The sequence below is a fragment of the Trematomus bernacchii genome, unplaced genomic scaffold (genome assembly GCF_902827165.1).
Source record: "Trematomus bernacchii unplaced genomic scaffold, fTreBer1.1, whole genome shotgun sequence".
Taxonomy (NCBI): domain Eukaryota; kingdom Metazoa; phylum Chordata; class Actinopteri; order Perciformes; family Nototheniidae; genus Trematomus; species Trematomus bernacchii.
Genome location: NW_022987567.1, coordinates 7,298,408 through 7,370,330, shown reverse-complemented (window position 1 = coordinate 7,370,330; position 71,923 = coordinate 7,298,408). Strand labels below are relative to the sequence as shown.

General features: G+C 41.0%; 5 protein-coding genes across 7 annotated transcripts in view; 1 reads left to right on the top strand and 4 right to left on the bottom strand.

The window, feature by feature from the left end:
* The window catches only part of lmo4a (LIM domain only 4a), an 11,086-nt gene extending 8,083 nt beyond the window's left edge, over positions 1 to 3,003 (top strand). The window contains 1 exon segment of the mRNA XM_034125757.1: positions 1,641 to 3,003. Coding sequence (XP_033981648.1) covers positions 1,641 to 1,649 — 9 coding nt within the window. The 3' untranslated portion in view covers positions 1,650 to 3,003.
* A 21,319-nt stretch (positions 3,004 to 24,322) lies between these two features.
* Positions 24,323 to 33,196, bottom strand: cdk9 (cyclin-dependent kinase 9 (CDC2-related kinase)). Its single transcript, XM_034125747.1, has 8 exons — positions 33,121 to 33,196; positions 32,884 to 32,997; positions 31,739 to 31,820; positions 30,395 to 30,485; positions 29,315 to 29,481; positions 28,733 to 28,904; positions 27,017 to 27,165; positions 24,323 to 25,424 (listed from the first exon to the last, which is right to left on the bottom strand). Exons 1-8 carry the CDS (start codon positions 33,174 to 33,176, stop codon positions 25,059 to 25,061), a joined length of 1,197 nt encoding a protein of 398 aa, XP_033981638.1. The 5' UTR covers positions 33,177 to 33,196; the 3' UTR covers positions 24,323 to 25,058.
* Positions 33,197 to 34,214: 1,018 nt separating this feature from the next.
* psmb7 (proteasome 20S subunit beta 7) lies at positions 34,215 to 42,406 on the bottom strand. Its single transcript, XM_034125755.1, has 8 exons — positions 42,265 to 42,406; positions 40,782 to 40,875; positions 40,354 to 40,451; positions 39,458 to 39,598; positions 37,010 to 37,125; positions 36,658 to 36,716; positions 36,399 to 36,550; positions 34,215 to 34,425 (listed from the first exon to the last, which is right to left on the bottom strand). The coding sequence occupies exons 1-8, from the start codon at positions 42,324 to 42,326 to the stop codon at positions 34,314 to 34,316; spliced, it is 834 nt and encodes a 277-aa protein (XP_033981646.1). The 5' UTR covers positions 42,327 to 42,406; the 3' UTR covers positions 34,215 to 34,313.
* Positions 42,407 to 46,033: 3,627 nt separating this feature from the next.
* LOC117478833 (nuclear receptor subfamily 5 group A member 2-like) lies at positions 46,034 to 52,323 on the bottom strand. Of its 3 annotated transcripts, none has more exons than XM_034125743.1 (8): positions 52,182 to 52,323; positions 51,985 to 52,087; positions 50,588 to 50,729; positions 49,664 to 49,987; positions 48,874 to 49,115; positions 48,148 to 48,267; positions 46,887 to 47,034; positions 46,034 to 46,453 (listed from the first exon to the last, which is right to left on the bottom strand). In XM_034125743.1, exons 2-8 carry the CDS (start codon positions 52,084 to 52,086, stop codon positions 46,200 to 46,202), a joined length of 1,332 nt encoding a protein of 443 aa, XP_033981634.1. In that variant the 5' UTR covers position 52,087; positions 52,182 to 52,323; the 3' UTR covers positions 46,034 to 46,199. The 3 variants fall into 3 exon arrangements, with proteins under 3 accessions (XP_033981634.1, XP_033981635.1, XP_033981636.1); XM_034125744.1 differs by having other exon boundaries at positions 48,874 to 49,079; XM_034125745.1 differs by lacking the exon at positions 46,034 to 46,453 and having other exon boundaries at positions 46,657 to 47,034.
* A 17,857-nt stretch (positions 52,324 to 70,180) lies between these two features.
* Positions 70,181 to 71,923, bottom strand: part of LOC117478836 (LIM homeobox transcription factor 1-beta-like) — a 35,188-nt gene continuing 33,445 nt past the window's right edge. Inside the window, exons 7-8 of the mRNA XM_034125748.1 lie at positions 70,733 to 70,882; positions 70,181 to 70,395 (exon numbers count right to left, since the gene is read on the bottom strand). Of these exons, the coding sequence (XP_033981639.1) occupies positions 70,181 to 70,395; positions 70,733 to 70,882 (365 nt within the window). The remainder of the gene's footprint in view (positions 70,396 to 70,732; positions 70,883 to 71,923) is intronic.

The following is a 71,923-nucleotide window of genomic DNA, read 5'->3' as shown; positions in this document are numbered from 1 at the left end:
GGTGTAATAATGGTGTAACATTGGGTATAATTTGGGTGTAACATGGGTGTAATAACAGTGTAACATTGGGTATAATTTGAGTGTAACATGGGTGTAATAACAGTGTAACATTGGGTATAATTTGGGTGTAACATGGGTGTAATAACAGTGTAACATTGGGTATAATTTGGGTGTAACATGGGTGTAATAACAGTGTAACATTGGGTATAATTTGGGTGTAACATGGGTGTAATAACAGTGTAACATTGGGTATAATTTGGGTGTAACATGGGGTGTAATAACAGTGTAACATTGGGTATAATTTGGGTGTAACATAGGTGTAATAACAGTGTAACATTGGGTATAATATGGGTGTAACATGAGGGTAATAACAGTGTAACATTGGGTATAATTTGGGTGTAACATGAGGGTAATAACAGTGTAACATTGGGTATAATTTGGGTGTAACATGGGTGTAATAACAGTGTAACATTGGGTATATTATGGGTCCAATAATGGTGTAACATGGGTATAATATGGGTGTATTACAGGTGTAATAATGGTGTAACATTGGGTATAATTTGGGTGTAACATGGGTGTAATAACAGTGTAACATTGGGTATAATTTGGGTATAACATGAGGGTAATAACAGTGTAACATTGGGTATAATTTGGGTGTAACATGGGTGTAATAACAGTGTAACATTGGGTATAATTTGGGTATAACATGAGGGTAATAACAGTGTCACATTGGGTATAATTTGGGTATAACATGAGGGTAATAACAGTGTAACATTGGGTATAATTTGGGTGTAACATGAGGGTAATAACAGTGTAACATTGGGTATAATTTGGGTGTAACATGGGTGTAATAACAGTGTAACATTGGGTATATTATGGGTCCAATAATGGTGTAACATGGGTATAATATGGGTGTATTACAGGTGTAATAATGGTGTAACATTGGGTATAATTTGGGTGTAACATGGGTGTAATAACAGTGTAACATTGGGTATAATTTGGGTGTAACATGGGTGTAATAACAGTGTAACATTGGGTATAATTTGGGTGTAATAACAGTGTAACATTGGGTATAATTTGGGTGTAACATGGGTGTAATAACAGTGTAACATTGGGTATAATTTGGGTGTAATAACAGTGTAACATTGGGTATAATTTGGGTGTAATAACAGTGTAACATTGGGTATAATTTGGGTGTAACATGGGTGTAATAACAGTGTAACATTGGGTATAATTTGGGTGTAATAACAGTGTAACATTGGGTATATTATGGGTCCAATAATGGTGTAACATGGGTATAATATGGGTGTATTACAGGTGTAATAATGGTGTAACATGGTTTTCATAGCGGTGTATTAATGTGTTATAGCAGTGTTATATCGGTGGAATGTAGAAAATAACAATCAATGAACTCCAAAACATTTATTTTGTGATTGGCCAGTTGAGGCCGAATTGCACCTGGATGCCGCCCGTATATATATACTATTATAGGATTATAAATTATGGCACAACTAAAGGAAATTATCTCCTCGTGATTCAGAGGTCTTCAAATGCAGAAACGTAACAAACAACAGGATGTAAACTCCCTGACTGTACGACGTGTGACATTAATTACAACCTCTTCTCTCCGCTGTTTACAGGTCTGCTGAGGATTAGGAGGAAAAACCAAATGTGTGCCTTCTCCCCGACCTTCATTCTTTGTCTCTCCTTCACCTCCTTCCTCTACCCGTCCTCCAGTCTGGATGAAGTCGTACTCGTTTAGATTTCAACATCCCAAACAGACACTGGTCTCCTCTGAGGACTGTGAGGAGAGAAATCTGGACAAAGTGCAGGAGGACGAGGACGCTGAGGATGGAATTTATGTAGACTGTTGTCTATTGTGAACTGTGGAAATATAACTGATAAGAAGTGGCATGGCTAACGAGCAAAAAGGAGGACTGCCATGCAATCATCCAATTTGGAAATCCAGCGTAATTATTCACGTTTACCCGCTAACCAATCACAGTGGAGGAGAGAAGACTGACAGCACTGGGTATATTTCAGAAGGTGAATATACCTCCAACATCACAAACCACACACACTTAGTTTGATCATGTTTCTTTTGGTGTGAGGAAACGAAAGTATGGATCTGGTGAATCGTGATTCCAGCTGCTGGATGTTTCCCTGCAGACTCTGAGCGACAGGTGAAGAGGAAAACATCTGTATAGATACCTTCAACATGTCTCTGTTTGATTGTCTTTAAAATATTAACCAAACAGGATAATATTCAGATTGATAATCGCCATGTTGTGCTTCCCGTCTCGGACAGAAGCAGCTTGATTTATCCTGTCACAGTTCGTGTACTAAACTCATATTAAAGTCAATATTTCGGTAAATAAGGACCATTCATTTATTCCCAGTTTGAATGTGAGAAACCTTGAGCGAAGTAGGCGATTCATCCCGATGAATTACACTCTGCCGTCTCCCTGCTTCCCCTATGCTAACTGGAAAAGGGATAAAATAATCCTCATACAATTAATACAATTGAATGCATTGTAATGAATATAAACGCATAATAATTTGCATTTTCTGATGCTGATTTGCTGTTTTTGCAAATGTTGTTCAATTTTTGTTCAACATTTGGACCAAACTTGATTTTTTATCTCAGTAAGTAAGTATAATTTAAGTCAAAGTCGTGGGCAATCGCTATATTGAGCCATAAGTGAAGGCCCGTCTAAAGAATCCCGAAATGAGAAATGGCGACAGTTTAAGAGTCTAACTCCACAATTCAGTTCTTTATCGTCTTTTCAGACACTTTTTCCAACACTTAACTTTATCCGGACTAACACACGGTTCATTTGTGAATCAGAACTACTTATTTTGGTGTAGGAAACAAAACGACAAAAAAAAAAAATCCTGTTATGGTTACAATATGTTTGTTTGTTTGTTTGTTGCGTGACTTAAGTTTAAGGTTTTAATGATGACGTTTTTATGCAGAAGAATAAAAGTATTGCTTTTCCCAAAAAGAAACATTATGGTTGTGAATTATTTTACTAACTTTTGACCCTTCGGCTAACTCTGAGGTTAGCCATGTAGCTAACTGGGAATCTACACCCACAGTGTCTATGAAATATGCAAGTTGTGTATGGAATAACATGATATTAATTACACCTTTACGTGTGTTACCTACGTCTTGCAATTTAGGAATGCTACAAAATTGATCTACAAGTCAACGGTTTGGTTTTGGAAAAATGTTTGGTACATGGTGGTTTCCTGGGTCCATCTGTATATGGATGTTTAAAGAGAACTGGATACACCATTGGTGGCGCGTGAAGCCAAAATGGCCTGAATCTTTATGAGAAATACCTGCATCTTCCAAGGATCTTCTGGCCATCTTCTGCATCCTCGAGGCCCAAAGAGCACCTCTCAATGTAGCATGCCACAAACTCTTTAAAACAAGGTCTCTAACAGTTGGGATTCTCACTTGCATTTTAATGTTTGACATGTCCCAAAAGGCCCATAGAGAGGCGAAGTCCCGCCCATCTACTTCCGACCCATGGGACCTTATTTCGGAAAAATTATGTATTGAAGTCAATGGGGAGAGAACGATTATCTTTCGATCCCGTTTGAATTGTGCCATGAATTACACATATGATGTTTGTCAATCTTAAAAAATCATTTCCATGTAAAAAAAGTCACAGTTTGTCGTAAAACTGTTGAAATATAAGACTATGAAAAATATGCAACTAGAAAGACTACAAATCCCAGCATCCCGGTCCCGCATGCTGGCTCTTAGGAACCGACTAACTCCCCTTGTGTGTATGTACAGCTCTCAACATGCCCAGACTTGGAGTGATTTTCACCTCTTTTAATACTTTCCGCCTCATTCTGAAAGAAAGAAGTGAAATGTGCCAACGTGACGGCCGTCTGGGTGTGTGGTGCGAGACGGGAGATGTAGTTCATTGAGCGGTTTCACACAAACAAAAGTGTTACTTCACAGTTTTACGACACATTTTTATTTTTTAGACTTGCAAAATTATCTTTTAAATTGGCAAACATCATATGTGTAATTCGTGGCACAATTCAAACGGGATCGAAAGATAATCTTTCTCTCTCCATTGACTTCAATACATAATCTTTCCGGAATAAGGTCCCATGGAGGTCCCCCGGAAAGGGAGGGACTTCGCCTCTCTATGATTCCACATTTCACAGTTTCTGGATTTGGTATCATTTCTAAGCTTCGGTTGTTTAGGGCCTGGAAGTTTAACGCTCCCTAAGAATTACATAAGAATGTAATTTGTTATTTCTTCTTCAAGGTCTTTCTTCTCTCCTTCAGCTGTTGATGGTACATCATGGGTACTGTTGGGCCTCGTGTGTTTGCAAAGATACATCTCATGAAGCCAAAGCAGCATTGATGTTTTCTTTACATGCCAAATGTTTATTGTGGCTATTGTCAAGTTTCTGTGAAGGACGATTAAGAAGATATGTTAAAGTGTCCTTGTGTTGTGCTACAGAGTATGAATCATGATGCAATCAAGTGTGTGGATCAATGCTAATTCCTCTTGAAAGAACTCATGATCATTTAGCCATTTACCTTTGTTTTCTGTCATGTGATGAGTGTGTTACAGTAGAGTGTGTATCAACAAGTTACAGGTAGCCGATGCAGGCTGAGGAGTAAGTAAGAGATGCTTGTGGATCTCAGACAAACATGGCTGATTACCCACAGGAATGGGATTTCAAAGGCCTGAGTCGAAGCCATTACAGAAGCAATTAAAGTGGGATGCGCTGGAGGCCTGCATGGGTTTAGCTGCATTGCTGCTGCAGCCTAATGAGGCCTAATCTGGTGAGCTGGTCTAATTAAAAGGGAAGGCGTTTTCCTGTGGGCTCCAGGCAGCAGCAGTTTGTGCTCTGCTGTCAGACGGGAAACAGCAAGTCAGAAAGTGTATTGTTTTTAACCATGAAACGTTTCTGATTCCTCCCTCCTCTGTCCGTCCCAATTAAAATATTTAACTTGACATTTTAAACATCTCTTCTGGTCTCTGATCTTTTTTTCAGGGTCCGTCCTGATTGCTTTTTGGCACGGAACACGCCTTTAAATTAGCCTTATTTGTAAGCGTACATTTGGCTTGGAAACTACACGACGATCTCTTTCATGCTAATTTAGGATCGCTCTTTTTCCCATATTGTTTGTGTGGCTTTTCAACAGAGCAACATTAGAGGGTGTTTTGAAGCAGGCCGAACGGGCAGAGGCACACACGAGTAGCCAGCTGTGACTCTTCAAATTAACGGCCGCAGAATTCAGCAGCTCCTCTCACATGGTAAGTCCAATTAGCGTCACATTCACAGAAACAATGAGGCTTTTAATGGGAGCGTTTCAAAGTGCTCTCAACACAGCAGAGCAACACATTCCTCTGGTTTCTCAGTCAGAAAGCCCAAACTGAGGCACACAAGTTTCTCATTTTCTCTGTTTGTGCGTTTGTATTGTTGGGGGCCTTTGCTGCAAATCACCATGAAGATTGAAGTGAGTGCATGATGGATACAAAGTAAAATACAGCTTCTAATAACACCGTTAGCTTGTGTTTTGATATAAATCATACACTTATATGTAAGCATGACCTGAGACTGGATGGTGAAAAGCGCTGAAGATTGAAATGGGAGTTATATTGACTGGATTGATATGACCATTTTGAACAAATACATACTGTTTGGAGGTCTTTAAGTTCATCTAGTCTCTAACACCTTTATCATTTTAATACTTTAAAGGAACAAGCTGATGAACATATGTGTCCCCTACATAAGAGATGGGAAAGAAATCAGTGGGAAAATATCACAGTGACACACAAGAGTTCATACAGCACTTATTGGAGACACACAAACTAAAAGCATCCTCAAAATAGCTTAGACAGAAACCTAATATGTAAAGTGAAACTGAGTTAGCAGCAGAAAGAAATCTACATGTACAAAATATATAAAATCAAACCAAAGTAATTTCACAATGTCTGAAACTGAGCCTTAAAAATCCGGCCCCATGAGTAATAACAATACACCATCCCATATTAATGATACCTGGAAACAGATAAGTGTGTGAGAATGGAGAGCCCATGCCAAAACCTTACGAACAAACTCAGTGACTCGTAACGTTTAAAGTCAATACTCAATATTCACCGAATGTTCCTCACGTCAGCTGATAAACGCCCTAGCACTGTGGTTCCCAATTGGGGGTAAGGGTATCCCTGGTACTTGAGGAGGATTGCAGGGGGTACGTAGAAAGATTAGGGATTTCAATATTTTTTTATAAATGTTCATTAGCCTAGTGTCCCGCCCCCAGAACTGTCAAAGCTTAAGAAAGACAAGCTCAAGTGTCTCATTAAGAGCTCTAGTCTTATCAAAAGATGTTGAAACTGATAGAAGTGAGTCTTAATATTATTATTTTTCACTGACAATAAGTGTAAATGTCAAGTTTAAATGCATTTGTATTAAGGGTGAGTTATACAAGGGATTTTCCTCTCAGGAGCAGTTGGGTTAAACACGATAACAAAGGGTTTAACACAAGAAAACATGAATCATCCCAGATGAGCGGGGGGGTTCTTTCGATAGCTCAAAGGGTACAAACGGTTGGGAACCATTGCTCTAGCATGTGCACAACCTAATCAGTGACTTCCTCCATTTGTGTGCTGGGTAGGAAACAAACAGTTGTGTTTCAGAGCCTCTTCAAGTGTTGAGAGTGAACGGTGAAGCTGCAGCTGGTCAAACCAAAACAACGAGCTGAGGAATACCAAAATGTCCAGGAGCTGAGAGGACTGCAGAGTTGGTGGTTTGTCAGTATGAACGAGACATAACAAGTCTGGATCCATTTGAAATATGAATCTATCAATAACTGCAACTTAAAACATGAATTGCAGTTCGTTTCAACAACTTTTACATCAGATGTTTCCATGAAGAATACAGTTATGTTATTGCAAACATAATGAAAGCTGATATCATTCTGTATTCCATGTCCTGATACCTAAAGGACACTTTAGTTAAACCAAATTGGATTCATAAGTTGATTAAAAGCCAATCTAGGAGACTTAAATTGTATCTTAATGTAACTGAAGCTAATATAATCAGATATTAATTATAATTCCCAAATTAAACTTGAATTAATTGCTCAGAGATGTTGATATACACCTTTCATGCGAGGTGTTGAATGTGTACGTACATACAGTATGAGGCCAAATGTGAGTCATACCCTCTGCAAACTTTTACTTGCCTCACCTTGTGTCTTTGCAGTCTTGCTAATTGGTTCTTGAACTCGTCAAGCTAATTAATGAAATGCAGATGAGGCTTGATTGGTTTGAGTGTGGCATGCAACGTGCACCATGGAGGGAGATTGGGAGACCCCCTTCTTGCTTATCAAGATATGGAGATAATTGCAATTAAAGTAATTTGCATGCGCTAATGAATTTGTCTTTTGCTTTTCATTATCACAGACACGGAGTAAATAATTGATTTTCTATCAGCACTGTCAAACTGACTTTGTGTTGAAGTCGACAAACAAGAAACTGACTCTATGATTCAAGGTGGGGAGACTGTACTCATGCAAAGCAATAGTTCAGAACTGTAGATTCATTTAATGCGATCACAAAGACAAACTGTCCTAACCTGACCCCAGCTCACCCTCTGTCTCTCATTATGGGCGACTGTGGCTGAGAGGGAGTGCAGCCATTTTAAAACCAGAAGGTTGTTGGTTCGATCCCAGCCCGGTCAGACAACATATCGATGTGTCCTTGGGCAAGATACTGAACCATGAGTTGCTCCCGATGGCCAACGTTGTGTGAGTGTGTGACTGTGTGTGAGTGTTAGCTTCTCTAGAGCAAGTGGTACTGCTCTGCATGAATCAGCTTTAGCGGGTCGAAAAGACCTGATAAAGAGTATGTAAGTACAGTCCATTTTATTCAGTTTGAGATACTGAAATGACATTTAAGAAATGGCCAATTGTAAGGCATGGCATGGTAGGAAGAAAAGAGGATCTTACTTAAAGGGGACCTATCATGCAAAATACACTTTGTGATGTCTTTTATACATAAACATGTGTCCCCGGTGTGTCGGGGAACTCACGCAGCGTCAGAAAATAAAACCCTCTCTTTTCCTCCGTACCCACATCTCTAAAAACGGGGCTACAACGGAGCTGATCCAGATTTGCGTCCGATATGACGTAATATCGGAAATGTGGGCCCGACTGTTTTGGACGTAATATGGTCGGTGCATGTTTACATTAGCATCGCTAACACTCAGAGCTAACCTGTACTGGAGAGCATGTGTGTGAAGAAGCAGGAAATAAAAAGGAACTCACCTTGTGGTATAACCGGCAAGAGAGAAAGCCTTTGAGCTCCATACTGTTTCAGAAATAATCCTTGATAATCCATGATATGGAGTTTCATCACGGCAGTATTTAGTTTAGACAGTAGCTGCCGGGTCCCGCATGAGCTCAGACCCCTCCTTTTTTATTTATCAATAAGCACTTTTGAAACAGGAAGTGAAATAGAGGGATATGAGGCATGGCTAGAATGGGTGATCTGTTTGGTATTTTCAGCAAAACACTTCATAGACATGTTTTTTATATATTTGTATATATCTGAGACCTATGCTATTGCCTAAAAATAGCATGATAGGTCCACTTTAATGCTAACGTTAAACATATGTCAGATAATGTTCTTTTAAATGTTTGCATGATTTGTTTTGTAGCCTCCATATAATTTGAAGGCAGAATAGGTTAAGGCACATGATAAAAACAAAAACTGACAACTCAAGAGCCAGGGTTTTGTCAAAAACCAAAGATATGACCAGTCAAACAGAGCGTCAGACGGCAGAGACAGCTTGGTTTTTACGGAGCTCCGACGTCACGTTGTTGTTTACGTCCGCGGCGCCATCTTGTATACGGGCGCCGTGTTCTCGAGATATCTTATAAACAAGATCAGCGCAACAGTATCACCTCATACTATATCTTTCTAGAAAAACCCCTGAGAGAGGTTCAGCTTGTATCACAGAATATCTTAATATATTATCATGTGAGACTACAGTTCTTTTGCTGAAATGGGAAACATCTTTTAACTATTAAATGTTCCCTCAATGGAACGTCCTGGATTTCTTGAGGTTTCTTGAAGTCTTTCCCCTTTTTTGATATTCAAAAATAGAGTCCGAGGAACACATACATTGCAGCTGATTGAATAAAAGATCTTAGCTACACCCCCCTCTAGTCACTATGATATGAAATGGATATGGAAGATGGGAGTTTAAACAGGGATTTTTGATTGGGTGAGAAAGGGGGGGATGGGGTAGTAATTTCATCCAATCAGAGTTCTTTGAATAATTAAACTGATCAACTTAATTAGCTCAATTAAGTTGATTTGACCACGGAACATTGCCATATGGCGCAAGGAAACAAAAGAGGGGGGAACTAATTAAAAGTAAAATAATGAGGATTTTAATTAACTGGTTCCCCAGACGTCAGCAAGCGGGATGTGGAGTTGTAATTAAAAAGTCCTGTAGTGCTGGCAACATTCTCTCCCTCTCTGTTTTAATAACGGCAAGGGCTCCATCCATCTAATTAAATCTGTAAATGAATTAGCAACATTGAGGGTCCCTGCTTGAGTTTACACCCCACCTCCCACAGCAATCCTTCCAGATAGTTCCCATCATTTTGTATTAATAGGAAGGAAAGGAAAGCAGGCTACATATTAAAGGTAATAAGCTTTGTGTTGTTAGCACTCACACAGCTCACCTGCTGAATGCATGACCTCTGACTCACTGACTCATGCTTCCCCACAGGATTACGATGGTGCCACTTCAAGACAACTCACCTCTTGGTTTCAGGAGCCACTTCTGAATCAATGATGTGCTGTAATCTTTCCAACACTGTTTATCTGTCTACTTACAAGCATAGTGAACCTGGAAATGTTGAGTACCCCAAGGTTTATGATAATAATGTATAATACGTGTCCCCAGCACATAGAAACTGCCGGATGCTAACTTGAATATGTTGGGCAATTTGCACAATTGGCTTAAGTTGCATTATTAGCATTGCAGACAATAGCTCAAGAATGGCTTGGACAATATTGGTGTGGTTCTTTTTCTGAAATGTTTAGGACCTAAAATGTATCAAAACAGCCCAATGGGAGGACAAATACGGACACTTTCTGGTTCAAACTGCAATTTGTTATCCTCTATATTCAGCATCCTCAATATCCTCCAAAACCTCTGCAAATGTTTCTCGAAAAGACTTTTTTTTTGTACTATTGTCCACATAGCACAACCTATGCTAATTGTGAAAATTGCCCAACATATGCAGGCTAGCATTCGGCAGTTTCTATGTGCTGGGGACCCTACTATACATTTCTATCATAAAACTTGGGGTACTCAACATTTCAGGGTTCACTATGCTGGCAGCTAATGAAGACAAGCAGAGGACGGCAGCTGTCCTTCATCCCGCCCTCACCTCTGTGAGTGCATCCGTCTTCAGTATGTCCTCTGAATGTATTTCATTGAGTGTGTGACTCCCTCTCTCCTCCTCTGTGAGGTGGAGAGGTGCCAGAACGTTCCTCAGTGAGCCCACCAGGAGTACAGGCTTTCATTAGCACTCTGTAATTAGGAACAGATGCAATTTGCAGCATGGCACTCAGCTCACACAGTGGCTCACACACACACTAACCGTACACACACAATAACCCTACACCCTGCACACACACTAACCGTACACACACAATAACCCTACACCCTGCACACACACTAACCGTACACACACAATAACCCTACACCCTGCACACACACTAACCACACACACACTAACCACTCACACACTAACCCTACACCCTGCACACACACTAACCGTACACACACAATAACCCTATACCCTGCACACACACTAACCCTGCACACACACTAACCCTGCACACACACTAACCCTGCACACACACTAACCCTACACACACACACTAACCCTGCACACACGCTGACTCGGAGGCGTACAAATCAAGTGAAATGCAGATTTTGAAAACCAAAATCTGCATTAAGCAAGATATTTGTTTTAATGCAAACAATCCCAGAGTTTCTTAACCCACGCTAAGTTTTAGGCTGTTTCGCAGAAACAAAGATAACATTACAATCCCTAACAATAAAATAACAAAGACCCTTCAGCTGACATTTGATTTCAAGGTTCAAGGTTCAAGGCTTTTATTGGTCATACGAACCAATAAACGATTTGGGAATGAATTCATATTGAATGTTAGGATTGATATCTGGTAGCTTTTGTACTTTCATATACTTATCCATAAAACCTAGATGGACTGCTGTTCTCCCATTTAGGTAAGGTAAGGTACGTTTATTTTATATAGCACATTTTCAGACACAGAGGCAATTCAAAGGGCTTTACATCAACATGAACACATAATGAGAAGACAACAGAAAGGAACACAACAAATAAACACAATGGAATAACAGGTTCATAAAAACCATGCATAAATGAGATACAGAATAGTTTAAAAACAACATTGTAAATACAGTAGGAGCTAAAACAAGTTAAAAGACTTCTGGGTTGGCAGCTAAAAAAAGTAATGTTTTTAGCCTCGATTTAAAATAACTCAGAGTTGGTGAAGACCTCAAGTTTTCGGGAAGTTTGTTCCATTTTTGGGGTGCTTTACATATATAGTTATCATTATTTATTTTCCTTATTCAACAGCTGGTCATTCCTGGAGCCTACACAAACAAGTGTGCAACCCAACACCCCCTTACCCCCCCCCACTGCCCTCCAACTGCACTACACTGCCCAGTTCCCCTCAAATCTCCTGATAGTCCAGATACAATATCACTAATATCCCTAATTGCCTCATTAAATTGACACACAAGCCAGGACTAATACTGAGGCACGGACCCTAATTAGACACCTAAACATGAAGCCAAGGGCGTTTTATGGAGGGCACTTTGGGGAATGTTTTAATGAGGACATGGTGCTGAGAATAGTTTGAGAGTCAGATGTTGACGCAGGAGCTGCACCCGGTGGCCAGCGCGCACGCACACACACACACGCACACACACTAGCTAACAGTTGTTTTTAATCTCTACAAATGGAGTCATTCATTTGGAGTCTTGTTTGTTTCCACCAGATAGATCTCTCTCCTTTAGCTCTGCTTTTGGTATACCAACCCCTACATATCCGTCTCTTTAGCTGCTAAATGTTTCACTATGTTCACCAGATATCTATTTGTGTCAGTCTGCTTTCTGCTTCTGTAATGTACAGGTTTTCACAGCTTTTTATCTGAAAACAGCTGCCTGCTGCGGCCACAAAAACTCAATGACTCAATGAGAGCAGTGAGAGTGAACCAATGAGTCGCAGCTGGAAAAAAAACAATGAGCTGAAACTCGCTGGGACTAGCAGAGCTTCGGATCATCTGATAACGCTCAATCAACGACAGCAGCGTTGCCTTGTGGTATATTAAGGATGTGTTGTTCACTGTTGCTCAAGTGGCGTCCCCAGTGCTATTTAAAATGGTTCTGCGCTGTGAGGAGATTCTGCCCAGCGCCCTGCTAAATAAAGCATTTTGTCAACTCTGTGATACCAATAAAGGCAACCCCAGTTGATTGAAGAAGGCGATGTTTTATGAAAACGTGTGTTGTGTGATTTCACTGTGGCGCTTCCTGCCCTGCACAAGTGTTCCACTCATCCCTGATGTGACTAATGATGGAGACAGAGAGCTAAAGGGCATGATAAGAAGATATCTCTGCCAAACAAAGGTCACTATTTCCATTTCCCTCTTTAACACTGTCCACCTCTGTGTTTATCTGCTCCACTGTCAGCAGCCTCTCACAGACACAGCACAGGTCTCAGCTCAGGATACTTCAGAGACATGTGGAGGCACAAAGAGCCCATTCACCGGCGCAAAACAGGAAACTGCCAGACAGCACGTTTCCTCCTGGAAGAGCCCAGTTCTGCAACTCATTCAGGGCTTGGAGATGAGGTACTGAGCCTTGTTTTTCTCACTCTGAACATCACTTTGGGTAGTTATAGTTGCCAGCTTAGTGAACCCAGAAATGTTTAGTACACACCAACGTTTTATGATATGTATAGTATGGGTCCCCAGCACATAGAAACTGACGGATGCTAACTTGCATATGTTTGGCAATTTGCACAATTAGCATAAGTTGCGTTAATTAGCATAACCCCCTGGTGCTCAGAGCTCCAAGTCCTGGCAGCGCGGGTAACTGAGCTAACACCTAACTGAGCTAATGGCTAACTGAGCTAACGACTAACTGAGCTAACGGCTAACTAGCTGACAGCACATGGCAGCTATAGTGTTGGCAGCAACACAGTCTCACGGCATTTCGTGTTATAGTCACGAAATTAATCTATTGATTCGTGTTCACCAACACGATTTCGCCATTTGTTGTCAGACAGAACGATTTGAAAAGCAATGTAAATAATAACAAATTAGATTTCAGTATTCTGACACAGAACGATTTTAGAAGCAAAGTATTTCTATTGGTAGTATGTTTCGTGCCTGCACCAAATAATAACAAATTAGAAGGAAAAAAAGATGACAAAAAATACAGATGTCAGTATTCTGAGGCTCTTTGCCCCATTTCTTTTCCTCACGGACGGCAAAAAAACTCAGACATTATAAAATCGTGTTGGTGAACACGAATCAATAGATTAAATACATTTCGTGAATGTACGAAATGCCGTGAGACTGGGCAGCAGTTACGGACCATCCACACAGCAGCGTTAAAAAAATCTTGGAGGTGGGCGTATCTGAAGCTTGGGGATTTTTTGCGAGCAAGGCACCAACAACCAATCACATGAATCTCCCGCCCCCGACATACGAAGCAAAACAGTTTGATGTAAACTGGATATAAACTCCCCAAACAGGCGAAAACCTACCACTGTCTCTGCCACCTCCCTCCATGCCTGGCTCCTCCGGTTTATATCCCGGTAGGTAAATAGGGACTGGTCATAAAGCACCGGGTGATTCCCTACCGCTAATTTCTCCTCCATTTTTTGGAATATGAGGAAATGACCTGCGGTATGTCTCTCCCAGCATACACGCGCGTTTGATTGGCTAGCACTTGAACTGTCAGATTTGCATACACGGGATTTGATTGGCTGACGCTTCCACCTCAGCTTCAAAAGTTGAACATTGCTCAACTTTGAATCCTGAAAATCCTGAAAATCTCCGCTCGCCTGCCCACAATGCAGTTCGGCGAAAAGTGAGGGAAAGTGACGTCACCCCATTCAAAGTGAATGGGCAGAAGCGTTTCAAGATTTTTTAACGCTGCTGTGTGGACGGTCCGTTAGCGTTACTTTAGCAACAAGTTAAGCTTTCTGTCCACCAGGAAACTCCAAAAAGAGTTGAGGCAGAGCAGCTGAATTCAGAGAGAAATCCAGACAACATTTCTCCATAAAATAACATCCAATTTATTAAAATCACCTGTAAAGTGCTGTAAAGCCTCACACACCTCTCCCCTAAGAGGCGTTCTGTCTCTGGTGCAAGTCAGTCTATTATCAACGTGATGATAATGCTGTTATTTTAATGATAGTTACACAAAGTAACTTAAAATCCCAAAACTTTTTACTTACAAAGGCATTAAGGTACAGATATAATGAAGATGTATTACGTTTGCTGATGTTAATACAGCTTAACCCAGACAGGAGCATGACAACTTTCTTCTTAATATATTTTGTGAAATGGTTAACATTCTAACCACAACCTACATTTCTTAATCTTCGTCTGTTAATCCAATGACAGATTACTTGATGTGACCATAAAAAGCAATAACACACCAGCAAACCTGCAGGCATGTTTTGTATTTTCCCAGAATAAGCCCGCCATCTGTTGACTAAATAAACCTTTTCATTGGGTGTGAGGTAATGCAGTTTAATTTGATGTAATGTGATAGTCATCTAAAGGAAATTGCTTGTGAGCATCAAAAGCCACTGAAGCATTATGAGGAGAAGCAGCTGGCTGACCAGATGAGTTTTCAGCTCAGGAGGAACGTTCACTTTCTGCCACATTTCCTGTCTGATAAGTAAGGTGTGGAATATTCACGCATGTAAAATCCAAAGGTCAGACTTATGCACACATATGCCCTTATGTTTTCCTAATCAGACAATGCACTCATGTACTGCACAGAGTTGAGTTACACATGGTCATTTTAGGAAAGTGGGTTAATAAAACTGCCAAGTGCCCCTTATGGCCCGAAACAGCTTTATCATGTGTATGAAAATACTCTTACTCTTCTAACTCATTATGCCCTGGGGCTATGACTCTCTTCACCCCACTGTCTGTGTTCTCTGTTGTTTAAGAAATCTAATTCATTTTTTACTTAAAGTGGACCTCTCATGCTATATTTGAATAATATAGTGTAGGACCATACCTATATAAGGCATATTTATACTTTTTTTTTTTTCAAAATACCAAACAGATCATGCATTTTAGCCATGCCTCATTTTGCTCAATTTGACATTTTTTTAGCTCTGTTTTTGCAAGGGCAGATTCTGTGAGAACAGCACCATCTACTGGCCTGGCATATGTACTACAGCGTCTCCAGCGCTTTCGAACGGCAATGGCCGTGGCTGTCTCCTCCTGATTGGTGGAGTTGGCCCAATAGCCGTAGCGCCACTGTCCTGACGTCAGGACAGTGTTCAAATCTGGATCAGTTTTTATCAGATCCGTTGCAGCCCCTTTTTTAGAGATTTGGGTATGGAGGAAAATAGAGAGGGTTGTGTTTTCTGACACTTGGTGAGTTCCCTGGAACACCGGGGACACATATTCATGTATAAAAGACGTACAAAAGTGCATTTTGCATGATAGGTCCCCTTTAATCATTTTTAATAAACTATGACATGGTTCCTTTCAGGACCTAATGTCTCTGTGGTCTGTTGGGCAGGACACAGCCATGTTGTTCTTCATCAGAGACCCTCACAGAGGACTGAATAAAAACGAAAGGACAATCTTTCAGACGAGCTCAGGTCAAAGCAGCTAGAATGTTATCCAGATGATATCACAACCTAAACACTGCATGTTGTGAATACGCCCTACATAATTTCAGATTAACTTGTGGGCCAACATTCTGCATCAACTTGTAGTTTCTTTGTTTGTTTGTTTGTGTGAACTGATCCATTAGACCCCCCAGTGACACCCTGTTTCACATTTAAGGTGACAGCTGAAGAGAACCTTTCCTTACCCAGCAGTGACGGACATTAACCAAAGATAAGAAGTTTTCAACAAAGTAAATGTTGTTAAACTGAAACAAACGTTTTTTTTGTTTTGGTGTCCTTGAGTCTTCTCCCAGGGGGGGGGGAAACATTGTGCACGCTGACTGTTAAAACGAATCCTCAGATCCCGGCTGAAGCTCTGAAATATGAGCAATAAAAGGGCAGTTGTCCTGTTGGCAGGCCCAGCCGGACACCAAGAGGGCGCTCTGTATCGACTCGGCTGATAAAAATCTGCATTGACATTTCCCTCTCCTTTCTATCTGCAAGAGCCCAGCACTGACATTACAGCTCAGCATTTCAAAGGCCCAGTCAAATAGCTCTTTTGATATTCAGTCAGGCCAGCCTCTGGGGACCCAGGGCTCTGGGAATCCTGTAAAAGAAAAGATGACAAGGCGTATCTAAGACCTAGACCCTTCTCAACAAAGCAGGCAGGAAGGTGACCAAATACAGGACCTCTGTGAACTTTATGAACCCAATAATCGCATGTGTCCAAGTCCAAATATATATACTTGTCAAGGCGTTAAAGACTTCATGTTGAGGCACAAAGGTTTTTGTTTGATGTGTGTGTTTGGAGAGAAGTAAATGTCGGGATTCAGAAAGAGGGGATTAAGATACATGTGACGTGTTTACCCAAAGATGGATGAAGTCTAAGCGCCCGGACCAAGACACATAGGCCCCGTCTTATAGAAGCATCATCCTCTTCGTACGCTGCTTTTGTGTGTGAGGAGTGAACACAATGTTTTTTCAAGCTCACCAAATCATAAAGAAATGTTCTTCATATCTAACTCTGCTCACACACACACAATGAGTCCCCCCAAATGATTTTAAGTGCTAATGGGTGACAGTGAAAGCTGTGTGTTAGCTTGTTAAAAAGTGTCCCATGTAAAACAACAATTTGGTTCAGGAGAGCAGAAACAGGATCAGGTCTTCTCACTTTAGTCTGAGCTCTCAGAAACATCAGACTCTTTACGGGACCCCTTGACATCCTGGACCCTAGGCATGTTCCTGGTTGGTCAGCTTGCTAATCATCCCAGATGTTGGAACATATTTAATGCAGGGCAGATAATAACCTGCAGTCTGACTTCACAGTGACTCCCGCTGAGTTCAGGCTCCATGCTGCTCTCTGCTGGTCAACTCCAAAGCTGATCTGAGCTCAGCATCAAACTGCTGCTGCTTTACCTGATGACTGTAATATGGGCATTATATTCTGTCTGTTTTCACTCAAGCGATACTGTGTATTTTTTGGTTTTGTCCTTCTTAGATTCATATACTACATATGGTATTTCTGCAGGGATGTGTTGTAGGTTTACTTAAAGCCTGTAACTATCATTTCCAATTTTCTCACCCAAAAAATGTACTGATGTTTAGTGAATGTAGATAAACAGTAGACCTTTCTTTATAGATTCCTTTCCTGTTGGTGCCCAGTCTGTACAGTAATACTATTAAATACTGCACTTATTAATGTTGTGATGTAAACAATACTTACTGCTCCAAAAAGTTGAGGTCTGAACATTAATGTCTTTATTTGTGGAATATGAATCAGATATAGTGATAGACCATACAGTTCAAAACTGATGGAGAAAAGCTAAAAGGCTCACAGCTGTACAGTAAAGCTTGCTGCCTAACCCTACTCTACTGGGTTGGGTCACATGACAACATGAGTCACATGACAACATAAGTCACATGACGACACAGTATTAAGGCTTCCAACAAAAACAGAGAGCTGGTTTCGTTTTGTTTCTCTTGTGAATTTTCCGCGGAACACTTCGCACCGTATTACAGCACATTTTATAACGTGTCAGTTTACTTAGTTTAAATATCAGCTCAGTCCTCTGATGTGTTCAGGGTTATCCTGGCTGGTAATGGTGACCACATTAGAAACAGAAAACAGAGTTTGGAGTACAGGGTATCATTTCATTTCATTTCAACAGATTAAGAAAATAACAAATAAAAAATAACAAATGTGAAAAACAGAATACCGTATTGTTAAAATACAGTATTTATCCACATTCATGATAATATTTATATATTCAACAAAAAAAGTCTTCATATTAATAATAATAATTTTAAAAATCATATGTGTCCGAAAGGGAGTAGGAGGAAGCAAATGCTTATTAATTCGCACCCCTTACTTGATCAATGATTGTCCTTTAAATCATTATGCAAGTTATTCCTACTTGCATTTACATTTATACATACATATACAATAATTTCTCATTTTCAATCACCTCTCTTCATTCTCATAGTTTTCCAAAAAAGTGTTTCTGTACATCCTTTTAAACTGAATTATGCGTGTGCTTTGTTTTAACTCCTGCTCCAAACCATTCCATAAAATCACCCCACAGATTGTTATACTGATACTTCTCAGAGTTGTTCTGACCTTGAGTTGTTTCAAATGTAGATTTCCTCTCAAATTATACCCACCCTGTCTGTCTACATTTGTATTTAAGTTGCATCATGGGAAATCTACGATCCAGAGTTGTTGGTGTTGTGTTTTTTTTAGCTTAACCCATACAACAGACTCAAACAGACCCAGGATATCTCACTCAGCCTCCAATGCATCCGCTCCCACTTTAAATTGGTGACTTGTGAGTAATAATAATATAGAAAATAATATATATTTGTTTATATATCATTTATTAAAAACAAGTTTACTGATACAGCAACAGAAACATTGTCCGGCAGTCGCTCAGTCAGTAGGGGCTTGGACTGGGAGCTGTAGGGTCGCCGGTTCAAGTCCCCGACCAGACCTAAAATATGGAGTGTGGACTGCTACTTGGAGAGGTCCCAGTTCACCTCCTGCCCTGCCGTGGTGCCCTTGAGCAAGGCACCGGACACCCCCCTTCCCGCCCTCACTCCAATTGCTCCCCGGGCGCTGTACAATAGCTGCCCACTGCTCCTAGTACTAGACGCCTGGTACTAGGATGGGTTACATGCAGAGGCCAAATGTCACTCTGTGTGCTGTGTGCTCTGCATGTGTGACCATTAAAGAGGGGTTTCATCCCTCCCAATTCTATTCTATTGGAAAAAATATATATATGAAGAAAGAAACACCTGTAATTAAAAGGGGAATGGGTAATGTGCAAGGAAACATTTTTTTATGGCACTCCAGGAAAAAATGAGGCACAGTTAGTCTGTATGTCTCAAGGCCGACGCATGAATATGAGAATCTCTGAATTAGAGACATGATTTAATCGTGGCAGTGCTCCTGATTTGACTGATAGTGGCTGTGTGTGTGTGTGTGTGTGTGTGTGTGTGTGTGTGTGTGTGTGTGTGTGTGTGTGTGTGTGTGTGTGTGTGTGGTGTGTGTGTGTGTGTGTGTGTGTGGTGTGTGTGTGTGTGTGTGTGTGTGTGTGTGTGTGTGTGTGTGTGTGTGTGTGTGTGTGTGTGTGTGTACTGCAGACCCTATGAAACGTCCACACTTCCTGCTCTTTGGGTCCAAGTACCATCACTTCAGTGTCATCATGAGGCATTAAGGACTCCAGTCCGTGCTCCACAACAGCATAATGAAGTGTGTCCTCACTCTGGAATCCATAAAACCAACATTATGATAAGCTGGGGGTCCAGGGTGTCCAGGTGCACCACATGTCCTGCCCCCTCCTCTGCTGTCACACATGAAGGAGAGATTAAAGTGCATCATCTGTAGAGACAGTGTGTGTTATAGCAGGATTCCTCGGAGCAGTGTAACACACACGGAGCACCGCAGGACTCTGACAGCTCCTGTGTGTTCACGTTGATTGATGAGCCCTACTCCAAATGTTTTTTCAGCCAAATCAGTGGGAGTTTAAGTGCCTCGTGCATGCTAATACCAAACACAACATTAGCTGAGCCGTCCCAGTGCTAACTCTCTGCTGACATCATCACTCATCTCTCCGCATGACTCCGGCACTCAGAGGGGTGGAGATGGGAGGCAGACACCATTACTGATAATACTACACATGGTGCACAAGCTTTATGGAAACGGTGATTTGATCTGTTTTGGGTCAGCGACTCTGGACCTTAAGATGTTGGGTTTCATCTCTTAAAGCCAGGGTTGGGAGGATTACAACATATTAAAGTCATGTTCTGTTACTTATGCATTACCTCAATAAGACAAGAGAAACCAAAAACAATGAGATGGTTGATCTGATAGACGAATCAGATAACTTTCCAGAGAGCGGAGACCCCCTGTGTCCCCAATAACAATTTCGTCAGACGTTTGTTTTGCATGAAAAACGGCTAATAACGCTCCAAACAACTTGATCAAGTCCTAACATTTCAGAAGCTAATAATGGTCTTAAATGTGATGATTTCCCTTGTTTTTCTTCTCGTACATCTGAAGACTCTGATCCATCCAGTCTCATTTCCATCAGCAGAAATCCATCCAGCGACTCAGGATAAGCCACTGGGAATCCAGTATATCTGCCATTAGCTCCCCACAGCTCTGTGAGCCACCACGGCGGAAAACTGAATATGAAATCTGCCTTAGGAGAGCAGCAGAGGGCTGGAGGGCCCCTAATGGCTTCATGTGGCCCCCTAATGGCATCATGTGGCCCCTCACTGTGTTCATCTCAGAGCAAGCCAAGCTCATCCTCTCCCTACAGGGCAGATAATGCAATTACACACCCTCAGATCTGCAGGGGGCTCCCTCTGTCTCCATCTCCACCTCAGTGTGTGTGTGTGTGTGTGTGTGTGTGTGTGTGTGTGTGTGTGTGTGTGTGTGTGTGTGTGTGGTGTGTGGTGTGTGTGTGTGTGTGTGTGTGTGTGTGTGTGTGTGTGTGTGTGGTGTGTGTGTCTGTGTGTGTGTGGTGTGTGTGTGTGTGTGTGTGTGTGTGTGTGTGTGTGGGACTGCTAGGTCTCATGCTCTAGATTTACGGTTAATCAATCATGGTGCCGCCTTAATGACACCCTGCTGCTTCCCTAATGTCTTCTGGCAGAGCAGCCCGCCGCTGGCACAGAGCTCATGCAGGCACACATATGGCCGCCTCAAGTGAGTGACAGGACCCCTTTCATGTGAGCTGCCCTGCTCAGGATGCCATCAGCAACACACAGGCGCCGCTGGCTAGGACTGAGAAGGTGATGGAGGGAGGAAAATGAGAAAGGGAAGAGAGGGGAAAGTGTTGAAGAACATTTTGTGTGGCTCTCCTGATTGGCTCAGCCTCCTCAAAGTAAACTGTCAAGAACAATTCAAAATGACAAGTGTCCTGTGCTGAAACCTTTATATATACAGTCTGAAACACCTGCAATGATAGTGGGAAATAACACTGATACATCATGAGGTTCTAAGGAAGGAGCATCCACTAAATACACATGATAACTGGATGCTAAGGACAACATATGTATGTGAATATACTCAGACATTACAGAGGGTTAGAGTTAGAGTTGGTTAGAGTAGGGTATGTTTTTGGGTTGTACATTTCTGAATAATACATGAACTCTCTAAATTCTATGTGTACAGTATTAATGATATTCAAGTATTAACTCAACACACAAAACAGGCCTACGGTAAGAGTATCCTAAAACTGCTTGCTGCAAATGAGATGGTTTAGGAAAGAAGGAAGTAACGTATTTTTTAGATGACAGGTTTCTGGGGTAAAGGATTGCTTCTCATTCCTCTGCAGATATCATGACGTGCAGCCTGAAGGAATGTATCATCGTGTTCAGATTCACTTACCTTCACAGAGCAGCACTTCACCAAATATAGTAGCCGTGTTTTTCTAGCACTCAGAAGCAGCAAGACAACTGGAAATCTGAATTGACGTTAATCCCAATCTGACACGGCCTTTACCCCAAACACAACCCTGCAGCGGTATCATCACATCCCTCAGAGAGAAGACCATAAAAAGGCCTGTGGATCCAGACCTGTGGCCTCATCCTGGCCCAGTTTAAAGCCTCATTTTGGCCCAGTTTAAAGCCTCATCCTGGCCCGGTTTAGAGCCTCATCCTGGCCCGGTTCAGAGCCTCATCCTGGCCCGGTTCAGAGCCTCATCCTGGCCTCTCATCCTGTTGATCCACTGTTTCTGTGGTGAAGAATTGAGAGGACATCTGCATGCAGGCGGCTGCTCATGGGTTAGGGCCTCATCCTGGTCCGGTTCAGAGCCTCAACCTGGCCCGGTTCAGAGCCTCAACCTGGCCCGGTTCAGAGCCTCATCCTGGCCCGGTTTAGAGCCTCATCCTGGTCTGGTTTAGAGCCTCACCCTGGCCCGCCGTCTTAGAGCCTCACCCTGGCCCAGTTTAGAGCCTCACCCTGGCCCGGTTTAGAGCCTCATCCTGGTCTGGTTTAGAGCCTCACCCTGGCCCGCCGTCTTAGAGCCTCACCCTGGCCCAGTTTAGAGCCTCACCCTGGCCCGGTTTAGAGCCTCATCCTGGTCTGGTTTAGAGCCTCATCCTGGTCTGGTTTAGAGCCTCACCCTGGCCCGTCTTAGAGCCTCACCCTGGCCCGTTTCAGAGCCTCATCCTGGCCCGGTTTAGAGCCTCATCCTGGTCTGGTTCAGAGCCTCATCCTGGCCTCTCATCCTGCTGATCCACTGTTTCTGTGGTGAAGAATTGAGAGGACATCTGCATGCAGGCGGCTGCTCATGGGTTAGGGCCTCATCCTGGTCCGGTTCAGAGCCTCAACCTGGCCCGGTTCAGAGCCTCAACCTGGCCCGGTTCAGAGCCTCATCCTGGCCCGGTTTAGAGCCTCATCCTGGTCTGGTTTAGAGCCTCACCCTGGCCCGTCTTAGAGCCTCACCCTGGCCCAGTTTAGAGCCTCACCCTGGCCCGGTTTAGAGCCTCATCCTGGTCTGGTTTAGAGCCTCATCCTGGTCTGGTTAGAGCCTCACCCTGGCCCGTCTTAGAGCCTCACCCTGGCCCGGTTTAGAGCCTCATCCTGGTCTGGTTTAGAGCCTCATCCTGGCCCGTCTTAGAGCCTCATCCTGGCCCGTCTTAGAGCCTCACCCTGGCCCAGTTTAGATCCTCGTCCTGGCCTCTCATCCTCAGAGCTGATCCACTGTTTCTGTGTTGAGAGGACATCTGCATGCAGGCGGCTGCAGTCGGAGGCCCATCTGTCCATTGGAGCGCTTTCTAATTTATGTTAGTTGTTGTCATCGTTGTCAACACACAGCCCGGCACTCCAGCCATGAAAAAAACAACCCTCCTCGTCAGCTGAAGTGACAGCGGATGAGATCTGGAACTAAAAGAGCAATCCATCATCTGAGAAAACTCCAGTTTGACACACACACACACACACACACACACACACACACACACACACACACACACACACACACACACACACACACACACACACACACACACACACACACACACCTCAGGTGTTTCTTATCAAATACATCCACATACAAAGTAACATATCCATAAATGCATTTTCTCTTTGTATCATGTATATTTGGTCTACTGTACAGTATATATAGTACACTCGGCTGTTCAGGTACTTGTACTTTACTTGAGTATTTCCATGTTATGCTACTGTGTACTTCTACTCCACTACAATTCAGAGGTACATGGTGTACTTTTCCTCCACTACATGTATGTAATACCTTTAGTTACTTCACAGATGTGGATGAATGATGTGAAATATAATCAAGTGTTAAATCAGACTTTAGTTCCACCTGGAGTAAATCCACAAGCTACCCTGCAGTATACAAAGTCATTCAAACTAGCTGCACCTTTACCAGCTTTGAGAACACTTTCATGATCAATCATTATAAAACATATCATATATATTATTCTGAAATGGACCAATCTGCACAATGACTACTTTTACTGTCGCTACTTTCACTATATTTTGATGATAATACTTTCTACTTTTACTTGAGGAACATTTTGAATGCAGGACTTTTACTGTAACAGAGTATTCCTACACTCTGGTACTTCTACTTTTACTCAAGTACAGGATCTGAGTACTTCTACTTTAGTACAGGATCTGAGTACTTCTCCCACCTCTGTGTACATGCAACACATTTTAAGCAGAACCTAAATATTAACGACTCCACCAGAGAGGATATAGAATGAACGTGTTGCATTCATATTGTGAAAGCTGTAAGCACTTGTGTTTCTCAGTGCTAATAAACACTGATAGGTTAGCGCCCCCTACTGGAAGAAGTGCGTGACAGGTACAATCCTTGTGTTTTATTGACATGGCTGTAAAACACTGCTGAACAAAACTCTGAACACATAGTTTACATCAAAAATGTTTATACATCTTAGTCGTGTTGGTCACAAGCTTGGAATCTCAACAACAGAATTCAGACTTAAACTAAACAAAAGAATTTTCAGGGAAAAAAGGAATTGCGATGGAAGTGGAAACTGTCCATGAAATAATATTAAATAGGATTGACTTGTTATTACTGATGTATTACAGGACGTGCAGCAGGATGGAGCTTCTTAAAGACAATACAAACGTTATATATGTCTCACAGAATACTACAGCTCACATGTTCTGTGTTTGAGAAAGGACCATTTTAATCTGGGTTTGTCACTCCCGTCCATCGGGTCAGAAATGTGTGCTATTGTAAAATGGTTTGATTAAAGTGTTCACATTTCTTAATATAAATAAAACACTGAGAAGCCTTTGAAGTGATAATCGTGTGAAAATGTAAAAAAAACAAAAACAGTCTATCAGGGGCCTTGTTAAATCAAGGCGACGGAGCCCACTGAGTTTAATCCTGAAAAGGCAATAAGAAGGAATATAATAACTGGGCGTGCAAACTGTTCAACCCCACAGAGCAGATCATACAAAAACTATACAGATCTCCAGGTAACGGCAGCCAAACCTACACCAACTAAGGCATGTGGAGCTTTCAATATCAGGCTGGTTGTCCGAAACTACTTCCCATAAACCGTCTGAAAGCTAAAACACCCGATCGAACTCCGTCTGACTCGTTGTTGCCGGGTTTCTGTTCTGATTGGGCTGCTGCTGGGGCATGTGGCCTCTCCGTCTGGGCGGGGCCAGGTACTCGAACATGGAGGTGTTGTGTGTGGAGAGCATGTTCTTCAGGTCTGAGGGCATGGGGTCGGACCAGAAGAAGTCGTGGTTGAGTGCGTCGTCGCTGTCTATGCGCTGCGCCGGGTCCAGAACCAGCAGCTTGTCTATCAGGTCCAGAGCGTACGGGTCCTTCACGTAGGCCTTCAGGCGGTCCTTCACTTTCCTCTTTTGCCCTTTAGGAAGCTCCATCTTCTGGTACAGCTCGTACTTCTTATCCACGCCGGGCCACACCTGAGAGAGAGAGAATAACGTTTCAGGATCCAGGCGACAGAGAATACAAATACTGCGTGGGATGACTTTGCAAAGTGTTAGAATAACAGAGGAGACGTTAACTGCAGTATTCATTGCTTTTATGTGTTTCGTATTTATACATTTACACGGCAGGAGGATAACGTATTCCTCAACAGTTCCCACTTCAGTTTGAATGGTGGTGTGTCAGGATTACAGATGTGGAAATGAATGTAAGATCTTGAATGGTCTTACAACCATAGCCGCTTTCACACCAAGTACTTTGCCGTACTTAGTTCCCAGCACTTAGTTCCCAGCACTTAGTTCCCCCATGGAACTAAAGAGCAGATCGCGTTCACACCGGAATAAGTTCCCTGAGGGAAGATTACGCAAATGAAGCCGCTGACGTCACTTCTTCTTCTTCTGCTTTGGGTTTACTGGCAGGCCGCAAACCACTTCACGGCGTATACTGCCACCCGAAGTCCCCGGCCAGAAGTCCCCGGAGTTGGGGACTGGCTTCAGTAGAAGCTGCTGGGACTCCCAGCAGCTTCTACTGAAGCCTTCAGAGTAAATCGCCAGAACGCCGACACCTCATCACTCCACCGCTCCCATGTTTTTTTTTGTGTTGCCATAAGTTGTTCTCTCTCCGTTGGTGCGCGGGGCGAATGCTAATGCTAATAATGCTAATGCCAGCAAATACAATGGCGGCTTCACAAAACTTTTCAGAGTTTTACGGGGCGTGGTTTGCAATTCGCCCAGCCAATCAGAAATTGGAACTTTTGTCTCCCCAGGAAAGTCCCTGCTCTCTAGCAGGGACTAAAAAGGAGGGAAAGGTTCTCATGAACTAAGTTCTCTTTTTGGTGTGAACGCAAAATCCCAGGAACTATCGGAACTAAGCGGGGAAATTACTCCGGTGTGAAGGCGCCTCGTAACAAAAACTGCATTGCTTCAAAAAGTAATTTGCCCCCTGTATGATGCCTGGTGTTATTTTGTTAAAATTGTAAGTATAGTACAGGTTGTTCTTAAAGTATGTCATATTTTATTGAATTCAAGCAGTTGTTGGTATACTGATCCTTTGTTTTAAATACAAATTGTGATTTCTAACATTATTTAGGTCGAGCTCAATGTTTTTTTTGCCTCTTCCTGCACTGTCTGTCATTTGTTATCTGTTGTGTTTGTGTTTTATTAAATTGCAAAACCATTTCTAGATCTTGAAAGTTGTTTTGATCATAAAGTAAAATACTAAATTGTTCACTTCCAGATACCGCTGACTAAATGTCTTGTTCCTTCGTAGATACACTGTGATCTGTACGTAATGCACATGTGTAAATGATAAACTGAGGCATGATATCGTTGAAATTGCACTTATTTTTCAGAAAGATGTCAGGTTGTTCATAATGTTTTGTAGTTCATTAAATGTGAACATTGTACTTTTCTGCACTAAAACAAAAAGGGAAGGAGTTGTGGTTATTTATAAGTTATTATTATGCTATGATTTTACTGCTCCGGCCCACTTGAGATCGAATGTGTCTGGATGTGGCCCCTGAACTAAAACGACCCCCTCCTCTAAAGCCATGTTCCGGTTCCTATGTTACCTCAGCAGTGATGGAGCCGCAGAGCTGGCTGATGAGTGTCAGCTGATGCTGCTCAGTGTTGCCTTGCATTATGGGACTTCTGGTCCACATCTCCGCCATGATGCATCCTGCTCCCCACAGGTCAATGGGCGGGCCGTAGTCTCTCTCACCTAACAGAAGAAAAAGATAAATAAAAAGTTAATAAAACACCTTTTCCAGTCGTTGCAACCCTCGAACGCGCTTTCAGATACAAGTCAGCATTCACTCATTCACACTCATACATACATTCATACAGAGGCTGTGTTCAAGGTGCAGCTGCTCTGTGAAACTAATATCCACACACACACTGTTAGAGCAATTAGACGTTAAGTGTCTTCCCACAGGACACATCAACATGCTTGACCACCGACATTGCGACTGGTGGACAACTGAAGCCTGTACTACGAATCCAGTTCAACAGACCCTGATATGTTTGAGTTACCCGGCTTACCTAACCCAAAACAAACGCGCTCTCGCTAAGCGGTCCTACGACGCTGGTTATCAACTCGTTAACTCAAGCCAGGGTTTCTCTGTCCGGCTGAGTGCGCGTTCACATGAAAGGGGCGGGGCTAGCAACATTTGACCAATCACAAACATGGACAAGCGTACTGACAGCGCAGCGTCATACTTCCTGAATGAAAAGTAAACTATAATATTAGACATATGAAGATGTTAAACTTTAAACATCCATGACTTAAACACTTTACCCAGGATAAAAGCCACATAGCTGCACCTGCAAGGTGAATACAGCTGGTAAAAGAAAAAGTGTTTGAATGCGTACATTAACAGGTTTATGAAATCACTGCCCCGTCCAAGACACGAGTGGATCTGACTTTAATTACATTTGACTCGAGTGTTTCGTCAACTTAATGTGTTGCTTAAAATAATACTTCTGCATCCAGTATGTGACACTGTGAGTGTTGCACGGCCAGATACGGCTCAAGAAGCTGACTCAGATAAGGAAATATATGATACATTATGATGTGATATGATATGAATGATAATGGGACACATCGACGTCTGCACTCACAGTGCCGCGGACTGTACTTAATGTTACTCTGATCCGGTTACTTTCTTAACGCTAATGTTATAATAGTCAGATTGCTCTGAAGATGGGAGGGGATATTCTATTCATTTTCACGTTCACAGTCAGTTGATTTTTGCCGGCCGTCTTTCCTGCAACGGCAGTTTTTCTGTATTTCCTCTATCCTGTAATATGACTTGATCGCTTTAAACTCCGCACACGGAGCTCTGATTGGTCAGCAGGCGGTGCTTTCACTGAGTTGATCTCTTAGCCTGCCACCTAACCTGCTCCGGGCCAGGCTAGCCGTTCAGCATAAGTTACCATGGAGAGCTAGCTCGCTAAAAAGTGAACCAGCGTCGTAGGACCTGAAACCCAGAGTTTTCCCTGAAGTTAGCTCGCTAAGCGAAAATCCGGCTTCGTAGTACAGGCCTCTGGTCTCTCGTTCTGTGCCATACATGTAGATATTAAAGAGGACAAATTATGCTCTTTATCGGGTTCATATTGTCTCCATGCTTTTATGTTCAAAAAGCTCTTTATTTTTCTCATACTCATTCTCATAGCTGCAGCAGTGTTGCCAAGGAAATTCTGGAGCTATTGCAGAACCCAAACATTACTAAGGAGTGAATTAGTGAACGGGAGTGCCTGTGCATGTTCCTGTGTGTTGTCTGTCTCACCCAGCAGCAGCTCTGGAGGTCTGTACCACAGGGTGACCACGCGGTTGGTGTAGCGGTTCCCCTGACTGTTCTTAGCCAGGCTGAAGGCTCGAGCCAGACCAAAGTCAGCCAGCTTCAGGACCCCGTCTCTGGTGATCAGCACGTTGGCTGCCTTCATGTCCCTGTGGAGGATCTGAGACAAGGAAAGGAAATGTTAAGACCAAGACTACAAGACATGGCAACAGTGAGAATTATGATTATGCGCCGCTTTCCCCCCTTCTACTCCAGTTGGACTCAGATGTCGCACTTTTTCTTGTACATGTGATGTTTTAGTGTCGTTTTGTTTATTTCCGTTATCTGTCAAGTGGGAACTAAGTATTTTTTTGTAAGTTTTTCTGTTTCTCTTATTTTCCTAAGACACTGCAATGATTGGCTGTGAATAAGAAAATATGAAGGACAGACCATTTATTTCTATTTATTGTATATGTGATACCTATGCTATTGCTTAAAAATAGCATGATAGGTGACCTTTAAACCGTGAGAAGATACATGTAAATCAGTCCAAAGAGGCAGTGGATGTTCATGTTTACTCTTGTGTCTCACCTTGTTTCTGTGGATGTAGTACAGTCCATTGAGCAGCATCTGCATGACCTTCTTGATCTCTGCCAGGGTGAACTTAACGTTGGCGTTGCTCAGCAGCCCGGCCAGGTCGTGCTCACAGAAGTCAAACACCAGGTAGATGCTGCCTTTGTATCTGTTGAACTGAGTAGCTTCAAGAACAATGACAAGGGAGAAGAGAAGAGAGACATTTAAAACAAGTGCCGTCACTAAATATCCTTTCTGCTCCCCTCCTGTGACCCAACAGTTAAACCAAACAAACTTATGGCGCATTTCCACTGCAGGGCCTCGCACGGCTTAGTCCGGTATAGTTAGGCCTTGGTAGGCCAGGCTCACTTTATGCTGCGTTTCCATTAGTTTAGTAGCTGGGGCAGTAACTATAGTAACGCAGTGTGGGCGGAGCCGTGACGTCATTTTCAATGCGAAACACAAAACCAACATCAGCCGTTAGCTCTTAGCCCTCAGAGCTCACAGCTCCTCATATCTGTTCAGAAACTAGACAAAAGTGAAACAAGTACAAACCACAGACTGCCTGTGTCATGGTGAATACAGTCGCTGCTTTATTTATGTCTGTAGGCCGTTGTTGTGAGTGTGGACGGTCGGAGCATATACAACGTTAGCTTAGCCAATCTCCATTTAGAAAACACGCATTTTAAAAGGTTTTTCGCCTGCCGTCTGTCTGCAGACTTGTCAAAGCATTAATTCATGGTTTTTACTAACCGGTATCAGTATGTTGTTACTTCGGCATCATTTTGAAACGTGTATTACAATTTAATCACGGTAAAATATGTTCATTTTGTTATAGTTGTAGCCCCCTTGCTAGCGATTCTCTCTCTAGTTTAGCATACTCAGCCCGGTTGTTGGCCCGGAAAGAACCACGATTTTGGAGAGCCAGAAAAACTGTGAAAAAGTACCCGCTAGCCGAAACTACGCCTAGTGGAAACGCAACAAAAAACGGGCCGGGCACGGCACACTTAAACCGCGCTGTAGTGGAAATGCGCCATTAGATGAAGACAGAAACGAATCGTAAGAGTACGTTTATAGACTCTATATGTTCTCACCAACCTTTGGTTCTGCAGATCTCGATCAGATTGACCACGTTCTCATGTTTGAGCAGCTGGAGGATCTTGATCTCTCTCAGAGCTGTGATTGGAAACTGAAACAAAGCAGCCAGAAGAAGACATTCATTTAATAACCGTCAGGGCTCAACGCTAACTTTTAAAAGTGGTTGCCATTTTTAGTCACCTTATATTTTAAATAATTAAGATACTATACAGTTATACATCAACTTAATAATGAAAATGTGACACAAAAGAATGTTCAAATGCTTTACAATAAGTAATTAACACAATTATTTGAAACTTAAGTGGTAGTAAACTTGTCCACCCTCAATTGCTGGTATACAAAAAATACCAGTAGTGCAGCTGTTGTCATGTTCTTCACAGATCCCTCACAAATGAATTGAGCAAGACACGAGTTTCTTGGTCATCCATTGTCTCCATTTCAAATGTGGGTTCTTGACCTTTGTGCTGACCCCCACCATAGATCCATTAGCCCTTCAGCATTGAAGTCTTGGATTGGCCAGACTAATACATTTCTAATGTTAAATAAATTAAAACCATTCACAGTTAAGAATTGGATATTAATTATTAATGCTGTAAATTACTTATTAATATGTCAAACTATATTTAAAATGTGTTACCTTTTTATAGAAGTGATTATATTTGTATGCCAATATTTTCCTATGGTAAAGTTTCATTTTGGTAATAAGATCGGTACTCTTATTTTGAAGGAACTTTTACCGTTAATGCACAACGGAGCAGAATGTACACAATATATATTTCGCCTCCCAAGACTTTACACATTTCCTCTTTGCTTTTCGTTCATCTTGCGCTTTATCAGTTAAATCACTTTGAACATTCGTTTGAGATGTTGGCGGGTTGGCCGAACTTTTTTACCCCACAGTCAAACAACTTAATTTGCTTCGCCATTTTTTGTAAAACAAACACACGGCGCACCGCGCACGCGAGTAAACGTACATCGCTTTCTGGCTCCGTAATCACACCAATGCACGTGCAACTTAAGTATCAGGTTCCGACTGGTCACAACAATAATTAAATATCACTCTTAATACAACAAATAATTAACATTTATCTATTTTGGGGTGCACATTTTGCCGTTTGCTGTCCTTATTTCTTCATGTTAAAAAGTGGTTGCCACTGATGGCAACCAAAGGCCAAGAAGTGGTTGACATTTTTTCTGAATGGTTGCCAATGGCAACCTGGCAACCTTTACTGTCGAGCCCTGACCGTGTACAATCACTGATGCACTAATATGGAATTGGCGTGTTGTCAATAGTAAGGGCGCTTGTCACATCTGACCCGTTTGGTTCAGTTAAGGTTCTCTTACCCCTTCTTTCTCATTTTCCATCAAAACCTTCTTCAGTGCGACCTTCTTCCCAGTTTGTCTGTGCTTCGCTTTGAACACCTCCCTGTGAAGTGGATATTAAAAGACATTCAAAACTATTCATTTAGCTCACAACTTCAATATTTAAACACCTAGAAAGAAAGGAAACAGAGCTGTAACTGAACTACAGTGCTGCTGAATGATTTCTAGCTTAAAATGTTAAGCTTTGGAAACTTAGAGAGTGTTAAAACTACAGACTACAACGTCCCCTCTAACGCTTAAATGGTGTCTGTATACTGGGGATTACAGACATTGGACAGGCTGTGTCCATGTGTCAAATGGGTGTAATATTGGTGTACATGGGTCTAATAACAGTGTAATATAGGTGAAATAACAGTGTTATATGGGTGTGACATGGGTATAATATGGGTGTAATTGAATGTGTAATAACATTGTTACATGGGCGTGTATTAATGTGTAATGAAGGTGCAAGAACAGTGTAATACGGGTGTAACATGGGTGGAATAGGGGTGTAATTGGGGGGTAAGTTAAGGGTACATTCTCACAAAAGTCTCCTAGACATAATACAGATAAAACGGTGCTAAAATAAGCCATGTTTACCTCGAACTAAAGGCATATTGTTGTAGCCTAACTAAACTATGACGAAATACCTTTTGTTGTTATTTAAGTGACTACAGATGGGGTCAAAGAATAGCTAGCTGCATGAATGTGTGGGAGCAAATGATTTCTTAATGCTCTTAATGTTTTTCATTTTAGTAAAGCACTTTGAATTGCCTTGTTATGAAAGGGGCTATTGTGGTGGAACATTACGGGACATAATTCACTGTGTTATAGAGAGTGTGTTGCGCCACGGACCTGTTAGGGAGCGCACCTGTGGTTTGTTATCATTCTAGCTTGAGTAGCATGTAATGAAGTTGTTCCTACCTTTCTGTAAACTAATGGAAAATAAAGTGTGGAGTGCCATACTCAACACGCCGCCTCCGACTCCCATTCATCGGCTCTACACTATATCAATAAACCTGCCTAAAGTTAGCTAGTAGCACAGCTGAGCTACCATTAGCCACACAAACAAACACCACCCACTCAGCGTGCCGGTCACACGGTAAACATGTGTGTGTGTTTCTCACCCGAAGGTTCCTTGTCCTATTTTAGCCATTTTCTCATATTTTGAGAACTCATCGCAGAAAGGGAATTCCACTCCATCGTAGTATTTGGACATGATGGCGGCCTCACGGTCGGGCCTGAGGAGGAAATGCACCTCATTTTAAGACACTGTTGTTAACACGAACGATATAGGAAGGTAACATAGCTCAATAACAATACAGATATGTTAAAAATAGAGTTGTAAATAGTTATATTCTTACTTTTCAGCCACCGCCGTAGCCGCCGCGGCGGCATTGCTTGTTTTTTCTCGCTGCATCTCTGTACTGCGAAACTTCTTCTGTGGTTTTAATGGCGGTTGGAAAACAGCTTTTATGAGCATTTACCGCCACCTTCTGGAATCTCCACTACATGTATTTAATACCTTTAGTTACTTTACAGATTTGGATGAATGATAATTTTAAATATAATCAAGTGTTAAATCAGACTTTAGTTCCACCTGGAGTAAATTCACAAGCTACCCTGCAGTATACACGTGTCTTTACTGTAGGGTATTTTTATTATGTACAGCACGACCAAAAATCGTTTAAAAATGTGATGATTTGAAAGTCATTCAAACTAGCTGCACCTTTACCAGCTTTGATAATATAAAGGACGGAACGTGACATAAGTATAAATACATATGTTATTTTATTTTGTGTTATTATAATTTTGTATTTATTTTAAAAAAGTATTTGTTTTATTATTTATTTAAATATTAATATTTATTTGATTTATTTACATATTGATATCATTTTTTAATTTAATTTATTCACTCATTGTATTTTTACTTGTCATGTCTTTATTGTCATTATAATTTTTTAAGTATTTATTACATTTTAATTATTATTTTATTTATTATTATTTGTTGTTACAATTAACATTTTATTTGTTTATTTAATTTAATTAAAAGAAAATGTCCACGTCCCCCTGAGGAGCTGGTGGCTCCAGCCCGGCAGCCCCTCCTCCTCACCGTATTTTGTATCATGATTTTTTTTAATATACTTATTTTAATGTATTTATATTTTTTGTAATTATTATTTTTTATGTATTAAAAAAAGAAATCTCTCTTGTTTAAAATACATTTTTGTTTTTATTATTATTTAAATAGTAAATAATATTTTGCCTACTGTTTATTCATCATCTGATTCTTTGTAGTACATTGTCAAATAAAAATAAAAAACACAATTAAAAAAACGATTATGTCCAAACACACAAACACACCGCTTTCATAAATAACACACTTGCTCTGCAATGTCATATGTTTCCTGTGATGTCTGTAAGACCGCAGCCTAACAAAATAAAGACGAAACAGGAATCAACTCAATCACTTTTATTGTAAATTATGGAAAAACAAACCATCGAGTTAGGAATTGTGAAGCTAGTGAGTTACATGAAGAAGACATAGTAAGTATTTTTAGGAGGTGTCCATGGTGAGAACGCTCTCCTCCACCACCTCCAGGTTCAGCGGGGTCACCACATTCGACAGCACGCCTGTGGTTCCTCTCTTGTACTTGTAGTCACCGGTTCTACATCAGGGAACACAGGTTTCAGTTAAACACATGTTTACAAGAGAGAGACACACTTCAGCACAGACACACATTAGTTAGGAAATCAAACTCACGCCAAGAGGAAAAGGTGGTTAGTACGGGTCGGCGGCATCGATAAAAATCACTCTATTACATTTTATAGCTTGTATATTTCCCAATACAGTAATTGTTCTGTTATTTTACTTAAGAAATAGTTTATAATCATTCTGTATTTCATCGCATTAGAGTATTTTCTGTTTTGATTGGCATTATGTGAGACATCTTCAGTTAAAAGCTGAAAGTAAAACAGCATTTGTGAACTATTTTTTTCCGTTTTCTAACCTTTAATAGGACACATTCTTGATCATAAATATCTTGGTTTCTTCTTTTCTCTAAAGTTCTGTTGTCTTACAAAAAACCCTATATTTAAAGGTGGGGTAGGTAAGTTTGAGAAACCGGCTCGAGATCGCTAGAATTTGAAAATACACAACCGGAGAAAATCTGCCACTTCCTTACAGAGCCCCTCCTCCAACACACACAAACGCGCACATGACCAATGAGGGCACGAGATAAGTTTGTGCACAGATGGAAGGCTGACAGGCAGGTAGGCCATCCAGTTATTTTAGCCGGGCCGGCTCAAATGATTGGTCGTGCTTTTTACAGTTCTACAGCTTCTACAAATGACATTTTTTTATGGATTTGTTGTCAAAGCACTTATATATAGATATTCATTGCTATCGGGATGTTAAGAGCATTCCATGGAATATAACAAAAAGTGTATCTCGAGCCGGTTTCTCAAACTTACCTACCCCACCTTTAAACATATCTTATTGATATTTATTTTCTCTTGTTTATCCCCTTTGCATCCGATATGGAGGTCATCTAAAAGTAACGGAGAGTAATCCGGTTACTTTTGTATACTATAGTGATACTAATGGCGCTTTTCCACTGCAGCGCGTAGCACGGTTTAAGCGTGCCGTGCCAAACCCGGCCCGTTTTTTTTTTGCTTTTCCACTAGGGGTAGTTCCGGCTAACGGGTACTTTTTCACATTTTTTCTGGCCTTCCAAAATCGTGGCATGACTTTAAATTATCAACAACTCCGGGATAGGATCTCTACAGACGGACACATTTCTACCTCTTCACGGTATATCTGTCATATCCCCCCCCACCCTGTAGGTTAGTCGCACGCTCAGAAGTGAGAGGGGGTGTTAGCTGAGCACTCTGTCACGCCACACTCTGTACTCACTGCTGCACGCCTTCACGCTCAGTTAGTCTTCAAGCAGAACAAGCAACAAGACAATAAGTCAGCCACAGCTCGTCATGACTCAATCACCCAGCATGCTTAGCGTCAAAGCAGAGCTGCTGTTCATCATGGACTCATAATGTGACCGTGTGTGCAACGTTGACATTGATTTTAGGATGTGTTAGTGTACATTTTTTATTATAATTATAATATTTATTTTTATGCATGCTACTTAGGTAACATTAAGCTGTCTTTGGCTCTTTTCTGCTGTAACAAATCTACATTTCCCCTCTGTGGGACGGTATTCTGATGTGTTTCTGTCTATGTCTGTGTCTGTGTGCGTGTGTGTGTGTATCTCTAGTTCACTTAAATACAGAAGCAGTGTTGGAATAACAGGATTTTTAAAAAGGTGCAGACCATATCCAGTAATATTAGGCGTTGCAGTCAATCTCAAATGTGACCGACAAACGCTTTGATATTTAACAGAATAGAATTGGGAGGGATGAAACCCTCTTTAAATGGTCACACATGCAGAGCACACAGCACACACAGTGACATTTGTTCTCTGCTTTTAACCCATACTATTACTAGGAGCAGTGAACGAGGAAAGACGACGCTGTGTCAGCTCTTACTGCCTCTACGTTTTAATTACAACTGGAACACCTCGGGATCTGGCTGTAATGAAGGTACATTCAGTGTGTGTCCCCCCCACCAGGATCATTTCCTCACCTGACGCCCTTCTTGTTGGCCTCCTCGTGAGGCCGGATGTAGTCCAGGTTGCCCTTGGTGATGACACACAGGTCGATGTTGCTGCCGGAGCCCAGGTCGTTAAAGATTCCTGCAGCGATGGCGTCTCTCACCAGCCGCTTGGCATCCTCCTCCTTTCAACACAGAAAAAAACAAAAACAAATAGATCAGCATTGATGCTCAATTAGAAAATCTGATCTTTAAAAAAGGTGTGTGTGTTGTGGGTGGGGGGGGGGTTTACCTCCATGTCAGGCTTGTAGCGATCCTCAAACACCGCCATGGCAGCCAGAGAGCCAGAGCCTGCAGAGAGGAAATCATGTTTATAATTAGGCCATCAATTAAATATTGTATCACCCTCTTTAAGTGATGTCAAATCTAGAATTTGGAGTTATTTTCGAAGCTAAGGTTCATTAGAAATAAACCCGAAGGAAATTGTTGTGCCGGAGTTACAAAAATACAGCATAATAATAAAACTGTACACTAACAGTGCAGTAAAAAGAGCAATTCAATAACTACAGGAAACATAGACGGTCACATCATCAATGTAAACAGAGATGGAGGTTAGAGGTGAGTGTGTCGTGTCTGAGACGTACCCATGGTGACGTAGGGCAGCTTGTCAGTGGAGCCGTGGGGGTAGATGCTGTAGAGGTGAGGACCGTTACAGTCCACTCCGCCCAGAACCAGAGCCGCCCCGATGTGGCCCTGATACCTGAAACACACACAAACAGGATTTTAATTATCAATACTTGCACAAAATTATCAACCCTACCCCTACACACTACCCCTCCGTTTGCGCTGAGGGTCCGCCACATTAAGTGCTGTTCCAAACCAACGAGTGTGGAGAGGTGTGGAGGGGGAGTGGGCTATCAAGCCCTCAAACAGCGAGTCTGCATCGGTGCCGACTGGAGACCGGTCTCTACCTGACCGGAGTCACGCTGTGTGTGTCCGTCAGGAAACACGCTGTTTACAAGTAGTTCCAGCAAACATCCACTGATAAACTGCGATGTTAACAACCTCATGATAACCTCATATTTTTTTTAACTTAGGATCATACCTGTGTTTAGTCTAGAAAAAGGTAAATGTGTGCATTTTATTATAAAGTTGTGTATATTTACAAACTGTTGCAAAAACTAAGAAGCTTATAAACATCAGGTTTAAAACTAAAAGAGCTTTACAAAAAAGTAACACAATGAAAGATGTTTGGAGTTTTATTTGAGTTCTTAATTTGTATGTTTTGTCAAAGAGATGCTGATTTGAAACCGTTGTTACATACAGTTACGGCATTTCCTGTTTCTGCCGGAGAGAGGGGAGTTTGGCCCAAAGCTTGCCGCTGTTTTTACTCCCTCCATCTGACAGGAGGGAGCCTCGTTTAGCTGCGAGTGTCAGTCCACAGAGTTCACTCTGTCACGGAGGGGGAGTGTGTAGGGGTAGGGTGTAGGGCGTGGTTTGGGATTGGGCCCCAATGTGAAGAGGTGTGGGCAGAGACATTTAGACTGTTGCTAAGCTCATATTACAGCCTGCTGTCAATTTACTTTCTCTTTCTGATCGACATGTTCGTATTCGTCCTTCACCACAAGTAAGTCATATATTCATTATTTTGAATAGAGGTTTGAACTACAATTTGTACAGGACAGTTTTAACTTTACGAGTTGTTTATTTAGTAGTTTGTTCACATCGAGTTGCAGCATTTATTTGTGTATCTTTGGCTGTAGTTGTGGGGAATTGTTAGGCCTGGTGTTTTGTTTCCTTCCTTTAGAAACACACACTTTGAGATAATACTGTAACACCATAAGTGCACGAGCATCTATATCCAAATGTATATTCAGTTAAGATTAATAAAAAGGACTTTTCTGCCTTCGTTTTTGACGAGAGCTCCCTATTCTCATCTTATCTTCCTAACCAGGAAGAGCGTAATTACAGGCCACTTGGATTGAAGCCAGCCCTTCTACTAAAACTTTGATAAGCTCCATAAAGCATTTGATACATTTTATTAGGCTACTTTAATATCCAAACTCTTAATTAACTTTTTCTCTACTTTTTTTCTAAAGTAGTATTGATAATATAGTAACGTTACTGGCAGGACTGTTGATACTGAACTATAACAGAAACTAATGCGCAAGTATCAGCCGTATCTCGCGTTACCTAATGCAACTCCACACTACGTCTTACGGTGCTGTGTACCGGAGGGGAGGGAGAGAGAGCAGCGAAGGGGGGGAGGGAGAGATGTAATACGGTTTCCTGATAAACATTTTGTTTGATAGGTGCTAGCTTGTGTGGGAAATGCCAGCCCATGGCCTCAGCTGTGGAGAGTATGTGCTACAGGGAGGTGGATGCACCTCGCACAACGCACCCAGGAACTAAAGCTAGCTCCGGTCCTTTTCCTGTTAGGGAAACTGTGGACTCGATGTCCTGACAGAAGCTCACCACGATTACAAATGGTGCAATGCAATGTGAAATTACCGAAAAAATACCAGCTCACTAAATCACAACCGCTCAAACCAACTACAAACTACTACCGTGAATTGGGCAGAGAATGAGTCCGAGAAAGTTGCTTCCCCATGTGACGTAATATGACGTGTTTGACGTATGACGTTTAAAAAAAAAAAAGCAGTTTTTAGTAGCAGAGCTCAAAACGTCTTCTTTCCCCTCTGAATTCCTGCCCTTATGTCTCGTAAAACTTATCAAATCCTGCATTGTAATTTTCAGGCAAGGTTAAGCATAAATCTAGTAAAAAAACAACCTGCAAGTTGCTCTTTAAAGTGCAAAATAGGTCAGTGTTAGGCCCTCTGGCATCTAGCTTATCACCATAACAGTAACACAGAGGTTGCATTTGTATGCAGATGACACTGTTGTAGTCAAACATGCACGTGTTAGCAGCTACCAAGCTAGCAGTTGTGTTAGGATCACTCACTGGTTCCAGACAAAAAAGTAGTTAGTAGTAGTAGTTTTTTTCAAAGTCATGGCACAACCTCCTAACAAGGGAGTCTGTTTTCAACTGTTCAGGTCCCTTTTAAAAAGATAATAAATATTGCGGTGTGTACCTGAAGAGCATCTGTTTGAGCATGCGGTTGGCAGTGGCCACGCGGGGCACCCGTCCTGTGGAGAGGGCGTGCAGCTCCAGGTTGGAGGAGATGATCTGAGTGGTCATCTCCGTGTCTGCAGCTGTTCCTGCTCCACAGCAGCTGCACAGAAACACAAGCAAACAGAGAATAAGAAACCAAATCACCAATTTCTTTCAAAGTAATTATGTTTAGGCACGGAGCAAATGTAGACTCTACTCGAATTGTGTAACGCCTATCCCCAAAGTTTGTGTTTGTCCATCAGAATAGACAAAAGTAGTGTGTAACTTGGTGGTGGAAACGTACTAGATGTTAGGGGAGATGTGGTGGACACTATTAGATGTTAGGGGAGATGTGGTGGACACTGCTAGATGTTAGGGGAGATGTGGTGGACACTATTAGATGTTAGGGGAGATGTGGTGGACACTATTAGATGTTGGGGGAGATGTGGTGGACACTTACTAGATGTTAGGGGAGATGTGGTGGACACTTACAAGATGTTAGGGGAGATGTGGTGGACACTTGCTAGATGTTAGGGGAGATGTGGTGGACACTTGCTAGATGTTAGGGGAGATGTGGTGGACACTTGCTAGATGTTAGGGGAGATGTGGTGGACACTTGCTAGATGTTGGGGGAGATGTGGTGGACACTTGCTAGATGTTAGGGGAGATGTGGTGGACACTTACTAGATGTTAGGGGAGATGTGGTGGACACTTACTAGATGTTAGGGGAGATGTGGTGGACACTTACTAGATGTTAGGGGAGATGTGGTGGACACTTACTAGATGTTAGGGGAGATGTGGTGGACACTTACTAGATGTTAGGGGAGATGTGGTGGACACTTACTAGATGTTAGGGGAGATGTGGTGGACACTTACTAGATGTTGGGGGAGATGTGGTGGATCTTGGAGCAGTTCTTGTCAGCCACCACCATGCCCTCAGTGGCTCTGGTGTCAGCTCCCAGGATGACTCCATCCTTCAGAGGGAAACACAAATTATATTTTACACGCAAAGTAAAACACACGTCTTCTAATAACTAGCCTAGCTGCTGACAGTCACTGGTTTGTTCTAACATGTTAACTTAGTTAGGTGACTGAGTGAAATTTAGACCGTGGTATAATAACCAGAATTACCAACCACTCAGGGTGTCGTACCCCTTAAAGCTGACCTATAGATGCATATCTTCTTAAAACATTTACTAAAAAACTACTTCACAGGTGAGGATTTAGGGACTAACTAATATGAAAAAACTATCAGCATCGGTGTTTTAGAAGTCTTACTACATGTTAATCAGCATGTCACTCACCTTAAAGACGATACCACAGATGGTGGTTCCTGTCTTCCGGGCAGTAGGCAAGCTGCTTCCCACTTTGTTAGCCTCACCTAACAGATATGCATTTCTGAAAAAGATAAAAAGCACATGTATAACTGTCACTGTAAAAACAACAGTTCTCTTAATAACCTGAGGCTACAATGGCCATGTCATTTTAAAAGTCTGTCGGCTGCTCAATTCCCTTAAAAAAAATGTGCTTAATGGCAGGTCATCAATTGCTTTGTCTGCCTGAGGTGTAGGGGCCAAAACAATGGTACACCTGTTTTGGAGCCGTTTTTGTAAAAGAACTGCCTAATAGCATTTTTTTTTACTTGTCGGTTGATTTTTCATACTACATATACAGTGATGTTTGGTTTTTTAAGTGCCTGCTGTTCTGAACCAATATACTTGTCAAAATTAAATTATGCACATACATGAAGTGCAAAACTACATACAAACAATTGAGTGCTTTACCAAATCAAAAACTCCTAGTACACGTGAAGCCAATTGTATAACTGTCTAAGCTGCTGCATCTTGTTACTTAGCACTTGCAGAGTTGGAAGAAGTGAAGTGTAGGAATACTCTGTTACAGTAAAGGTCCTTCATTCAAAATGTCACTCAAGTAAAAGTAGAAAAGTATTATCATTAAAATATAGTTAAAGTAGCGACAGTAAAAGTAGTCATTGTGCAGATTGGTCCATTTCAGAATAATGTATATGATATGTTTTATAATGATTGATCATTAAAGTGTTCTCAAAGCTGGTAAAGGTGCAGCTAGTTTGAATGACTTTGTATACTGCAGGGTAGCTTGTGGATTTACTCCAGGTGGAACTAAAGTCTGATTTAACACTTGATTATATTTCACATCATTCATCCAGATCTGTAAAGTAACTAAAGGTATTAATACATGTACTGGAGGAAAAGTACACGATGTACCTCTGAATTGTAGTGGAGTAGAAGTACACAGTAGCATATATGGAAATACTCAAGTAAAGTACCTCAAAAGTGTACTTAAGTACAGTACTTTAGTACATTTAATTAGGCACTTTACACCACTATGCACTTGGTATATAGTCGATTAAAATAACAGATGTGTCGGTGTAAAGTGTCTAAATCCAGTCATCTTCTCTACAGTATGAACTAACGTTAGCTAACAGTTAACTAGCATAATGTATACAAACAGCCGAATATAAACAGGTCTGAGAAGAAATGCTACACCAGGACATGTTTGTATAAAATACACGTTATATAAATGTCAAACCATAAGATATGAAGCGTATTATGTTCAAACGTAAATAATACTAGTAGCGCGGAAAAGCCTTAGTCATTGTATGGTTGACATGAGTTAGCATCACTAAGAAAAACCCCTCAAAACGCGTCTATTTCACACAACGTCTCAAAATAACAGCCACAACCTCATTCTACTTAGTGAGGAAGTTATTGTGAACAGGTTTTCCTTTATTAAAACGTAGCTTACCTCTTGCAGTGATCGAAACTGAAACCCCCGACCGGTGGCTGGTTCACTATTAATGTCGCCATCTTGATAAATGAAGTGGGGTTTGTTTCCCGGAAGTAAAGGAAGCGGGTCTTCTTCTGTGGTGTTTAACGGCAGTTGGCATGTATGTGATTTTGCATCGCAGCCTCCCTCTGGAGCCAGCTTTGTACTGCGACCATCGTTATTGTAGAATATATATTTTGTCTGGACCAGTGTCCTTTCATCAGAGGAGGAAAGTAATTAAGTACATTTACTCAAGTACTTTACTTAAGTACAATTTTGAGATACTTGTACTTTACTGGAGTATTTCTATGTTATGCTACTGTGTACTTCTACTCCACTACAGTTCAGAGGTAAATCGTGTAATTTTAAGTAAAAGTTGAAGTACTCAGATCCTGTACTTGAGTAAAAGTAGAAGTACCAGAGTGTAGGAATACTCTGTTAAAGTACAAAGTAGCATTACATTGAAATACTCAAGTAAAGTACAAGTACCTCAAAATTGTACTTAAGTACAGTACTTGAGAAAATGTACTTAGTTACTTTACACCTCTGGGTACTGTTATCATAAACATTCTAATCATAGCATGTATGCAACACTTATACAGTGGTATATATATATATATATATATATTTTTTTTTTTTTTTTGAATGAAAGATAATTACAATATATATATTATAATAATTTTTCATTCACAAAATTGAGTCAATAATAACTAATGATAATCTAACACACACAAATATTTTTCAACAGGTTAACTTAATGACTGTACATCAACAAAGTGAGAAACAAATATTAGCAGTTTTTGTATTTTACACTTTCTGTAACAACCTAACTGTGCTGGTAAACAGGAGTGTTCCTGAACCCATACACACGGCCTGTTCTGTGTTTTTAATCATGCTTCTGTGTTTTGTTCACCAACAGGACAGGTGCCAACCCGATGCCAGCTGGATGTCAAGGTCGGAAAGGAAATGGGCTCCAGTCAGGTGGACGAGATCAGATAGTGCGCCTCCAAAACAAGATGGGAGCATTATGTTGATTAAGCTTTTTATTAAAGCAGAGTGGGAAAAACAGGTGGATGAAGGTGTAATCGGTGGATCTCAGAGACTGATAACACAGGTTTAATGGGCTCTGACCTGAACCTCGTCATACACTTCCTTCATGTTCCAATACCTTATGTTGGGGATGTGAAATCATGACTAACGTTTTCCTGCTGCGTCTGTCCACTTTAGCACCTCTTCAACCTTCACTTTAACCACCAGAACCCCTTCGATACTGGAACTAGCTTTACTAATCAATACAAGCATCCCTATTACAATGCAGGGTTAGACAAAACAGATGGCACTGTTTAATTAATGTATAAAGCCGGGATCAGTAGTGTATCCCGGCGTAGTGGTATAGTGCATTGGTGTTAGAATCAGGGGGTCACAGGTTCAAACCCCACTGCAGTCAGCATGTCGTTGTGTCCCTGGGCAAGACACTTCACCCCAAATTGCTCCTGTGGGGATTGTCCACAGTATTGAGTATGTAAGTCGCTTTGGATAAAAGCGTCTAACAAGTAACATGTAATTAGTATCTTTATATTCACCATGTATCAGTGGGGGTCAGAAACGCAACTTTATACAAATGAATGATAATATTGCCTTGTTTTAAATATTTTACACTAGCAGAAACTACATTTTCCTCCCTTGTGGAACAATCCGGATTTATCTAATCAATTTCCGCACATAGACCAGAGATCCATGTTAAGATAGCACAGTCTCACGGCATTTCGTGTTATAGTCACGAAATTAATCTATTGATTCGTGTTCACCAACACAATTTCGCCATTTTTTTCGTGTCACACAACAATTTTAAAAGCAATGTAAATAATAACAAATTAGAAGGGAAAAACACATTTAAAAAAATACAGATTTCAGTATTCTGAGGCTCTGAGCCATTTCTTTTCCTCGCGGACGGCAAAAAAACTCAGACATTATACAATTTAAAATAAAAGGGATAGGGTTAGGCTTAGGGTAAGATATTGAGTAAGAACATGTTTTTATGAACCACACAGCTTCTGGTCTCCCAAGACCCGACCAGACAAAAAGACGTGTTGCAGGCACGAAACACACTACCAATAGAAATACATTGCTTTTAAAATCGTTCTGTGTGACACGAAAAAAATGTGAAAATCGTGTTGGTGAACACGAATCAATAGATTAAATTAATTTCGTGACTATAACACGAAATGCCGTGAGACTGGGTTGTAAAATCACACACCTCAAACACACTTTCCATAACAAAATCTTAATTTATTCTCACACCTTTTGCAGAAGTACGGCAATGGCTGGAGACCAATTCTTTTTATTGCCTATCATCTTCCTTCTTTGGCTGCTACATGTTATTTTCCGCTTCACTTGGTTTAAATATACACAAATCAACAATGGATCTGCACTAAACAAGCAGTGCGTTACTTCTGGTAGCCTTAACTCTTACCAAGAAACATTTCATGGTGATCTGGAAATAAAGGAAAACCACACTCACTTTTAAGTTCCTTTGTAGTTTATTTGAATACAAGTCCCATTTACAATATAATTGTATTGCATCATTATAGTATCAAAATCATATCCTTGTATTTGACATCATTTCAGCAAAATGCCTCCGTGTGCAGACAGAGCTTTGAGACTTCACCAATTATGTGCAATATGTGCAATATATATATATATGCCGTTAATAACTTTGCAATATATACCTGGCTGCTAAATCCTCAGATCTGTTACAGGAGGTGTATTTTGTAAATTGTGTAATTTTTCTTTTGAATTTGTTATCTTTAATATACATTTTTTATGCATGCTTCTTAGTTAATATTAAAGGTCACCTATTATGCAAAATCCACGTTTTCATGTCTCTTCTACATCAACATGTGTCCCCTCTTCTTCATGTCTCTTCTACATCAACATGTGTCCCCTCTTCTTCATGTCTCTTCTACATCAACATGTGTCCCCTCTTTTTCATGTCTCTTCTTCATCAACATGTGTCCCCTCTTCTTCATGTCTCTTCTACATCAACATGTGTCCCCTCTTCTTCATGTCTCTTCTACATCAACATGTGTCCCCTCTTCTTCAGGTCTCTTCTACATCAACATGTGTCCCCTCTTCTTCAGGTCTCTTCTACATCAGCATGTGTCCCCTCTTCTTCATGTCTCTTCTACATCAACATGTGTCCCCTCTTCTTCATGTCTCTTCTACATCAACATGTGTCCCCTCTTCTTCATGTCTCTTCTACATCAACATGTGTCCCCTCTTCTTCATGTCTCTTCTACATCAACATGTGTCCCCTCTTCTTCATGTCTCTTCTACATCAACATGTGTCCCCTCTTCTTCAGGTCTCTTCTTCATCAACATGTGTCCCCTCTGTGTAAAGAGATTCTGAAAGTTTCAGGAACAAAGATTCTCTCTCTTTTTGTCCTGATCCATTTATATAAAAACCTGTCTGAAAATGAGCTGATCAGATTTTGACCACTTCATGATGTCATAATGATTTTTTGGCTTGTGTAACCATTAGCCAATCAGCAACCAAGGTAACCCCCCCCCCCCCCACCTTATCACCTGAATCTCCTCCTAGAGCACCATTGAGTTCTTTTTAACCAAATCTCTCTCAGAGGGGCGTGGGGAGGGGCTCCTTATTTTCATCTAAAGTAACAGCCAGAGAATCAGCACTTTGGAAACAGGGCTGAAACAGAGGGGATTATGGGATGCTGCAATGATCTGTTTGGTGTTTCAGCCAATCAGAGACAGGCTCTGGATATATCTGAGTCCTATAATATATTGATGAAAAACAGTATAATAGGGGACCTGTAATATCAGGCTGTATTTGGCTCTTTTCTTGCTGTAACAAATGCCCTCAGTGCGACAAATAAAGGTATTCTGATTCTGACTCATGCACAGCTGCGCTTGGCGTGCAGCATCTCGATGAGCAGGTTGTTGCAGGGCACCCCCCCACTCAGGTGTTTGCAGTACAGGTAGTCTTCGGCCAGGGTACTGAGCGAGCGGATCTCAGACAGACAGAGCAGCAGGTGAGCGAAGCGTCCAATCAGGTGAGAGGAGGTGCTCAGTGTGTACTCCAGCAGGGAGGATTCAGCCTGCTCGTGCACACTCTCAACAAACCGAGGGTCCTCCAGCTGTTTCACATCTGCCCGGCAACAGAGAAAGAATGAGCAAGGAATGTCCTGTGTTTGAGTGGACTAAAGAGTACAATATTGCCTTTACAATTAAGTGGAGTAGAAGTACAAAGCAGCATAAAAAGGAAATACTCAACTAAAGTAAAATCATGTTAAAATAAAACTTAGGTCTTGTACTTAGTACGTTTACCTGAAATCACATAAAGAACACTTTAGTTATTACAGAGAAGCTTTTTGTTGTTTAAAGAAGTAAATCAATTGTGCAAGAAGCAAATGTACTTGCACCCGTGACGTTTCAAAAGTAGGGTGGTGGGAATTTTATGAAGATAATACATTTTAGACCCTTAATGAACATGTGATTAATTTAGAGACTTAAAAACAACCCTTTGATCCAGATTATGGACTAAAGACTCCATAAATACCTTTGAATCTGTTGTCACCAACCTGGGTTGAAGAGGACGAGGAACTTGATGCAGGCGAACTCTTGACGGTCCACCTTCAGGATGTGCAGCTTCTCCACCAGATCCTGTCCTCTCTGGACCAGGCTGGCCAGAGTGAGACCGGCATGAGAGGCAACGTAGGACAGCTCCATCTGAACAACGAGACAAATGAACTGACATCAGAACAGACAGAATCCCTCTGCACTGCAGCTTTCAAATGCACAGGTCATACCTCCTGTCTAAAACAACATACAAGGTTTTGGGTTGGGATTACGTGTGTAAGGGTTATGTTTTTCATCCCTAAAATGTACACAATCACTCTCAAAATCTCATGTCAGCCCACCAAATATTTGCAGTGTTTTCTTTTTGACAAAACCCAGCATAAGTCAGTTATCATCTCTAAATAATTGCAGACAAAATAACAGCAGTGTTAACAGAGAATGTGCAGTTACACAATGGCTATTTTCTTTCCAATATACTGGTCATTTAAAAAGATTTTGGACATTTTTAAGGTTTTTATTGCCATAAAACATTATGAGACCTGTAAAATAAAAGTAAGATTAGTATCTAGTCCTAACAATGAGTTGACATAATAAGTATTATAAAACAGAAACTTTGCAATGGGTTTTGTACGCAGGAAATCTTACGTCTTTTCCTGAGGCATAAAAGACTCTGAAGGAAATGGGAGAGTTTGATCACCCTCTATCCAAACAATATGGATGCTATCACATTTGTATTAATCTAAGGAAGATAATATCCAGGGGTGCACATAACTTTCTCAGTGAGGTACTCAGATGAGTATCTGGAGTCAGTGTTTGGTAGGCTACTCCAACTTCTGGCTCTACTCAAAGTTATGTGATGAAGCCCTCTGTATCGCGAACGTCAACGGGGGGACAGGGGTGCTAGTGGAGTACTTCAGGAAAGTCGACGGGGGGGGGGCTAGTGGAGTACTTCGTGACCATAGGGGGTGAACGTTGTGATCAGCTGTTTTAGCACGTCGGTACCTTTATATATACAGTCTATGGTCGGTACGCAATTGTGACACAAGTGACGGTACGCATTTCAGATTGTTGCCGCGCATGCGTACCTGCGTACCAGCACCCCTGATAATATCATAAATATGCGTAAAAACATTAGAACTAGAAATGAACACCCCACTTGGTCCCCATGCTGTGTGGAAATGTGCTCGCTCCTTTTGGTTTGTAAAACATATTTTCATTGTTAATAAATGATATAATACAAAACAGAAAGAGAGGCAGAAGGACCTCCTGTCCGGTGACCAGCAGCAGGCTGTTCTCTCGGCCCTGCAGCACGTTCCTGCAGACGGTGTCCAGCAGCAGCAGATCGCTCCAGCAGCTGTGCAGCAACTTCATCTGGTCATCCACCTGGGAGCACGGAGAAAATCACCTTATCAACAAGATCCTCTCATCTTATCTGAGCTATATCCAACTTATACAACTGGCATGCATGTTAGCATTCTTACAATGACACAATTCGCAGGTATAAGATGAAGATGAAGAAGAAGTCAAACTTTATTCATTTACTTTTTCCACAGTTTTTTCATTATACATTGATATCCAAAGGGATTGCCATTTTTTTTGCAGGGTGGTGCAGGAATGAGTCTTAAACCTATACGAGTCAGCATTTTACCACTTCTGCTTGTCTTGAAGTCAATGCTTTTTTTCATATTCTGCATTTTTTAACACTTTTCTGTTAACTAGATAATTCCATATGTGTTCTTTCATAGTTTTGATGTCTTCAGTATTAATCTACAAAGTAAAACTAAATACAAAATAAACAGAAACCATTGAATGAGAAGGTGTGTCCAAACTTTTGACTGTACTGTACATATTTGCATACATATTTTTATATATTTGAGTTTTTGTGTTCGGGATTGTGGGAAACAGTATTTCGATCTCTCTGTCTGTACACAAAGACTGACAGATTGACATTAAAGTTGACTTTGACTTTGACTTTGATACATGTCTTACCTTCAGCTGTTTGAAGAAGATGGACGTGCGAGCCCACTCCACGATGGAGAACAGCGTCTGGTCGGCCATGACACACATCAGGCTGAAGGTGTTTGGGGTCCCGTTCTCCTCCTCCTGCAGGATCCGAGCAGAGATCTTATTCTGCAGCTGGAGCTCATCTGGATCACAGCGCAGGAACTCCATCACCAGCTGAGGCATGCTGGGAGCTGGTGGAGAGAAAGAGTAGATCCTAGAAGAAGGGCCTGGTGGGAAGTAGTGGAGTACAAATACTTTGTTACTTTACTTAAGTACATTTTTCTGGTATCAGTACTTTACTCCACTACTTATTTTTCTGACTACTTCTTACATTTTGAACCCAAATACCTGTACTTTCTACTTCTTACATTTCCCAAACAGGCTGGTTCCTTTAGTTTGAATGTGTGTTTGGTGGCGTGATCATTATTATTTAGAGTCATTGCGTGCCTATTGATTTGAACACGATCCGTGTATCCATCATTTCCTGGTCTTCTCTAAAGAAGAGGGACCAATGAAAACGTTGTCATGTTGCCGTTGTTCAGCATGGAAACATTCATTAGCTAACAATGACATTATTGTTCTATTAATATAAAGGGAGGTCAGGTACTCTTTAAAACAGCTGCTAGTTATGGGTACTTTTCACTTAAGTACATTTCAAAGCCCATACTTCTTTACTTTTACTTGAGTAAAGAAGTTTAGTCAGTACTTCTACTTTTACCAGAGTATTTTTAAACACGAGTATCTGTACTTCTACTTGAGTAAAGCATGTGTGTACTTTTGCCCTCTCTGGGTCCTGGTGAGCCGTTGTTGGAGTGCTGGGATTTCCAGTTTGAGAAGGAGGTGCTCTGGTACTGGGTGGATGGCAGGAGTGAACACAGGTGTGGAGGCTGTGCTGTGGGGAGCGAGGTGCTGGGAATCATGGGAAGAGGGTGGAAGCCAGTGGTAAAGGTCAAGTTCCTGTGGTGGGTGGAGGAGCCGCTGTCCAGTCTGAATCCTCCATCTTGAATCAGAGCCTCTCTCTGCTGCTTTAGGGCCCGATCTCGTTTGTACATCGGGCCAAACTTGTTTCTGCCTCCTCGCTTCCTGTCGGCTCGAACAGCTACGGAGAACAGTGGATTTATTGAGAACACACAGTGTTAATGTATCACTAAGATAGGGAGGGTTACTTTAAGATGCATTCAGTTACTAGGGAAGATTTTGTATCTGTAACCTAATCTGAGTATCAAAAGACAAAAGCTATGTAATCTGATTACTCTCCGTTACTTTTGGATATCAAATGCAATGCAAATAAATTCAAGAGAGTGTATTATGTAAGACAACAGAACAACGTGACCTTACAAAAATGATTGTATTCATAGGAAAACCTGCCTTTCATTAAGCCAGGCAGTAGCCTATACACCAACAGTGAAACACATGAGCACATACTACAATTTAAAAAAGCAGAAATAAAATCTGAGGTGACAGAAAATGCTCCATTTTAGTTTAATACACACAGTTAAGCTCACACACACTATTTTATGAACATTTTGGATCATCTGCTGTATTAAAAACAGAACAAATAAAATATAATCCTTTTACAGCAAACAAAATATGGCCTTTTTAGTTTTTTTTAAGAAATGTAACAGCAATGATTACGTCTTTCTTTATATAACTGTGTCTCCATCCTCTGCACAGCAACCGTGTGTTAGCCGCTCCTCACCTTCCAGTCTCATGCCCACATGGAGACACTTGAGGAACCTGCAGGACGGACAGCGTTTCCTCTGACCGCGGTCGATGGTGCACTCCTGCTGCTCCGCACACACGTACTGCTTGTTGTTCTGAACCGTCCGTTTGAAAAAGCCCTGAGAGTGAGGAAGACGAGGAGGAGAGGTCCACTGAAGAAAGCATGTTCTATATATTCTAAGTATAATCAAGTGTTGAATCAGACTTTAGTTCCACCTGGAGTAAATTCACAAGCTACCCTGCAGTATACAAAGTCATTCAAACTAGCTGCACCTTTACCAGCTTTGAGAACACTTTAATGATCAATCATTATAAAACATATCATATATATTATTCTGAAATGGACCAATCTGCACAATGACTACTTTTACTGTCACTACTTTCACTATATTTTGATGATAATACTTTTATACTTTCACTTGAGGAACATTTTGAATGCAGTACTTTTACTGTAACAGAGTATTCCTACACTCTGGTACTTCTACTTTTACTCAAGTACAAGATCTGAGTACTTCTACTTTTACTCAAGCACAAGATCTGAGTACTTCTACTTTTACTCAAGCACAAGATCTGAGTACTTCTACTTTTACTCAAGTACAAGATCTGAGTACTTCTACTTTTACTCAAGTAGGCTACAAGATCTGAGTACTTCTACTTTTACTCAAGTACAAGATCTGAGTACTTCTACTTTTACTCAAGTACAAGATCTGAGTACTTCTACTTTTACTCAAGTACAATATCTGAGTACTTCTACCTTTACTCAAGTACAAGATCTGAGTACTTCTACCTTTATTCAAGTACAAGATCTGAGTACTTCTACTTTTACTGAAGTACAAGATCTGAGTACTTCTACTTTTACTGAAGTACAAGATCTGAGTACTTCTACCTTTACTCAAGCACAAGATCTGAGTACTTCTACTTTTACTCAAGTACAAGATCTGAGTACTTCTACTTTTACTCAAGTACAATATCTGAGTACTTCTACCTTTATTCAAGTACAAGATCTGAGTACTTCTACTTTTACTCAAGTACAATATCTGAGTACTTCTACTTTTACTCAAGTACAAGATCTGAGTACTTCTAAAAACAAATTATACATTTTAAAAGGATTAGTTTATATTGATTTAATTGATCCCTAATTTGTTGTTTTGTTACAGAAGCATTTAAACAAGGCATTGCACATAAGATCAAATGAAATAAACATAAACAAATAAACAATAGAAAGATATATCAATACCTAAAGAGTACTCGATACAAAATATACAGCATAAGTTAGACTAAACTTTAAAAGGCAAACCTAAGAGGACATCAAAAACAGGATATACAGATTATACAATTGTACAAAGCAGTTTTTAAATGAAATGATAAAAGTACCTTGCAGCTCTCACAGGTGAGCAGCCCGTAGTGGTAACCCGAGACTTGATCTCCACACACCGGACACAGCTCCTTCAAACACAGCGCCTGCCTGCTCTCCATCCTGAAAACAACACAACAACATCATCAACATCACAACAACATGAACAGGCTAGAATACAAGAAGGTTAGTTCTGAAATCAATACATTACAAATACCTTTTAAATCATGTCCTAATAATCCAGGAAATTAAATGGACTTGTCTTCCGTTACGATAAAAAACAAGCTGGATGAAAATCGAATTGTTGCATATAAAAATATATTTGAACGTCTTCTTTGTGCTCGTTAAGTCACCTGCTGTGACTCTCAGTCAGAGTTTAGTAAAGTGATAATGCTGAGTGTTAGAGCGGTGATCAGCCTCCTCCTTTGAGAGGAGGGACAGGATGAAGTTCAATCAGAGGGACCATCTTTATGCTTCATTTATTCTCTATTGTTTACTAGATTTGGCCACAATCTCTGTGAGCCAATCATGTGTTTGCTGCCAAACTTAATCTCCTCTCTGCTGCTGTTAGCTGTCATTTTAGGCGACATTGTTGCAGCAACTCTCATCCTGTTTCACCTCCAGATCTTCAGTCTCCTCTTCATCCCATCACCAAAACCACCAGAGTCCAAACCACATGTTTCCCAGGTTCCTACACAGACAAAACTGAAGCATTGACTTTAATTAAATGTATTATTTCAACAGATTACACATTAGGTTACTTGAAAACAATGATATTAAGTTGAACCTAATATTTTGCATTTAAAGTTAATATTATTGCTTTCAACTAACCTAATACAGTTATGTGAAATCTGTTGACATAATACATTTAATTCAAGTCAATGTTTCAGTTTTCGCATTGTATTCCTCTTACGAAATACCACAATATTTTATGTCACGATGTGGTCTACTTGTTGACTATTCCTATTTGTATTATGTTCTTGTGCATGTGTTAATAAATATTCGGTTACTCAGAAATAACCGTTTGAAATAGGCTTATGCACACAGTATCTGAAGTGAACACTGCAAGTGACACCAGCAACACCTAGATCCATATACAGGTTAATAAATGGTGGTGGTCATCTTGCTGATAAAGGGGGTACAGGGACTGAAAGAGAGCTCACCTTACCTGCTTCTTGGTTTATAGATCTGCTGTTTTTTCCCCTGTTTTGGGGTCCTTGCTCAAGGGCAACTTGGCACGGCCCAGGAGGTGAATTGGCACATTTTGTATTCATGTTTGCATTCCTGCTACCACCACTTGGAGCACTTTAAGCTCTCTTTGAGTTTTGCTCATTTTCTAACCAGCGTTCAGATGGTGATGAGCTGTAGTTTATTGGAGGTTGTGGATCACAGGAAGGACCCTGGAGAACAACAGCTGCAGCAGAAACAGACGCAGCACCCTCTGGGATATATTCATGTAATGTAATGGGAACAGGGGGTCATGTTGCTGACTGAGGAATAGAAACCAGCAAGTTTTAGTGCAGTATTTATATGACCAGAAGAGGGAGCTGTTGTATTAAACAACTCAACAGTCCAGTTGGAGTTTTATTTGGAGACACTGATATATTATATATAAATGCGAGTAAAGCTGTCATTGTATGTGTTGTAGTTTTAAACATTTTAAGATCTTTATTTGATACATGACATAGATAGATGTCAGAATCAGAGACGTACCAATTTAAAGTACACTCGAGACAATTTTCATCCTATTTTCACATTTGTTCTTGCTGTATGTTGTCCACACACACACACACACACACACACAACACACACACACACACACACACACACACACACACACACACACACACACACACACACACACACACACACACACACATACACACTCACACACACCACACACACACACACACACACACACACTCACACACACACACATTTGAACTTTAACATAACATAATTTGGATTTTTGTGGCACATAGAGAAATTATGAAAATATGTTTGTCCCCTCACATCTGAGACATACGCTTTACTTTAACCAGCTATAAGGACATTTAATTACATTCATCACTTTCCTAATTAGAATGTGATTTATATTCTGACTTATTGAATGCTTATACATTTCTGTCCCAATTATTCTAAACATTTGAATGCTGTCACTTCCTGCAGCGACATCAGGTCTTCCTGTCTATTCCTGCTAACCTCGCAGCTGTTCAAAGTGAAACTATAGCCACAGAACGATGTGGTCATTTTCAGTATGTTAGAGGTGATTGCATAGTTTTACTGAATGTGATCTTTTCTTGAATACACAATATAGAATACACCATTGTTGACGTAAGAATTTATGGATGGAGCAACGTGGAAACTTCTCTGTGTGCCAACAAACCATGTTAGGGTGTTTGTTTACCTGAATTACGCCTGTTTTAAAATGAGAGTTTGCAATACAAGGGAATGTTTTTTGTGTGAACTGTAGAATTAATTCCTAACAACCTGGAAGCTGCAGTCAAAAAAAGGAGCCTGAGATAACCTCAGGCTAGTTCAATATATTCACTGATTATGAAACAGTAAAGAAATGTATTACTGCTATTTTTCTGTAATCATTTGTGAAAATGACTGTGACATGAATTCAATAAAAACTGAGCTTTTCCTGATCTTCCTTTCTTTATTGTATATTCTGCAATGATCACGTGATAAATGGAAGTAGCTCTCTCTCTAGACCAAATGAACACCAATGAGATGTTGAGCAAAGCACACTGATTTGATTGACAGACAAGAGGCGGTGCTTAGCGGTGCTGCAACTCAAATTTGTCCCAACAGCTTCACTGAACATCTAAACCACTTTAAGAGGTGTTTACTTTGCCTTTAGGCTACAGACAACAATACCAAACACACAAATATGTCGCGCCACAGTTAGAGGTTGGGATGTGACCTCCATGTGGGGCTAAAATGCCCATATTTGCTCACAAAATATAGTAGAGTAAAAGTATAAAGTACCTTAACGTGAAAATATGTAAGTGCAAGTACATACATTTTATACTTAATAATAATAATAATAATACATGGGATTTTTATAGCGCTTTTCCTAATGCTCAAAGACGCTTTACATAAATTCAGAACAGAAACAATACAAAGAAAATCCAAGTGCGGAGTAAAAGCTAGAGTGAATAAGTGAGTTTTGAGAGATTAAGAACAGTACTTAAAGGTCACCTATTATGCAAAATCCACGTTTTCATGTCTCTTCTACATCAACATGTGTCCCCTCTTCTTCATGTCTCTTCTACATCAACATGTGTCCCCTCTTCTTCATGTCTCTTCTACATCAACATGTGTCCCCTCTTCTTCATGTCTCTTCTACATCAACATGTGTCCCCTCTTCTTCATGTCTCTTCTACATCAACACGTGTCCCCTCTTCTTCATGTCTCTTCTACATCAACATGTGTCCCCTCTTCTTCATGTCTCTTCTTCATCAACATGTGTCCCCTCTGTGTAAAGAGACTCTGAAAGTTTCAGGAACAAAGATTCTCTCTCTTTTTGTCCTGATCCATTTCTATAAAAACCTGTCTGAAAATGAGCTGATCAGATGTTGGCCACTTTATGATGTCATAACGATGTTTTGGCTTGTGTAACCATTAGCCAATCAGCAACCAAGGTAACCCCCCCCCCCCACCTTATCACCTGATTCTCCTCCTAGAGCACCATTGTGTTCTTTTTAACCAAATCTCTCTCAGAGGGGCGTGGGGAGGGGCTCCTTATTTTCATCTAAAGCAGGGGTCTCCAACCTTTCTTCATCTGAGAGCTACTTTCAAAAAATGAAAGTGGCCAAGAGCTATTTGCATCACATCGCTTACATTTATTCACATAGCCCTCATCAGTTGAATTAAGCTATACTTTTGTACACGTGTGAAATTGCAATACCTAAAGCTTATCAAAAATAAGGTCCAAGAAAACGAAGATTTCTCACATATTATTATGGCCCACATAATAAGTACATCACTGAACATTCACATAAGTGTCCTTAATCACCACCTTACAAGCATTTCACTCTTTTGTTAGTGAGATGAATGGCACTGGATGCAGTCCACCATAGAGGTGTATGCTGGACCCACTTAGGTTCACTTAATAGAGTCATTTAAATGTTCATCAGTCGGTCTTGTTCTGTATTTAGATTTCATTCATGTCAGAAAAAGCTGCTTCACAAAGGTATGTAGAACAGAACCAAATAAAGCAGACATTTTCAGTGCTGCTTGGTGAATGTTCTTATAGTTTTCTGGGTCTACAAGGCTCCAGAAATGTTGTGAGTTTTGCTGAGACTTAAGCTGAACATTATTTTGGAGATATCCACACGATTGACACTGAACAGTTGTTCAGCCATCTTTTTCTTCTTCTTCTTCGTCTTGACATTAAATTATAAACCATAATAAATCAATTGTATAGGTCTAGCCTCCCTATATCTGTGTGTGAAAATGGTTCCATCCTCAAAAACAAAAAAAACTAATACTTCTGCAGTCTAGCTGCAGCTTCTAGCTACGGTCTTCTGTTAAAAAAAAGACACTGAATGTCTTGAATGTGGCATCACACACATAACTTGAGTCTGAAAACAGCAGGAGGGAGTAGGCTATTTACAATAGCATTATAAAAACAAAAATAGTGCATGTGGGTGCACACTTACATTCTCTGTTTTACTGTTACATAAATCCCATGAATGTATGAGATTATTAATCTCATACATTAACTTAATCTCAGTTAAGTTAGCTTCATCATATCTCAATCAGTGATTAAGTGAATAATAAAGTTTCTATCGGGTCACTATCAGCCTGTCACTCATTATTTTCAGGGAGGGAGCGGGGTTTGGAGGAACGGAGAGGAGACGGTGATCGCGGAAGCTTTCCTCCTGGCTTCACAAACTTTACACAAGTATTTATCAACTGAAAATAGCAAGAGGACATTCATACTCTGCAATCCAAGACTTGATTAAATCCACCAAAAACCTGACATGACGATAACGAGTGTTTTAAAAAAAAACACAAATCCCTCCCTGTGTGTCTCTGAAGCGCAGCGACAGGGCCTGATTCAGAGCGGGTCATTCTGCTGTTAGTTCTGGACTGGTGTTGGTGGAGAAAGCAGACTGCTCCGTGTGTGTTGTCGCTGTGCTGCTGTCACGTCTGTTCCTTGATCTCTGCGTCACCGACCATTTGATATTCGTGTGACAGAAAAAATTCTAAAATAAAAAAACGTTATTGTCCAGCCGTGGCCGAAAAATCAATAAGCAACCTTACTAATAATAATAATCGATAATCGAGCGGCGAGCTACTGAAAAGCTGCCCGCGAGCTACCGGTAGCTCGCGATCGACGTGTTGGAGAGCCCTGATCTAAAGTAACAGACAGAGAATCAGCACTTTTGAAACAGGGCTGAAACAGAGGGGATTATGGGTAATGCTGCAATGATCTGTTTGGTGTTTCAGACAAACACTTCAGAGACGTGTTTTGTATAAATCTGAGACCTATAATATATTGATGAAAAACAGTATGATAGGGGACCTTTAAGAACAGTACTTGAGTAAATGTACTTAATTACTTTGAAACACTGGGAATAGTGAAGAGCAGCAGTAGATGTTTGAACTTTTGGTCCTTCCAGTGTGGATCCTGACAGGAAAGCGAGATCTTGAGCATCTGGATGCAGTTCACAGGCGGTCAGAGCATCTGCAGGGATCTGGGGCAGCTTTGCTTGATCCAGAAGCTCAGGGTGACTGCAGGCATTCTGGCAGGATCTGAGGTAGCCAGGCTGCTCAGGGTTCCTGCGCAAAGTTTATCCAAGCTTTTTTTTTTCACTGGCAGTGGCTTTAGACAAAGGTGAAGACTCCCTTCCATCTGGTTGACCAGCAGAAAATATGCCATGGCAACAAACATGGTAGTATTCTAATATTTAATCATGGCTTTTTAATATCTATCAGTTCCCTAGCTGCAGTTATTGCCACTAAATGTGACTCCAAGTAGAAACTTTTGATTTGACTTGAGGATTCTGTCACATATGACTTGAGGTAGCAGAAATAAAGAACCAAAAGCAATCATCTTTTCATTAAACAATAAATAGTCCCACCTGTTTAGAGTGAGCACATCTTTTCATCTGCATGCCTGGGTTACTCTCCAGATCCCTTGGTTTGTTTCTGTAATCCATGAGCAAAGCCAGCAGGAACCTCAGCGTGTTGCTTCAGCCCATGCACAGTCACTGAAAATAATGTACTGTGTAAAGGGCCTCTTTTGTTTTCTGAGGAAACATTTGAGTCCCACAGTTAATATACACTTTTAAAGGACATGTATCGTGTGGCATGACAATGAAATTAGAATTAGGGGATTTGTTATGTGTCTAAAACAGACACACACACATACACACACACACACACACACACACACACACACACACACACACACACACACACACACACACACACACACACACACACACACACACACACATACACACATAACTTGTATAGTGTGGCATGACAATGAAAAAAAATATTTTTACAGAATTAGGGGATTTGTTATGTGTCTAAGCAAAAGCAGCAGTCACTCTATATAACAAATCCAGCTCAAAGCTAGCAGGGAAATAGCACCTTTTACATTTCATTTCATTTTATTTTGGGGAAACTTTAATCTAAACTAACCTACAATAAATGCAATAAAAGAAAAGGTGCAGTGGTGTGTTTTTAGTCTGTTTCAGAAGATGTGAAATAGGGAGTAGCAAGCAGATTAGCCAATGCAGAACAAAGTGAACATGCTGGAGTGTTTGGTTCAACCTTGTCTTGGATGTAGGAAGCATGTTATCAGTTAAAAGCACGGTACGCCAATATCAGTGCCGTGAGGTCAGATGACATTTGAAGGTAGATCAGTCAGGAGGGAGGTGCAGCCGTCAAGAAGTGAGACGACAAGAGCTTTGACCAGAACCTGTGTCGCCCTCTGGCTTAGTAGGAAACATATCTTACTAATGCTATAAAGAGTATATCTGCAGGAGCAGGTTGTTGAAGTTGGTTGTCAAGGGTCACACCCAGATTCCTTGCAGTCTACAAAGGGGTCAGATGTTGATAGAAAGGTCATGGATGGAAGAGTCCTTTCATCATCTGCATAGCTGTGAAGCCATGAGAGGGAATGACCAAGTAAATCGTTGTATAGAGTAAAAAGAAGGGGACCCAGGACGGAGCCCTGAGGGACCCCAGTGATGAGTTTTCAATGGTTTGACACCGACCCTCTCCAAGTTACCCTGTACGAGCAGGTGAAAAGTCATAGGGCTGGATCAAGTGAGGAAATAACACAGAATAAACAAGACTTAATGACAAAATACTCACATCAGAGCATTCAAGAATAATAATAAATAAGCTAATTGTACACATGGTAGATTGGCATTTAATGGTTTTACGTGCCTTCAGTTCCTTCTTCACCAGGTTGATGGCTACATAAACTACATTGTTGGCGTCCTGCTAGACAGTGACAAAGAGCTGAAACATATTATGAATGTTCCTCTGGGGACCATGAACAATTAGGCCAAATTTAACTGCAAACTAGTTTTAAAGATATGTTGGACTGGGCCACTCCGTCATTCCTTATCCAACAAAAATCTACTAACTGGTTCGTAAGCAAACTGTACTGGTTGGTTAAGACAGTATGTGACCAGTGGCGGACTGGCCATCGGGCCGGTTGGACGATGTGAGCTGGTCGGATAAGTCACTAGCACCCTGTTGACAATTTACTAGCGATATTTACTTGCGGTACCGAGGTGGGCCGGCGCTACCGAAGTGGGCCGGTAGAGAGTCCCGGGCTGATTTTTAGTCCCAGTCCGCCCCTGTATGTGACACAAACATGAATATAACTGTGTATTTATGTATTTTAGCACACATTAAACCCCATTTTCCCCAACACTTAGACAGATGGGTGGCATGCTCCCTTTCTTCGCTTCTGTAATATTTAATTTCATATCTTTGCCTCGAACATCATGCGTATGCTTCCACTGCAACATGTCCCTAAGAAGCTGAGTTTCTCTGGAGGACAAGGTCCATTGTGTATCAAATTTGGGATTTCCGCACTGAAGCACTGTTTGAGAAGCACCTAAGTGGGATTTAGAGGAGAAGATATGAACCATGTGTATTTAGATGGGAGAGCTCAGTGTAATCCAACTTTCACCATTTCTTCCTCTGTTTGTTTAGCCTCTGGGTCCTGTTTTTCTTCTGGAGAATGCCTAAATTATTTGTATGGAGAGTAACATTTTGATATGTAAATGCACATAACAAGATCTACACATTTTCGACGTTTTCGATGCAAAAACATACAAATGTGCCATGCTTTGTACAGATAGATATCTTTTTATGGATTAAGCCATACACTGTACGTGTTTTCAACAGCATCCAAGTATCCTGCTATGATTAATGTTTTGTTTAACTTGGGTTTCCCTGGTAAAAAATAACTTTAACACTCTGAAAAGTTGCTGGCAGTACTTCTTCTGTTCCTCCCTCATTGAGAGATTTTGGATTTGGCCTGGTCCTTCTCACAGCTGCTGGCTGAGCAGAATCAAGCTCCGGGGCTTCATGGCGCTTCAAACGTTTTACATTAGCATTCAAAATCTTTCTAACGTGAGCTATCTGGTTTGCACATCCATCTGTTCTTACTTTGTTATATTTGACCCAGTACCCATGTTGATGTTTGTGTCTCTATTATTATTGATATTTGTATATTAAACAGATATTGGTGAATTTATGACGTTGTGTGGGTATGTTTAAATCACTGGTTTTAGGGGGCACAGACCCCTGACCTTTTGATAACACTTCTCTTATGACAAACTTTACACAGACAAGCTCAGACATTTTAGGGGACACGTGCATGGAAGAGAACACATTTTGGGTTGTTGTTTTTTGTCAAGCCTTACTTTAGGTAAGTAAAGTAGGTGCAGTTTGGCGAGTCTGCCACAAATGAACTATTAATGCCATGTAATAGGCTGATAACACTGGACATGGGTGATTTTGAAACCTTACTGATGACTATAACTAGTCTAAAGTAACTAACCCTAACCCTACATGCATTTTCTGAAACAACTGATGCTGATTAACACTCAAAATCATGCAACAGAAATCAGGAGGAAAAGCAATTTTTTGTGTTTTTTCATAAAGAAACCCCTTCTGAAGCAAACACTGCTGTACTATATGAACCTGATATTTGAGAATAAAGCGTGTGGCCAGCCTTCGTCTACAGTCTGTCATTGCAGGAGGCCCTGTGGCCCTGTTGTGGCCTGTAATATGAGTTTTTCCCCCGACTTATGACGCTGATTTGTTTATTGTTTTATAAAGATTCTGAGCTTGCACCGAAACCTAAGCTCCTGCTGCCAGACATTATTCATTAATAACAGCGGGGTCCTGACGACATCAGCAGCACAGGGAAAGAGCTCTGACATAAACACTAAAGATGGCTGACACCTGTCTGCAGCTACATTAGTGTGTGTGTGTGTGTGTGTGTGTGTGTGTGTGTGTGTGTGTGTGTGTGTGTGTGTGTGTGTGTGTGTGTGTGTGTGTGTGTGTGTGTGTGTGTGTGTGTGTGTGTGTGTGTGTGTGTGTGTGTGTGTGTGTGTGTGTGTGTGAGACGCTTGTCCTTCTGTGACCTGCTGCTCAGGTGAGTCTGAAACACATTTGTCACCAGCTGGCACAGACATGCAGACGGCTGCTTTACACCAGGGGGGGCAGAACATGTGTTTTTAGCATTCAGGTAACAACACCTAATGCTGAAATATAAGAGCACCCATAGTTATGCGGGGGTGTAGTTGAAAGATATATAGCTATAGGTAAAAAGGTCTAGCTTTAGGTTTTGGGAACAAATCCTGTAAAAACAATCTAAATGTAAAATCATACTGTTAATGTAAAAAAAAGACAATAAGACACAATAAGTCTTACAACTTTTCCCCTGAATGTTTATATAGAGTTGTGATAATGTAAAATCCTCCTCCACTTTTGTGCCAAGTCACATGTGCAGAAAAAATACAATTAACACACAGGTTTTTTTATTTTCCTGTAGATGCAGATATCATATGGAGATCAATCTCTGACATCTTTTTAGAGAATGTAGTCAGGGTTTTTTTTATTTACCATTTTGTTTACACGTCAAAACAAAGATTTGAAGGGAGTCTCAAAGAAAGGTAAGACATAGAGTCCTCTGGCTCCCAAAATGCTGCTCCAAAAACAAGTTAAAATATAATAAAAACAATTTGTTTTCGATTGTTATGAGTAAAAAAATGTGTGAAAATTAGCTTAGTGTCACGATCTGTTGGTGTTTTATTTTGGAGTGTCACGATTTGTCTGTTTTCCTGTTTTATTTTGAAAGGTGTTCACCCCCTGTCTTTTGCCTGTGTGGTTACTTCCTGTCTCTGTGTTTTCCTCCTGTTTGATGATTACCTGATTGTGTTCACCTGGTGCTCCTGTGGTTTTCCTCCCTCTCCACCTGTGTCTTGTCTTAGTGATTAATCTTGCTGCTATTTAACTTTATGTGTGTTGCCTGGCCCAGCTCTGCCAATAAAGGACTTTGATTCAAAGAAACTGGGGGTGTTTCTCAATGTCGAGGAAGGCTGCTCCAGAGCCACTATTTCAAGCATACTACGTCATCGAGTGCCGCCGAAGGACTGTTCCAATCTCCAGCATACTTGGAATTCTACCGAGCCCGGCGTACTTCGTAGCGAGAAATTTCGAGGCTGCACATGTGTAGACTCCGCGGTCTTAAAATCCCCACAATGCTTTGCGCACGGACCAATTTCCCCAAATCTGAGGCGGAAAATGTAAGGCGGGGCTTCTCATATGACGCACACCTGCACACTTGCTCGCCTGTTCCACTCTTCGTTTTCCGAATGCCAGGAAGTATTCTTGCCTCGCTTCTGAAGCAAGTGACTCGGAAGACATGTGCTACCAAGCAAGCGTACTCGACATTGAGAAACACCCGAGGTCTTCTGCATTCGGGTCCTACGTACTCTGCTCTCCAGCCGTGACACTTGGTAAGATTTATTGAACTAAGATGGGATATTTAGATAATTCAGATCTTCTAATTAGCTGGGAAAACTTATTTTGAACTATATTTTTACAAGAATCAGCAAATGTGGTAACAAAATAAGCCAGATATGCACAACATTTTTCTGTTTTCTGAAGTCAGTTGGTGATTTTCAAATAAAAATGAAAAAAACACGTTTAATCTGAATGAAAATAAGATGTTTCCAAGAGTCTTAACGAGATACTTACAGTAAGATGTATCGTCTAATAACAAGACCCTATATCTCACTGCATTGTTACTTCTTAAAGTGGACCTATCATGCTATATTTGAATAATATAGTGTAGGACCATACCTATATAAGGCATATTTATACTTTTTGGTGGAGTGGAGTTGAGTTGGCCCAATAGCCGTAGCGCCACCGTCCTGACGTCAGGACAGTGTTCAAATCTGGATCAGTTTTTATCAGATCCGTTGCAGCCCCTTTTTTAGAGATTTGGGTATGGAGGAAAATAGAGAGGGTTGTGTTTTCTGACACTTGGTGAGTTCCCTGGAACACCGGGGACACATATTCATGTATAAAAGACGTACAAAAGTGCATTTTGCATGATAGGTCCCCTTTAAGTTATTAGTCAAAGTCAACTTTATTGTCAATCTTTCAGTTTGTGTGTACAGACAGAGAGATCGAATTAACGTTTCCCACAATCCCGAGGAATAAAAATATATAAAAATATGTATATTATAAATATATATACACAATCAACAGACACATCTGTACATATGCACACATCAAAGACATAAATAAAAGCACACCAATCAATATATACAAAATAAAAGTCCCTTCAAATGTCTTATATCAGGTGTAAAGACATATTCTGACTAGAAATTAGACAAATACACTTCATAAGATTACGAGTTTTTGTACTGCAGCCATTCATCCGTCTCAAACGAAGACTAAGACAGTGTTTTTCTCCATATGAGCAGAAGTATGTAGTAATGTGAGTGAGGGCAACAGGTTACAGGTGGAGCAGAAAGTGAGTTAGAGGAGACCGAGATGTCAGCCCGTCCTCAGGGTGCAGAGCTGAATCCTACCTGAGTGGCGGCTCTCTTCTCTCACACCTGGGATGTCAGATCAATACGCCGATAAGACACGCAGCTCAGAGCAGCCGGCGGCCACTGACAGACGCTCACTATTTATCTGCTGTTTACATGAAAGAGCCGAGAATGTGGCATGTTTGAGGATTAGCATTCCTGTAAGTGAGATCCAGTCTGCAGACGTCAGGTTTAACAATCACATCTCACCTGTTCTCCACTGCAACACACAGCAAGGTGTTCCTTTAGAAACTCTGTATTCATGAGACAATTTGAATGATGATGGTATGATTGAAGTGAGGCACCATTTTAGCCCTCAGGCTTCAGGTTCATCTGTATGCTTATGTAGATGTTAACAGTTGACACTAATGTACATTTCTCAAAGATATTGAAGTAACTGTTATTTTATATTGATTGTTGTGCTTTTATGTATGTCTTAAAGGTGGGGTAGGTAATTTTGGAGAAACCAGCTTGAGTGCGCAAGAATTTGAAAATACACAGCCGGAAAAATCTGCCACTTCCTTACAGAGCCCCTCCTCCAACACACACGAACGCACACATGACCAATGAGGGCACGAGATAAGTTTGTGCACAGATGGAAGGCTGACAGGCAGGTAGGCCATCCAGTTATTTTAGCCGGGCCGGCTCAGATGATTGGTCGTGCTTTTTACAGTACTACGGCTTCCACAGATGACATTTTTTTATGGATTTGTTGTCAAAGCACTTAAGATATTCATTGCTATCGGGATGTTAAGAGCATTCCATGGAATATAACAAAAAGTGTATCTCGAGCCGGTTTCTCAAACTTACCTACCCCACCTTTAATGTGTACATATGTACTGTATAAATGTGTCTGTTGATTGTGTATATATAGGTAGATGCATATTTTTATATATGTTTGTTTTTGTATTGTGGGAAACGTTATTTCGATCTCTCTGTCTGTTCACACAAACTGAATGATTGACAATAATGTTGACTTTGACTTAGACCCTGACGGCTTGTTGCTGTGAGCGTATTTCTTCACCTTGGCCTCTGAATCACCTGCATCTGAAATGTTTTTCTCGGTAACGCGCAGCACAAACGTTGTTGGGCGGCAGGTTTCATGACATCTGTCTCACACTGTATCTTCCACCTGACTGAACTCAAACCATGAGCAGTCTTTGTGTGCTGCCGTGAATACGCATCACTTTTTTATGATCAATTGTTTGGCAAAGAGGCGGCTGTTTGTCTTTCACCCAGCAGCTTGACGGGGTGGAAATAATTCAGTTATTCCACTCATGCTCACTTACAGCTCATACAGGGCAGGAAGGGATCTGTTGCAGGGTTTGTAAATATTGTTGCAGTCTGTCAGTCATGAAGTCGAGAGCAATGCTGAACTACAGGTTCTGTCCACTGACCCGGAGACAGACTGTGCATCCAACAGGCATCAACTCCAGAGAGGGGGGAGAAGTACTCAGATCCTGTACTTGAGTAAAAGTAGAAGTACTCAGATCCTGTCCTTGAGTAAAAGTAGAAGTACTCAGATCTTGTACTTGAGTAAAAGTAGAAGTACTCAGGTCTTGTACTTGAGTAAAAGTAGAAGTACTCAGATCCTCTCCTTGAGTAAAAGTAGAAGTACTCAGGTCTTGTACTTGAGTAAAAGTAGAAGTACTCAGATCTTGTACTTGAGTAAAAGAAGAAGTACTCAGATCTTGTACTTGAGTAAAAGAAGAAGTACTCAGATCTTGTACTTGAGTAAAAGAAGAAGTACTCAGATCTTGTACTTGAGTAGAAGTAGAAGTACTCAGATCTTGTACTTGAGTAAAAGTAGAAGTACTCAGGTATATAGGAATACTCTGTTACAGTAAAAGTCCTGCATTCAAAATGTTACTCAAGTAAAAGTAGAAAAGTATTAGCATCAAAATATAGTGAAAGTAGCGACAGTAATAGTCATTGTGCAGATTGGTCCATTTCAGAATAATATATATGATATGTTTTATAATGATTGATCATTAAAGTGTTCTCAAAGCTGGTAAAGCTGCAGCTAGTTTGAATGACTTTGTATACTGCAGGGTAGCTTGTGAATTTACTCCAGGTGGAACTAAAGTGTGATTTAACACTTGATTATACTTCACATCATTCATCCAGATCTGTAAAGTAACTAAAGGTATTAATACATGTAGTGGAGTCAAAGTACACCATTGACCTCTGAACTGTAGTGGAGTAGAAGTACACAGTAGCACAACATGTAAATACTCAAGTAAAGTACAGGTACCTCAAGATTGTACTTAAGTACAGTACTTAATGTACTTAGCTACTTTACACCACTGCAACTCATAAATTCAATCTTTAAAATAATGTGTTAACAAATGATGCCTTAAGCTATTTTTGAAAAACAGACATGTTTAAATTGTTTGCAGTCTCATTCCATAGCAGTATTTATTAAATCCTGACACACAAGCATTGATAATAACATGGCTTTACGCTCGTAGTGTTTTTTGTTTGTTCCAAGCAGCCTCTCCTGGATCTGGTGAAGGTTTGGGGGGTAAATGGTTATTTTAAGATTCCTATAGGTTCCTGGCTTCCTGTAGGTATCGCTAGGGTCAGCATCACAATATATCTGTTGCTCTTGGGGACAAAAGAGGAAGGGACCGATGAGTAATGGCTCCTCCTTCAGGGTGTCTGTGCAGTAGATGAGAGGGGGGATATAAGATGAAAAACCGACGACATCTGAGGGAAGAAGCTGCTCATCAAGACAGATCTCAGTGAAGGATTGGGAGCACGAGGAGCTGTCAGGAAGATGGAGGAGCTGGTCTGGTGTTGCCTAACATCTCAGAGGATTACACACCTCAGGCCAAACTCTCACCTCCTGATTCCTGGGAATTCCCCTCCTGTTATCCTCCTCAATCTTTTCACTCTCCCTCTCTTCACTTGCCTCCTTGTTTATCTCTGTCATCCTTCCCTATACCTTCTTCTCTCCTCTGTCTGCTTATTCTTTAATTACATCGAGGCTGGTGGGAAGCTTCCCAATATTTGAGACATTAGGATTTTATGATTTGAGTATTCTTTTGTTGGTCAGGTCTCTACTGACACACTGTGTCCTACATACTCAATTATTAATTAAGTGTACTGCACATACAGTACGTCTGACAGTCCAGGAACATTGTTGACATGAAAGTGGTTATTATAAATATGTATAAACTAATATGAATGCATTTGTATATATAAAATAATCCTACTTCAGGAGAGTGATGACAACTGCCTGTCTGCCAGGGAGAACTATAGCTATGCTAATGCTAGCTTGGATTTGCTAGTAAGGCGGTTGCCGTAATTGTGATTACTTTGGTGATCCTGTGACTTTTCATCGACTACCATCATCAGGTCGAAACTTAATGGTAAACATCTGAATGTTAGCATCGTCACTGTGAGCATGAAATTAAAGGTCCCATGTCATGGCCATTTCTACTGATCATAATTCCATTGTTGAGGTCTACTAAAATAAATGTATATTGTGCAATTTTCCAAACTCACATTGGTTTCTCATACAGCATCTCTGTATAGTATGTGTATTCACTCTCTGTCCTAAACGGCTTGTTGGAGCTCCTGCCCCCCCCCCACCTCCCTGTGAGCCCAGTGGCCGTCTGCGAGACAGCGAGACACATCAAAACCCAGCCCGAAACACACACCCGCAGCCTGGCTGGGAGTTTGTGTGTGTGCCCAGGCTGAGTTCCGCGGTGTCTCGCTGTCTCGCCGACCCCACACCAGTGAGCCAGCTCACAGTGTCCCGCTCCTCGCAGCAGCGAGCCTCGCAACGTCCCGCCGAGTGTGTGTGTGTGAGGAAGTCCGCGGATTGGTCCAAACGTAACGGCTCCGCGGACGTAACGTAACGGCTCCGCGGATTGGTTCTTTTGAACCAATCTGCGGAGCCGTTACGTTTCGTCACTATACCCGAAATACGTCACTATACCCAAGAAGTAAACAATGGAAAAAGAGAAATGTCCAACGAGGCGTTCTGGGGCAGCATAGACAGGTCTTTTCTGTGTTAGAGTTTTACTCGCTACAGGGTGTACTTTGAGGGTTTGTGACTCTGCAGACCGTTTGCATGCAGAAAAACCTTCATAACACACAAGGGGACGGGTAATAACCAGAAAAGCATGACATGGGACCTTTAAAGTATTTTTGCTTTAAACTTATTGTATGTATAAACAATCAGTCCAGTGAACATTTCCCTGCAAGATTCACAGCTTCTATTTTACAAAAAAAGGCAAGAATTCAAGTGAAAGATTTGTTTTATTTTAAATTTCAACACTTTTGGTAAGTCTGCAAATGTAAAAATCACTCTGTCCAGATGATCTCAATTTAAAAATAAATAGCAAAGCATCAGTCATTCACACACTCATTAAGCAACACAAATACCATGATAAATAGCATAAATCAAATACTCAACTAATTACATACATGTTCGTTTTTCGGACTTTACAATTGGATCATATTGTCTTTTTAAATATAGTCTTTTTATTTTATGTATACCAGCATGTTTGTGAGAAATAAATAAATCACTGTCCATCCCAACATGCAAAACTGGATGCTTCTTCAGAACCGTAACTACATTTAAAACATTATTTACATTCAGGAACAGAAAGCAATCACTTTTTGCAGCAGTACAGTTTGGCGTTTGGCTTAAATAACATATTACCAAAACTATATTTACTTTATCGTTGCATTAAAAACAACATTATTAATGCACCTGTTGAACTGTGTTACGCACTCAGAAGCCTGAAGCGTAGTGTTCCTGTCACAGAGACTTGAACTTTTGTCCCACTTTTCATACGACTAATAAACACTTTCATTGTGATATCAGTACAAATATTGGCAGCTGAATGTACCACTTCAAACCATGTGCAGAGTGGAAAAAACAAGATATGGTGTTGGATGCAGGGCCCTTTTTATTCCTATCAAAGTTGCTCAGTGGCGCATTAAACCAAAATGTCAAAACATTGCCATTAAACCATTGGGATCCTGGCCTATAAAGCATGCACACTTCAGTCCGTTGGTCTCGGCTCAATCAAACAAATGGAAAGGGAAAATAACTCTGAATTCAGCATTTAGCGCATTCTACAATCTTAAGGACCCCCTTTAAATAAGAGCTATTGAAGTGTTCATACTGGGTAGTTGATTTAGCTAAGAAATAAATAAAACGCTGGTTTACAGACGTCTCTTTCCCAATGTAAGTCAATGGAAAATAGTCTTTTTGGTCCCAATAGCCGCTTTCACACTATGTACTTTGGCGTACTTAGTTCCCAGCACTTAGTTCCCAGCACTTAGTTCCCCCATGGAACTAAAGAGCAGATCGCGTTCACACCGGAATAAGTTCCCTGAGGGAAGATTACGCAAATGAAGCCGCTGACGTCACTTCTTCTTCTTCTGCTTTGGGTTTACTGGCAGGCCGCAAACAACTTCACGGCGTATACTGCCACCCGAAGTCCCCGGCCGGAAGTCCCCGGAGTTGGGGACTGGCTTCAGTAGAAGCTGCTGGGACTCCCAGCAGCTTCTACTGAAGCCTTCCGAGTAAATCGCCAGAATGCCGACACCTCCTCATCTCCACCGCTCCAATGTTTTTTTTTGTGTTGCCATAAGTTAGTCTCTCTGCGTTGGTGCGCGGGGCTAATGCTAATGCTAATAATGCTAATGCCAGCAAATACAATGGCGGCTTCACAAAACTTTTCAGAGTTTTACGGGGCGTGGTTTGCAATTCGCCCAGCCAATCGAAATTGGTACTTTTTTCTCCCCAGGAAAGTACCACCTCTCTAGCAGGCACTAAAAATGGGGGTAAAAGTTCTCGGAACTAAGTTCTCTTTTTGGTGTGAACGCAAAATTCCAGGCACTAACAGAATTAAACGGGAAAAGTACGGGTAAAAGTACTCCGGTGTGAAAGCGCCTCTTGACGTCACGGACTGACATGGAAGTTGTAGTACCACCGATTGGCCACAACAAAATTAAACTCTCTTCCTAGGGGTTTGATGCAAGTCAAATTTCTCCTTTTCCCTTTTGCTGGTGGAGGTCCTTCAGGTATATTTGGTGGATTCTGACCTGTAGTCATATTTCCTTGCTTCCTGCACCATTATATGCTCACTCTTCATGACCTGGGATGTGTCGTTGTGGATTGAGTGGTGCCAGCGGTGATGTCGGGGCCACATGAGGCAAAGTAGGAGTTCTGCATGGAGTACAGACGGTCGATGGGGTTTCCCGCCCGACTCTGCAAGGAGCCGACATCTGGAGCGGCCATGAAACAGTCGCTTAGACTCGTGAGAGAAGTGTCACTGTCAAAGTCATGGAAGATGGAGTCAGTGCCTGGGAAGAGCAGAGGAGACAAAGAGAAGTCAAAGAGATGGATATGAATGTATTTAATACACTTAGGTTAGGGTTTACTCCATTACTGAGGGTATCTGTAACGAGCAGACAGAAGTTAACACAGCTATACAGTATATTTACATGTATGTGACGTGTGCAGATGCAAGTAAAGGTCACAGTCATTTGTACAAACAGTGCAGATTATCCCTTGATTGTGCAGCCTGATGGCTACAGGCACAAATCATTGTCCGAGGTGCTTAGTGCTGCATTGAGGAAGGAAAGAGAATTCATATCACAGGCAAAAATAAAACGACACACACTCATGCGCAGTCATTACCGTAGGGGTTCATGTGGTCACCAGGCATCTGAGGCGGTGTGAGGCCCTGCTGGAAGGGTTCAGAGTATCTGCTGGGATCCATCCCCAGCTGCTGGGTGAGAGGGAGATGTCCTGAATACGAGCTGAGCAGACCCTCCATCGACATCCCATCTGTAACACAGGGAGCAGGGTTATAACTCTCAGACGCAGGGGTCTCACTACAAAAACTCAAAATCTTGCCATTTGTCTAATATCTAGTCAGAATATGTCTTTACACTTTCTATAAGACATAATAACTTCAGAAGTAACAATGCAGTAATATATAGGGTCTTGTTTTTAGACAATACATCATCTTGTTAAGTCCAAAATCTTATTTTGAGTTGTATCTCAGATGAAACTTGTTTTTTTCTCACATATTTATTGGAAAATCACCAACTAACATCAGAAAACAGAAACATTTTGAGCACTGATTCTGGTCAAATATAGTTCAAAATGAGTTATCCCAGCTTATTACAAGATCTGATTTATCTAAATATCCCTTCTTATTTCAAGAAATCTTACCAAGCTAATTTTCACTTGTTCTATTGGCAGATGTATTTACTTATTTCAAGTGAAAACACCTTGTTTTCATTATTTTTTCAACTTGTTTTTGGAGCAGCATTTTTTCCAGTGCACATAGGACATGAACACATCAAGGTTAGTTTATTTGTATAACACATTTTAAGACACAGAGGCAATTCAAAGTGCTTCACATAGGCCTAAAAAAAACTAAAACAAACACACAAACAAAAACCTCGTCTTCCTATACTTGTGAGCAGAGGTGGGAGAAGTACTCAGATATTGTACTTGAATATGTGTACTTAATGTACATTTGGTTATGCTAACATTATAATATGCTGAACATCTGAGTTTTAGCATTGTCACTGTGAGCATGAAATTAAAGTATGCTTTAAACTTCTTGCAGGTACAAACATCAGACCAGTTGGATTTTCCTCAGAGGTGGAAGAAGTACTCAGATCGTGTTCTTGAGTTAAAGTAGAAGTACTCAGATCTTGTAATTGATTAAAAGTAGAAGTACCAGAGTGTAGGAATATTCTGTTACAAGTAAAAGTCCTGCAATCAAAATGTTACTGAAGAAAAAGTGCAAAAGTATTAACGACGCAACGTAACTATAGTTCTGAACACAGACACTAAAACCATGCATTTATGTTC

Coding starts and splice junctions, on each gene's coding strand:
- LOC117478833 (XM_034125743.1), bottom strand. CDS start 52,086: ATGGAGAGCAGGCAGGCGCTGTGTTTGAAGGAGCTGTGTCCGGTGTGT. Junction 50,730..51,984: donor TCACCTGTGAGAGCTGCAAG/GTACTTTTATCA, acceptor CCTCACTCTCAG/GGCTTTTTCAAACGGACGGT. Junction 48,268..48,873: donor TCTTCTTCAAACAGCTGAAG/GTAAGACATGTA, acceptor CCGTGCTCCCAG/GTGGATGACCAGATGAAGTT.
- psmb7 (XM_034125755.1), bottom strand. CDS start 42,326: ATGGCGACATTAATAGTGAACCAGCCACCGGTCGGGGGTTTCAGTTTC. Junction 39,599..40,353: donor CACATCTCCCCCAACATCTA/GTAAGTGTCCAC, acceptor GTTTCTGTGCAG/CTGCTGTGGAGCAGGAACAG. Junction 34,426..36,398: donor GCCAACAAGAAGGGCGTCAG/GTGAGGAAATGA, acceptor TCCCTGATGTAG/AACCGGTGACTACAAGTACA.
- cdk9 (XM_034125747.1), bottom strand. CDS start 33,176: ATGCAGCGAGAAAAAACAAGCAATGCCGCCGCGGCGGCTACGGCGGTG. Junction 32,998..33,120: donor GCTACGGCGGTGGCTGAAAA/GTAAGAATATAA, acceptor TTTCCTCCTCAG/GCCCGACCGTGAGGCCGCCA. Junction 27,166..28,732: donor ACCTCCAGAGCTGCTGCTGG/GTGAGACAGACA, acceptor TTCTTCTGTTAG/GTGAGAGAGACTACGGCCCG.